Genomic DNA, 71217 nt, shown 5'->3' with positions numbered 1-71217 from the left:
GCAGCAGGAGCAGCAGTCCATCCGCAGTCAGTGTCTGTGAGAGCAGTCATTTGCCTCAAGAGAAAAAGAACGAGATGAGGAAGGTGAGGATGATAAAGGGACCTCTCCAGCTTAACAAGTCAAGAATGCAGCCTCCCATCAGGGCCTGGGTGGAGAGGAGGCCCCTGGTGCTGGGGGGGGCCCTTTGCAGGAGGGTTTCTGGGGTCAGTGGTTCATGTAAACACCCCCACAGACACGCAGGAGGGCGGGTGTCACTATGGTTTCAGCACGTTTCGTGTTCGAGGGGACAACAAGAGGAAGAGGATGACGGATAGGACGAGGAAGAGGAAGGAGCAAAAACAAATGACAACAAACACATTTACTTATAAACAATATATATTTATCGAACGAGAGACATCGGTTTGGTGTAGATGATATTCAGTGTGAATTTAAAGGGATAGTTCACCCAAAAATGAACATTTTCTCATGATTTACTCATCCTCCTGGCATCCCAGATGTGTATGACTTTCTTTCTTCTGCAGAACACAAATGAAGATTTTTAGAAGAATATCTCCGCTCTGTAGGTCCTCACAATGCAAGTGAATGGGTGCCAAAATTTTGCAGCTCCCAAATCCACATAAAGGGAGCTTAAAAGTAATTAATATGACTCCAGTAGTTAAATCCATGTGTTCAGACATGATATGATAGGTGTGGATGGGAAACAGATCAATATTTAAGTATTTTAATCATAAATTCTCCTCTCTGCCCAGTAGAGGGCGATATGCACAAAGAATGTGAATCACCAAAAACAGGAGGAAAATGTGAAAGTGAAATAAATATTGATCTGTTTCTCACTCAAAGCTATTATATTGAGTTGTCTGTCTCTGGAGTACTTTTATGTTGCCCTTATGTGGATTTTGGAGCTTCAAAGCACCCATTCACTTGCATTGTATGGACCTGCAGAGATGAGATATTCTTCTAAAAATCTTCATTTGTGTACAGCAGATGCAAGACAGTCATACACATCTGGGATGGCATGAGGGTGAGTAAATGATGAGAGAATTTTCATTTTTGGGTGAACTTTTCCTTTAATAATGTGTAATTTAATGAAGAAACTAAGTGTGTCTTGTGTTTTTCAAAGGACAGATTTTATAAATGATTAACTATCATGCTGTATATTTAAGGTAATTCATTATGGACCCTTTTCATATTTCCAGGTTTGGAATGCATAAGGGTAATTCTGTGTCAACTTAAGGTTCCCAGCTCATAATTTTGTTTTTGAAAAAAAAAATAAACATATTTCCTACTGAAAGATAAACATAAATGATGATGACAGTCAAAATATGAATTGCCATGGATCAGTTTTACTGTGTAACACATTATGTAGAGGGGGGAAAAAATGACAATTTTCACATATGACTTTGAAGCAAAAGAGTTACAGTATATAAAAATAACCTTAGAAAGGTGGCAGCATCCTTATTTTATTTTTACACAGAGGTAGGTAGGTCTATTACTAAAATCAGTTGACTTCAGCACCCCATGTTGCATCATATGCCAATGGAGTGAGTTCAAAAATGTGTTGTTTTTCCAAAGTTGTAGTGCCTGTTACTCCAGAAGTATTAAATATACCTTAATACCCTTTTAGTTTCTGGTTCAGAACAAACATTCATTTTGTATGTTCATAGCGATATGGGGCTTTCATTGTGGCTCCATCTGTAAATTCTGTTAAATTCGACCCATTTTAAATGGTTTTAATACCAAATGTGAGTCACATGGCATGTAGCTAGTTTTTCTTGTCCAACAAAACAAAGGTCTAAAGTACAAAGAAATAATTTTGAAACAAGAAATGTACCTTTATTTATTCACAATAAAACAATAATGTCAAAATCTCGATTTACAGTAGTCCAAATGATCAAGAATGAGTGACACATGTGGCTCTTCGGTTAGTGCAATAACTTTATCTAGTTTTTACTCTATATTCACAAAGAACAATAAAATTGGAAATTAAAATGTAAACTTATTTTGTATAGCGCTTTTGATAAAACAAATCATTCCAAAGCAAATTTACGAGATTGTTCATAACGGTTTAAGCAAAAAAACATCTGCACAAGTAGATTTTTGGCCATAACCCGATTTTGTGTTGCACATAAACACCTTTACCTGCGTTCTTACTGGCTTATCCAATGTACAATGTACAAAGTGTTGTGCACGTGACTGTTTACATTTTGACGTCAAAAGCAGAGACTAACCTGATTATTTCAAATGTTATGTAAACTTTTGTTGTCTGATTTTTGAACAATATGATTTTGATAATTATCAGCATGTGAACACACTCAGTGAAACATTCCGGTGCTGTTATACGAAATCTCGCTTTTTTTAACGCTGTCTGTCCAATCAAATTAGTGCACTAGAACTAACTGTTCTATAAAGCTGTATGCCATTGACATAACAGTGACATAACAGTTTCCTAATGATATCACCTAAAGAGAGCGTGTACAGGGAGAATAACAAAGGGCCCAATACTAAGCCTTGCGGCACACCATACTTGTTAGGTCGCAGACTGGTAATCTTCACTTTGAGTTTTTTAAGGGTTTACTTTGTGTAAGTTACTCCTTTTAGTTAGATAGTGTATTACTGCAGTTTCATAATCCATAGTATATTAAAGCCACCCTCACGGTGTCTATTGAAAACTGTCAATACATTGCTCTATAAAGGTGCTCATTGGTCATGATTGAAGAGTGTTATATTGATCTGAACCAAACACAATCTAAATCCCTGCTTCCAGAACGCGAGCCACAGATTAACTTGATCATCGCTCAGTTATGTTAGGCTGTAATCTGGGAAATATGTATGTGTGAGAGAGAGACAGTGAGAGCGAGAGAGGGATTCCTGGCCTTGGAGTGTCTTGTTTACTCTTCCTTTATCTACCAGTCCCACTGGATCAGATGGGTTCCCTTTCTCTGGCTGACCTGCATTCACACTGCAGCTGTCACTGTCGCTGTCGTTGTCACTTATCTGCAACCCAGTGTTACTTGTTCAACTGTGACACTAAAGTTGGACAGCAAGAGTAAAATAGAGAGACTAATTAGGGGAAATAGACGACAGAAGTTTGAAATTGCACTTATAAGGAATCAATGTTATCAGACGGAAAGCCCAGAAATGGACCAGGATGAAAACAATATCAAGGGTGGGTGGCTGAAAAATACACAAACATTCTCTTCCAGTCTTACAGTAGTTGGTTTCTTAAGTCCTGGAAAGTGTTAATAGATTGCACAGAAACACAGAACAATCAAATAATTTCTATATCAGGTGCTCTCAAAAAACATGAAATGTGGTGCATGACAGTTAAATGTCTTTTACTGTTTTTAAGGTTTGCAAGTCTGAAGCTGAATTTACATGTCAATAAAATATGCTTTCTTAGCAAAGGTTGTCTCTTTCTCAGACTGTTATGGTGCGGTACTATGGACCTCGGTACATTTCTGTAAAGCTGAAACTGTTTATTGAAATTGTTCAGATTGATAAGTAAATTCAGTACCAGTAGGAAACATTAAAAGATGTCTGTTTGTGATTGTCTTTTTAAGGCGATGGTGTTGTGTCATTTCCTTGATACACAGCATGATGAATATAACCTCATGGACAAGAACATTACTGAATTGGGAGCCGGGACAGGCCTTGTTACCATTGTAACCAGCCTTCTAGGTGAGAGAGATCATATATTGTGTGAATTATAATAAACTTTGTTATAAAGGAATTTTGCCCTTGTGTTGTTCAGTGTTGGGCAAGATTTTCAAAAGTAATCCACTACAAATTACTTCTCTGGAATAGTAATCAGATTACTTCACTGATTGCATCATCAAAAATTTAAAACATTAGGCTACTAATTACTTCTCAGTTACTTTCAAAACACTTCATGGAAACTTTTTTGTTTTTCTGCTCAACGAATTCAAAATAATATAGATATTTCCTCCATGTTCATTGTCGCACACCCATCAGAAACACAAACAGATGTACATATGAACCAATGAATAGCCTATAATATTTTAAATGTATTATACATAATATTATTTTAGAAATGTGTAACCCAAGTAATGTACTTAAAAGTAATTGCTTTAATTGAAATTCAGAAACTGTAATCTGATTGCAAGAATTACAAAAAAAAAAAAATAGTAAATAGATTACAGAAACAAATTACTATTTAATCAGATTAAACCCAACACTGGTTGCATTCACATTGAGTTCATGTAAAAACAAATTTGTCTGTAAAATTCATACAAAATAAGTACTATGATGGTACCATGGTACAGTGATGGCATGAGATGGTAATACCATGGAACTTTGATACATAACATGGTAATCAATGAAATATTCACGGTATTCATGGTATTTAAATGGTGACGCAAAGAAAGCATACATCAAACAATCTCAGGGTATTACCATCAAAGTGACTTCCAAACAACCATGGTAATATCATGGTACCCAACATATACCCAGGGTTGGAAGGGTTACTTTTGAAATGTATTCCACTACAGATTACAGAATACATGCTGTAAAATGTAATTTGTAACGTATTCCATTAGATTACTCAAGGTCAGTAACGTATTCTAAATACTTTGGATTACTTCTTCAGCACTGGTAGATTTTTTCACTTGTTTTGACTATAAAAACTCTGCAGTACAGAAAGACAAAATACATGTTAAAAATACATTCTCTGAAAAACCTAAATATCTTATGCAGTGTTGTTTCTAAAACAAGATAAATCAAATTTATCTTGTTTAAAGGATTTTTAGATATGTTTACAGGAAAACAATACAAAAATTATTATCAAGAATACGATTTTTGCCCTAAGATCAAAGAATAAATTATTATCCAACGTGAATTTTCTTGATAAAAAAATAGGATTGTGCCTGGTAAAATGTGCATGTATAATGGCTAGAAATAGCATTTTAGCTTACCATAAAGCTGACAATTAACACAAGGTTTATTTCTATTTCTTGTGCTCCAAGCTTACTTCAAACGTACTTCTCTGTCTGCTCGTATGAATGTAACACATCATAAGAAAGTGTTTCACCGCTGTTCAACTGCACTTTGGATCGGATCATTTATATGTATAAATGTTTTCCATCTGAAAGGACTAAATATTAAATGAAACAAATGACAATAAAATGCAAAGTAATCTATTCAGTAATCAAAATATGTTTTGAATGTAACTGTATTCTAAATACCAATGATTTAAATTGTAATTGTAGTGGAATACAGTTACTTATATTTTGTATTTTAAATACGTATTGTATAGATCCATATTGTTTTGGTCGGAACAACATCCTCTACGCACTTACTGATGAAACACGTTATGCTATCAGCGAAAAGCTCGATGTCGTCATCAGAGGCAGACCGGAACATCTCCCAGTCCGCGTGATCAAAACAGTCTTGTAGCATGGAATCTGATTGGTCCGACCAGCACTGGATCGTTCTGAGGGTGGGTGCTTCCTGTTTCAGTTTCTGCCTGTAAGCGGGCAGAAGCAGAATGGAAGAGTGGTCCGATTTGCCAAATGGTGGGTGGTGGAGGGATTTGTAGCCATCCTGGAAGGGAGAGTAGCAGTGGTCCAAAACCCGGTCCCCTTGTGTGTTGAAACTGATGTGTTGGTGGTATTTTGGTGCAATTGATTTAAAATTGGCTTTGTTAAAGTCCAGGCCATAATGAACATGGCCTCAGGGTCCGCGGTTTCCTGCTCGTTTATACTCCCATACAGTTGCTTGAGTGCCCGGTCTGTGTCGGCTTGTGGGTGGATGTATACCGCAGTGATAATGACCGCTGTGAATTCCCTCGGTAGCCAGAATGGTCGACACAGAAGCATGAGAAATTCCAGATCAGGAGAGCAGAAAGACTTGATAGAATGTACGTTCCTCTGATCACACCAGGACTTGTTGATCATAAAACATACACCACCACCTCTGCTTTTACCTGAGAGGTCTTTTGCTCTGTCCGCTTTGTGCACGGAGAACCCCGCAGGTTCGATGGCTGAATCTGGAATCTCCGCAGACATCCAAGTTTCTGTTAGGCAGATATGCAGAAGTCCCTCGTCTCTCATTGGAAAGAGATCCGCACTTTCAGCTCACAGAGCTTGTTGCCCAGAGACTGAACATTTGCCAGTAGAATACTGGGTAGCGGGGGTCGATTTGCGCGACGTCTTAGTCTGATGAGAACGCCGGCTCTATTTCCCCTTTTCCTTTTGCATTTCTGCGGCCGGGCTGCCCAGACAAAGGGCTCCGCTGGCGTGTTTGTAAACAGGGGGTCAGCATTGAGGTATTTAAAGTCCGGTGTGCTATTGCAGAACAAATGTCCAAAAGTGTTTGTCTGTTGTAGACAATAAGGCAGACAACATCTAAGACAAAAAAACATAGAATTGTAAACAAAACAAACAAAAAACTGCAGTGTTGTGTCGGAGCTCGCAACGCAGCAGCCATACTCGGCGCCATCTTGAGTCCGTAAATACTCAAGCTCGAGGCAGCATTTAGATACTACATTTAGATACAACATTTAGCAACATTTAGATAAATATCTGAATTAAACACTCTGGACACTTTTGTCCATACCGAGTGCAAATGTGAAATAACGGGGTGTGATTTAACTTCTCTGGTTAGATTAATAGAAAGGCTTTGCAATGGCAAAATAGAGACAAGAACTTCCTGTTCAATACAGAACCAGAGAGGGGCTCTTTCAGGTGGAAGCGACCCATGAGCCAAATGTCTGAGACTGAACGTATAATAATAAAACAAAATCTTGGGTAGGCCTAGCCCACTTTTGTCAACCGGCCTATGCAGCTTACTAAAATGTAATCTGGGGTGCTTACTATTCCAAATGAAGGACTTCGCTATGCTCTCAAATTGCTTGAAATATGAGAGGGGGACATCTACGGGGAGAGATTATTCATCGATAAATGTAATGAAGTCCACCTGTCCACATCCCTCGAAAACCTTTTTTTTTATTAAAGGATCAAAATTAACTCTAACTAAATCAGACAAATTTGCTGGGAACAAAATACCCAAATACTTAATGCCCTGTCTGGGCCACTGGACAGTACACTGTCAGAGCCAAAGCTTCGGATTTAGACCAATTGACTTTGTATCCTGAGAATTTGGAAAAGGAATGAATAATTCTGTGGAGGCAAAGCATAGATCTAACAGGGTCAGAGACGAATAATAAAATATCATCTGCGTAAAGCAGAAGCTTATGTGCCATACCTCCCACCATCACCCCTGGAAAATCATCCTCCTTTCTTATTGCGGCTGCTAATGGTTCCAGGGCAAGACAGAACAATAATGGGGAAAGAGGGCAACCCTGCCGGGTGCCCCTATCCAGAGTAAAATAATCTGAAATTAACCCATTTGTTTGTACCGCTGCTACAGGGTGTCTATAAAGTAACTTGATCCAACCAATAAACGTACTCCCAAACCCATACATTTCCAAAATCTTAAAAAGATAATCCCATTCTACCATATCAAATGGCTTTTCGGCGTCAAGTGAGATGGCAGCGACCGGAGTCTGATTATTCGCCACTGACCACATGATATTGATGAAACGGCTAATGTTATCAGAAGAGCTACGACCCCGAATAAACCCCACTTGATCTATAAGTATTAGAGATGTCATAACTTAATCGATTAGCTAAAATTTTTGACAACATTTTTACATCTAGCTGGATCAGGGAAACTGGATGGTAACTTTTACACTCGCTTGGATCTTTGTCCTTTTTAAGAATCACACTGACCCGGGCTTTTATCATGGTTGGTGGAAGCTTTTCATTCTTTAATGATTCTGTATAAACTTCTAACAAAAGTGGAGCCGGTACTGTAGCATAAGATCTAAAAAATTCAGCGGCAAAACCATCTGGCCCCGGAGCCTTGCCTGTAGGTAAGGCCTTAATTACCTCGTCAAGTTCCTCCAAGGTTATCTCAGAACCAAGAGAATTTTTTTGCTCAGTCGTCAATTTAGGGAGTTCTAATGGTTCCACAAAGATTCTAATATCTTCATCAGTAGACGAAGATGTGGAACTATAAAGATCAATATATAACTCTTTAAAGGCATTATTAATATCAGTGGCCGAGGTAAACATTTCACCACCAGCAGATTTCACTGAGAAAAAGACTCTCTCTGCTTTATATATCTAGCAAAAAGCTTCCCTGCTTTGTCCCCCGACTCAAAAAAAAAGTCTTGCCCTAAATAGCCAAAACATCACTTTCCTCAACAAAATAGTATTATATCTGTATTTCAATTGGGTCAATTCTCTGAGGCCATCAGACGACATTCGGCGCTTCAGCTCTGCCTTAGCACTTTTTTTTTTTTCGGGTGGCGGAGGACAAATCCCAGTTGCCTCTGTGTCTGAGACCATCAACCTGCACATCTTATCACGTGGCTTATTGAGCACGTTGCCACGGAGACAGGAGGCTTCACGCCATCCACCGCGGCAACCATGCTCAACTCACCATGCACCCCACCGAGAACGAACCACATTATAGCGATTACGAGGAGGTTACCCCATGTGACTCTACCCTCCCTAGCAACCGGGCCAATTTGGTTGCTTAGGAGACCTGGCTGGAGTCATTCAGCATGCCCTGGGGTTCGAACTAGCGAACTCCAGGGGTGATAGCCAGCGTCTTTACCACTGAGCTACTGAGGCCTCCCAAGCCACATCCACAGAGGATACTGAGGATATAAACAATGATTTCAATCTTTAACATTTGTTGGAAATCAGGATTTTGCAAAAGGGATACATTAAAGTGCCAACTATATGATTTATTTTTCTCCATATGTGGCAACACTTCTAAACTCACCAGGGTGTGATCCGAGACTAAGATGTTTCCAATTGAGCAATCCACAACAGATGAAATGAGGGACTTAGATTAAAAAAAAAAAAAAAGAATCTATTCTAGAATAAATCTTATGGACTGATGAAAAAAATTTATAGTCCCTAACAGATGGGTTCAAAAGTCGCCAAATATTTTTTACACATCCTGTGAAGCGTCAGTGTTGCTCTAGGGGGCTTACACACTTTTGCTTCACTATGATCAAGGACAGAGTCCATCAAAAGATTAAAGTCTCCTCCCAATGTTATATCATGAGGGGTGCCAGCAGCTTGCAACATCCTCTCGAGATCAATAAAAAAGCCCTGATCATCAACGTTAGGTGTGTAAATATTAGCCAAAACCAACCTTTGCCCCTGAATTTCTGCTAAAACAATAATAATTCTCCCTAATTTATCTTTAATCTGTTTGAGAAATTTGAATTGTAGATGTTTACTTATCAATGTAATGACTCCCCTGCTCTTACTTGAGCCATCACTAAAGAAAACATGTCCACCCCATCTTCCCAAATTTTTCAGCTTCCTGTGAGGAAAGATGTGTTTCTTGAATAAACACTATATCACATTTCTTATGCTTAAGAAATAACCTTGCTTCTTTTAATGGGGTGCCCCAACCCATTCACATTCCACGTGAAGAAAGATAACCCACTCATATTAACATTTGACATTTTGATATAATAGAAAAAATAAATTGTGTGTCAAAAACAAGATTATACAGACCACATTCCAACATTAGTGCAACAATCATATCCTGAACTCCCCCCTGAACCAAACAAACAGAAAAAAGAAAAACGTGTGCATTAACCCCGCGCATGACAGCGCCAACCGGTGACAATCCCTCTAAACTCAAAAGGTCCATGTACGTCTGCGAGAGCCCCCGCGACAACACTACCATCGGATTGCTCAAGTCTGCACAAATTTTGTGAGGCAAAATTACATAACAGAAAATACTTTGTAAAACAAACCCAGCCAATAGGCAGAATAAACACAAAGAACATGTAGATTAATTCTGTCATGGTTTTATGTGTTTTTGTTCATGTTTTGTTTTAATGTCTTTTATTTTGGAAGTTTAGTTCCTGTTTTATAGTCATGTGTTCCATGTCATGTTATTTCCTGTTTCCCTGCCACTTCATGTGATTCCCTGGTCATGTGATTTCATGTTCCCTCCAAGTTCACCGTTCATTGTCTTGTTACATTGTTATCAGTTCTGTCTTGTCATTGGTTATCATTGTCATGTTTTTTCCCTTGCCTGAGAACCCTCCAAGAATGCTAAATATCCACCCCATTTTCCCACAAACAGATCCGGATTCCCCAGTCTTCTATAAGACCCCTCCTCTAAGGCTGCCACTCTCCCCATCTCCGAGCACCACTCCAGAAACGGGTGTGCTCCAACCGACTTCCAACCCCTCAAAATCACCCACCTGGCGACCAGAACACAGGTCAGGATCTAATCCTCCACATGTTTATTCTCCACATTAATGTCTGCCCCATCTCCCAAAATACAGAGTCTGGGGCAAAATGAAACCCGAGTGCCCAAGACCTCACATACAAAATTCTGAACTCTCAACCAAAACCCCTGGATCTCAGTGCACCCCCAAAAAACATGGGTTATATCTCCATCCTCCGATTGGCATCGCCAGCAGGTAGATGTGTCCTTAAGACCACGCCTATACAGTCTAGAAGGGGTCCAATAGAATCTATGTAATATCTTGAACTGAATAAGGCGAACCCTTGCATCTCTTGATACAGACTTGACATTTTTCAGAATCTTAGTCCACACTCCATCCTCCAATACCAAATTCAAATCTTTCTTCCATAATCTCTTAATAGAAGTTAAGGCTCCATCCTCTAGTATCCATTCTCAATCTGGCCGAGAACTTCAGTGTAAAAACGATCTTCCGTCAATGTAAAAGTTTCTTGAAGGAGTGTTATTCCACAAAACAAACTCCAGCTGCTAGGCAGAACCAACACAAACAAACAAAAATGGTGCCCAGCTTCCTCAGACAGCTAAGAGTAAGTACAGCGAGTTAATCCACTCTGAAGCTACATGAGAAACACCAAATGGCTTACTCACCCACTGTTTCTATGAAGGACAGTGCTTGCTTGGGACACGTAAATACTTTGCGGCCATCCATAGTATCTATTCTCAGTTTGGCCGGAAACATCAGTGCAAAAGCGATCTTCCGTTGATGCGAGAGTTTCTTACATTCCTTGAATCAATCGCGTTTCTCTCTTGTCGAATTCGTAAAGTCCGGGAACAAGAAAATATTGTGATTCTTCCAAAAAAACGTTCCTTTGCTCCTCGCCTCATGCAACACGAGATCTTTATCGGATGATCTCAGAAATTTGACCAAAATTGATCAGGGCCTGTCCCCCTCAGCAGATCTGCGAGCTGGGACTCTGTGAGCTCGCTCGATTTCCAGCTTGTGGCCTGTTATGTCGAGCAGACTCGGGAAGAGCTCGTCTAGGAATTTCACCATATCTCTGCCTTCATCATGCTCAGAAATTCCAACAATCCGTACGTTATTTCGTCGGCTCCTATTTTCAAGATCTTCCAACTTTTCCAAAATGCTTTCCACATCTATTTTGGTCGCTAGCGGATTAGCGGATAATTTCCTTTCCGATGACTCCAGATAATCAATCCCTTTCTCAGCATCTGCCACACTTGTAACCAACATAGAGAATTTTGTTTCCATCACCATAATCGATCGACGTATTACAGCGAGATCCTCCAAGTCAGCAACAACCTTCGTCAGCATCACAGACATGTTGGACAGTTGACGCTGGATTTCTCCCGCCACTCCATCCAGTCTGAGTCCCTGGTCCGCAGGCCCGTCAGAGGATTCAGCTTGAGCACGTAAGTGTCTTTTAAAGTCTCCAGAGCCAGAGGATTTTGAGTCTTTGCCATGTTTACCTCAAAGAGCAAATATGTAGCTGGGTGTATCTAATCTCACCAGATTATAACATGAAAATAATTAAAAACTAGCAAAGTGCGCAGAGCTCGTAGTTTACACGTCTGCTCCTCACATGGTGTCACGTGACCTCACTACCTAGCAATTTTTAAATAACTCGCATTTTAAACGTGCAACAATATCTAATATAGTCGCCAAAAGGCTTTATCCGCGTTTTGATTATGAATTACAGTGGCATGGTGACCTACAGATTTTTTTCTCCGCAGATCCATCTGGTGTGTTCATACGGTTCCTGTACTGTACTGGTCTGGTTTTTATAGAGATATTGTTTGCTTCATTGGTCCGTTGGGTTGGATTGCATTCTGACCACAAGCAAACTGCTCCAGAGTTTGTTTGCAATCGGATTGATTTGGTGCGGATCCGAGTGCGATTGCCATGTTCATATATGCTTATAAACGAACTGAACTAACTGAGAAATCCTGACAATGATAAACAAAGTAATTTAATGTTAAAGTAATAATATTTACATCAATAATACCAAATAATTATAGATTTAAGAAGTGTTACAATTGGGATACGTGTTGATGCTCTGGAGGGTGAACTTGACATTTAACTTCCATGTCTCGTTCAAAAAGCCTCTTCAAAAGTATGTGCCGGCAGTGCTTCAGTCCTTCAGACATGGATTTATCAGTAAAAATTTACTGAGGCATGTGGTGGTGTTTAGCTCATTAAAGGAATAGTTCACACAAAAATGAAAATTCCCTCATCATTTACTCACCCTCATGCCTTCCCAGATGTGAATGACTTTCTTTCTTCTGCAGAACACAGACAAAGATTTTTAGAAGAATATCTCAGATCTGTAGGTCCTCATAATGCAAGTGAATATTTGCCAGAGCTTTAAAGCTCCAAAAAGCATATAAAGGCAGCATAATAGTGTATAAAAGCCATACGACTCCAGTGGTTTAATCTGTCTTCAGAAGCAATATGATTGGTGTGGTTGAAGAGCAGATTAATGTTTACGTCCATTTTTTTTTCATCTCTACTTTCAAACAGTATCAGTTACTATCAGTTTACTATAAGTTTGAACTTCACAAACTTCTTTTTGCCAATTGTTTTGCTTGTAAAGTCTGCTTGTGTGATTTCTCTGAAAAATATGTTACCTTTGCTGTGATATTCTTAATCTAATGAAATTACATTTACAGGAGTCACGTGGCGCCATGCGAGGTTCGGACGTGTGAACGGCGAGCTCAGCGCACTTTGCTAGTTTTAATACTTTTTGTGTCATAAACCGGTGAGATTCGATACACCCTGATTCTTAACTGTTCTAGGAAGACAATATGTCAAATAATTCAAACTCCTCGGGCTCTGGAGACATTAAAAGACACTTACGTGTTCAAGCTGACACCCCTGAACAGCAGGCCACAAGCCCGGGAGCCGATTTGGCCGGTGAAGTTTTGGAAATTCTGCGACAATTATTGAAAATGTCGGCAATGCTGATGAAGGTCGTTGATGACTTGGAGGATCTTGCTGTAATACGTTGATCGATCACTGCCATAGAGATGAAATTCAGGAGGTGGTTACAAGAGTGGGGGATGTCGAGAAACGGATCGATTATCTGGAGTCATCGGAGAGGGAATTAGCTGCTAATCCGCTAGCGACCAGGGTGGATTTGGAGCACATCTGGGAGAAGCTGGAGTATTTGGAGAACCGTAACCGATGGAATAACGTCTGAATTGTTGGAATTCCTGAGGACGAAGAAGGTCGGGATATGGTGAAATTCCTGGATGGGCTCTTCCCGAGTCTGCTCGACATAACAGTCCATAAGCTGGAAATCGAGCGAGCTCACAGGATTCCAGCTCTGCAATCCGCTGAAGGAGACAGGCCCCGATCAATTCTGGCCAAATTCCTGAGATCATCCGATAAATATCTCGTGTTACGCGAGAAGAGGAATGAGGGAAGGCTTTCTTGGAGGAACCACAGCATTTTCTGGTTCCCAGACTTTGCGAATTCAACAAGAGATAAACATGATCGATTCAAGGAATGCAAGAAACTCTTACATCAACGGAAGGTCGCTTTTGCACTGATGTTCCTGACCAAATTGAGAATAGATGCTAAGGATGGCCACAAAATATTTACATGTCCCCAGCAAGCGAAGTCTTTCATAAAGTCAATGGAGTAAGTTTATCTTGTGGTACTCACGTTGCAGCCAAGTGAGCCTGACTCACTGAACATTCAGACTTGACCATCTGAGGAAAATTAGCGCCTTTTTTGTTTCTTCTTGTGCTGGTTCCGTTAGCATCTGGAGCTAGTTTTGTGGAGGAACACACCTTTGGGACAGATATGTGGATGGATTTACACATTCTTTGTGTTTATTCCACCTATTGGCTGGAGTTTGTTTTATAGATTATCTTGTGTTGTGTAATTCTGTCTCACAAAATTTGCAATCCGATGGCAAAGTTGTCGCGGGGGCTCTCGTAGGCGTACATGGACTGTTTGAGTTTAGAGGGATGGATGCCAGTTGGCACTGTCGTTTATGGGGTTAATGCGCACGTTTTTCTTTTTTCTGTTTGGTTTGGGGGGAAGTTTGGGGTTTGATTGTTGCACTAATGTTGGAATGTTGTCTTTATAATTTTGTTTTTGATGCACAATCTATTTTTTCTAATATGTAAAAATGTCAAATGTTAATATGAGTGGATTGTCTCTCCATGTGGAATGTGAATGGGTTGGTGCACCCCATAAAAAGAAGGAAGGTTATTTCTCTTCTTAAATGTAAGAAATATGATACAGTGTTTCTTCAAGAAATGCATCTTTCCCCGCAGGAAGCTGAAAAATTTGGGAAGATATGGGGTGGACATGTTTTCTTTAGTGCTGGCTCAAGTGAGAGCAGGGGAGTCATTACACTGATAAGTAAACATCTACAATTCAAATGTCTCAAACAGATTAAAGATAAATTAGGAAGTCATTATTGTTTTAGCAGAAATTCAGGGGCAAAAGTTGATTTTGGGTAATATTTACCCACCTAACGTTGATGATCAGGGCTTTTTTATAGATCTTGAAGGGATGTTGCCAGCTGCTGGCACCCCTCATGATATAATATTGGGAGGAGACTTTAGTCTATTGATGGACTCAGTCCTTGATCATAGTGAAGCAAAAGTGTGTAAGCCCCCTAGGGCAACATTGATGTTTCACAGGATGTGTAAAAATCTTGGTCTAACAGATATTTGGAGATTTTGAACCCATCTGTTAGGGACTATAAAAATGTTTCATCAGTCCATAAGATTTATTCTAGAACATATATATATATATATATATATATCTAAGTCCCTCATTTCATCTTTTGTGGATTGCTCAATTGGAAACATCTTACTCTCAGATCAAGCACCTGTGAAGTTTAGAGATGTTGCCACATATGGAGAAAAATAAATCATATAAACTCAGCAAAAAAAGAAATGTCCTCTCACTTTCAACTGCTTTTATTTTCAGCAAACTTAACATGTGTAAATATTTGTATGAACATAAAAAGATTCAACAACTAAGACATAAACTGAACAATTTTCACAGACATGTGACTAACAGAAATGGAATAATGTGTCCCTGAACAAAGGGGGGGTGGTGGGTCAAAATCATTAAGCTGCATTAAGTACTGCAATGCATCTCCTCCTCATAGACTGCACCAGATTTGCCAGTTCTTTCAGTGAGATGTTACCCCACTATTCCACCAAGGCACTTGCAAGTTCCTGGACATTTCTGGGGGGAATGGCCCTAGCCCTCACCCTCCGATCCAACAGGTCCTAGACGTGCTCAATGGGATTGAGATCCGGGCCCTTCACTGGCCATGGCAGAACACTGACAGAACAAGCAGTATGGCTGGTGGCATTGTCATGCTGGAGGATCATGTCAAGATGAGCCTGCAGGAAGGGTACCACATGAGGGAGGAGGATGTCTACCCTGTAATGCACAGCATTGAGATTGCCTGCAATGACAACAAGCTCAGTCCGATGATGCTGTGACACACCGCCCCAAACCATTACGGACGCTCCACCTCCGATTCGATCCCGCTCCAGAATACAGGCCTCGGTGTAATGCTCATTCCTTCAATGAAAAACGCGAGTCCAACCATCACCCCTGGTGAGACAAAACCATGATTCGTCAGTGAAGAGCACTTTTTGCCAATCCTGTCTGGTCCAGCGAAGATGGGTTTGTGCCCATAGGCGACATTGTTGCTGGTGATGTCTGGTAAGGACCTGCCTTACAACAGGCCTGAAAGCCCTCAGTCCAGCCTCTCTCAGCCTATTGCAGACAGTCTGAGCACTGATGGAGGGATTGTGCATTCCTGGTATAACTTGGGCAGTTGTTGTTGCCATCCTGTACCTGTCCCGCAGGTGTGATATTCGGATGTACCGATCCTGTGCAGGTGTTGTTACATGTGGTCTGCCACTGCGAGGACAATCAGCTGTCCTTCCTGTCTCCCTGTAATGCTGTCTTAGGCATCTCACAGTACGGACATTGCAATTTATTGCCCTGGCCACATCTGCAGTCCCCATGCCTCCATGCAGCATGCCTAAGACACATTCACGCAGATGAGCAGGGACCCTGGGCATCTTTCTTTTGGTGTTTTTCAGAGTCAGTAGGGGGATGGAGCTTTAACTTCTCTCAAGAGATTATGAGAGAAAGATTAAACTTGGTATTGGAGGAGGGAGTGTGGGCTAGGATTCTAAAAAATGTCAAGTCTGTATCTAGAGATACAAGTGTGCACTTATGCAATTCAAGATTTTATATAGATTCTATTAGACCCCCTCTAGATTGTATAGGTCATCAATATAAGGGATAAACACATAAAAAATTGGGTTCTGACTGGTGTTATGATTGACAGACAGCTTATTTTAAGGGGATGGAAGTCGGCTGGAGCACCCTCATTCCTGGAGTGGTGTGCGGAGATGGGGAGGGTGGCAGCTTTCGAGGAGGTGTCATGTAGAAGTCTGACCACAAAAACGCTAAATAACTGCCCTATTTCCTATTAAACAAATAGGAAATAGGGCAGTTATTTAGCGTTTTTGTGGTTCTCTCAGTGAGGGGCTGTGGAGAGAGAAGTATAGTTTTAATTATGTATGATTATTATATTTTGTTTTTTGTGTGTGTATTCTTATATGTGACCACAGGGGTGTTCGTTGGGGGTTAGGGTGGGGTTGGTGATTGGGGAGGGGTAATAGTGGGGATTAAATGTTGATTCAGTGTATATATGCTGTGTTTTTCTTTGTTAAATATCTACGAATCAATAATAATAAAAAAAAGTTAATCGGAAATTACATTTACACATTTTGTAGCAAATATGACCAAATAACAAGCCTAACACTGAATCTTGTGTATAACAGTTTTTTGTTAAGAATGTACTGTTCAGATGCCTGTGTGACCAACAGCAGGTAGAGTTAATAGATTAAAAACATGTTTTCTCTGTTTGTTATTCTCAGGTCAACAGCTCATCAGGATACCTGCCTTAAAGTGTCTCTGGTGATTTACAGGGATATGTGAGAGTGCAATCATGCACTGGGTTATTCTTGGGATTCGGTAATATTTCAGTCCCCCAGACTTTTTAAAGTGGTGGTTCAATTAAATGAAACGTTGAATGCTTTATACAATATGTTGATATGTTCATTATAATGAATTAAAAGAATTATTACAATAAAATAATATTTTTTCTTCTTCATCATAATCAAATTTTTGTCATTAATGTCAGCATTTACTTGTGTTCCTCCGATGAGAAAGATATTTTACCCAAAAAAAACAAAACAAACAAAAGCATGATTTTTTAAAATAAAACCAGGCTATAAAGTTTTGTCCCTCAGTCTGAACTCAGCCCCGTCACATGAAATGAAGATATTAAATTGGTACTTTTCAAAATGATATTTGAATCCAACATATATAGAACTTATTAATTTCATGCATGCTAAGTGGTCTTCTGTTCGTCACCACACAAGGAACAGTGGCCATTTTGAGCCAAAAACCACAACTACATCACATACAACCCTGTTACTTTCTTCACTGTAAACCCGTGTTATTCACTACATTTATGAATATTTTACCTCAATATGGAATGGTCAATATATTATACACTACAACTTATATATTTACTTAAATGAAACATGGTGTTAAAAATATGTGGGTGCAAGTAGCCTTATGGTGGGAGAGTTGTGACAGGGTTGAGACAAGAGTGACAATATTGGGTAATTAAAATGGGAAGACAATTAAAAATCAATGTATTGTTTGCTCAGCACAGTCTGACATGTTTTTTTTTTTAATTATTATTATTTAAAAAAAAAAAAAAAGGACAGGGCCTGGGTAGCTCAGTGAGTAAAGACGCTGACTGACTACCACCCCTGGAGTCGTGAGTTCGAATCCAGGGCGTGCTGAGTGACTCCAGCCAGGTCTCCTAAGCAACCAAATTGGCCTGGTTGCTAGGGAGGGTAGAGTCACATGGGGTAACCTCCTCGTGGTCGCTATAATGTGGTCGCTTTAGATGGGGCACGTGGTGAGTTGTGCGTGGATGCAGCAGAGAATAGCGTGAAGCCTCCACACACGTGGTAACGTGCTCAACAAGCCACGTGATAAGATGCACGGACTGACGGTCTCAGACGTGGAGGCAACTGAGATTTGTCCTATGCCACCATGAGCACTTAGAGTGCATTGGGTATTGGGCATTCTAAATTGGGTAGAAAAAGGGGAGGGAAAAAAAAGAAAAAGAAAAAAGAATGAGCTCGCAGACAAATTATTTGTAGCTTCATCACATAAAAAAATAAAATAATAATAAAATAACTGCCATTAGTGTTTTGTAGTCATTCATGTAGGTAGATGTTTGTTTTATAACCAGTATTGTGCAGAATAATTTTCAAACCACTTCCTTTATGTCTGCGACAGGGTTGAGAACAAAAGGTGTCAAAATCAGAATTTTATTTTTTAAATAATAAAAGGTCTTTGATGCCTGAAGTGGGAAAATGATTATTTTTGGAAGTTTAATGAGTGCCTAATGTTGTGGAGTATTAAGAAAATAAATCAAATGTTGTTAAAAAAAATTATAATTCCAAGTTGAAACATGACCAAATCCCAAGAATGACCCTGCTTTAACCTCACAGAGGCATTACATTAGCCAAACACATGTGTACATGTACATGAACCAAACATATAGAGATTATTTAAAAAAAATAATAACATACCTGCTGTATAAGAAAATTATTTTTATTTTAACCGAAGAGTTTTGCCACTCTGCCAAATGGTGTAAATGTGTCTCAGTAAGGTCACCACAGCAGCATTTCAAACTGTACATGGTAAAGGTGTTTAATAGCCCAATGATTCCACAGGGTTTTGACCAACATTTATGAAACTGGAGAAGATACTGAGGGCATTTCAAACTGCTTGGATGCAGGTCAGCGGGTAAAAGTGGCCTCTCAAACTGCAGTGAACTCATGCATGAAATGGGTGTAATACTGTATTGAGTTTCCCTTCTGCAGAATCCATTTAGTACATACCAACCGCCTGCACTCATTAAAGTAAATTAGGGATGGAAACTAATTGTCAAAAAGGGTGAATCTCTCAAAAACAGGTCACATTTCACCCTGAAAGAAAAAAATTTAAAAGTATATTTTGCATAGAGAACATGAAGCCTGTTTTAGGATCATTTACAATAGATTGTTTTGCAATGTAACATTATTTTCATGACAATTAAATACATTGTCCTGCAGAAATTATACTGTAATGCTTTTAAAAAGAAATTCAATGTCATTTTTTAAATTACAATCAGCTTAAATGTAAGGCATTACAACAATACATGATGTTTAACTACTTAAGATATATTTAAATTTTAAAGATTTGTTTTGTAAATATTTATAAAGATTTAAAGAAAATTAAGCCTGTTGGAAATGGGTGATTTAGGAGATAGCTTGTTTTGCATTGTGATAATATTGACATTATAATGAAACACATATTCATGCAAAATTCATTACTGTAATGCATTTATGGCATGCAGGTATTTCAATAACATTTTAAAAATGAAAATCAGCTTAAATTAAAGGTAATACAACATTGCATACAACAACAATGTAAATATTTAAAATTGTAAATAATATACTATGAAAAATATGAAAATATTTAGCCTATTTCAGGATCATTCAGGAGAGGTTGTTTTGCAACGTGACATTGACAAACACATTTTCTTGCCAAATTCATTACACCGCAATGCATTAAAAAAGTTCTTCAATGACATTTTGTAAAATTAAAATCAGTTTAAATTAAAGCCAGTACAACAATATAAAGCATGATTTCAAGAAGAAAATTGCAAAATATTTAAAGAAAATCAAGCCTGTTTCATGATCATTTAGGATAGGATTTTTTATTTTATGTTTTGGCATGTGGCATTATTTTAATCACAAAATACATTTTCCTCCAAAATTCATTACCATAATGTTTTTAAAAAGTAATTCAATGATATTTAAAAACAAAAACAAATGAAAGCTTAATCAGTGCAAGAGAGTGCGGGAGAACTGCTGCCAGAGGCGGGGGACCCCTACCGTCCGCCGAAAACGCGGTGGGGCATTCCGTCCGCCAGGGGCTGGAGGACTGCCTCCGATCCGCCTGGGGAGGTGCGGCTGTCGTTCACTAGAGGGTGGAGGAGTGGCACAGCACCAAGGTATGGCGTGTCGGAGAACCGAAAGTTTTTTTTTCTCTCTCTCTCCTCTCTCTCTCCTGCTGTCGCTCCGTGTTGGCCTTTCCCTCTCGTATTTTTGTTGTTGTTTTTTCCCTCCCCTTGTCACCATCCCAGGTCCGAAGAGGCGGGGATGACCTGCCGGTCATGAAAGGAAAGGAGGGAGGAGTGTAGGAGCGAGGAGTGTAGGAGGGAGGAGTGTGGGGCCGGGTCGTGATGCTGCACACCCGGCCCCTAATCAGGCTAATCAAGCCCTTGAGAGGGATAAAGGCGACCGGAGGCCTCAGTTCGTGAGAGAGAGAGAGAGAGTTATGGGCAGCTGCCCTGCCTGTGTTTATTTTTATGTCTTTTTGTTTGATTAAACATTACTTTGATTCTTCATCCGGTTCTCACCTTTCCCTTTTACTTTGTTATTTATACCTTTAAGAATTTTTTTAAATAAAAAAATATTTAAATCAACAATTTAAGGAAGATTAAGCCTGTTTTTAAGAATATATTTTTTCTGCAACATGACATTTTCATCACAATTAAGCACATTAGTCTACAATTTAAATCATATCTATTTTATAGTAATAGCAACTGGACTTTTTGCAGTGTGGTAGCGACAAATTAGGGTGTAAAATGTGCTAAATTGTCATTAAAATAGTCACAATGCAAAATCTTATTACTCTAAATGTATTCTAAACATTTACATATATGTGTGTTTTATATATATATATATATATATATGTATATGTATATGTATGTATGTATGTATGTATATATATGAGATGGACATGTTTTAGAAAGGTTTTGTGAGATTTACCCAAAAGTAATACATTTGTGCAATGTATGTCCTTCAAAATCACAATATACCTCAAATTAAATGAATTATAGCGTTCCAAAGCAAACATAGAAGTCATATCATGTGATTGCTATAGGAGGAGTAATGCAGAGCTCCCTTGAGTCAGACTAATGGTATATCCCCTTTACATATCAAGCATCTGTTTACTACATAATCTGATAACAAGTTAGGAGTGAGGCAGCTTGCACTCTGAATGAGCTTGATTTTCTCAGGGGAGCAATAGTTTATCGTCATCTACCTTTTTGTGCCAACAAAAACTTCAAACTGTTTCCTCAAATAGACGTGCTCTGTTTTTCTCTGTTTGTGTATGTGAGTGCCGTGGCTTCATGCGTCTACAGTTAATTTGAGCCCTGTCGGTGTGATGCCCTTGAAGTTTGATGATGCTGCTGGTGTATTACCGGACTGTGAATGCTGAAGATGTAGTCGCAGGAGTCCCCCTGGATTAGAGGACAAGACAGAATCAATAAGTTTACATTTACCTGTACAGGTAGATGAACTCTTCAAGTGATGGGATGAGAGTACAATTTTTTTTTTAATTGTTTAAAAGTGAAGCGTGTAATTATTTGGATGTTAAAGGAATATTCTAGGTTCAGTGCAAGTAAAGCTCTATTTGTGGCATAATGTTGATTAAAAAACATTTCTAAAAAATTTCTAAATCCCTAATTTTCTTTAAAAAAAGCAAAAATCGAGGTACATAGTGAGGCACTTACAGTGGAAGTGAATGAGACCAATTTTTGGAGGGTTTAAAGACAGAAATGTGAAGCTTTCATTTTCTAAGAGCACTTACATAAATTCATCTTTTGTGTATTATTTGAGCTTAAAGTTGTTTAAATGGTCATTTTAGACTTTACGGCATTGCGTCGTCATGGCAATGAATTTGTTAAATGGATATACCTTTACAAAGAAAAGGTAAGAGATTTTATCACACTGAAATCATATTGTAATAGTCTTGTGGCTATACTTTTGAAATTGGCCCCATTTACTTCCATTGTAAGTGCCTTGTAAATTGTAAAGATTTTTGTACAAGTCGTACACATTTTTGTGGTTGACATTATGCAGCAAATGCTGTCGATTGAGCTTAACTTGTGAAGTTCAGAGCCAACTATCAGTAATCCACTGGCAGTTTGACATTCGAAAGACAATAAACACTGTAACGCTTTTAAAACATCGCCCTGTAATGTTTGGCACAAAAATTACACACTTCACTTTTAATAATTTGTACATTTATTGCTAATTGCTCATCACCATAATACATTTTCTGAATTCAAATACAGGCACTGGCTCTGTGCCACTATCTCGTGTCTTATCGAATGACGGTTGATCATCTCGACAAGGCGGTGCTGGAGATCAGAGCCAACACTTGTCTTGTGTCCATTGTGGCCAGTTTATTGGGTCGGTACTACTAAAAACTCTATGGCTCATTATTATCAATATATATGGTTGTGTCATCCTTTTAAATGTGTACAATCATCACCAGGTGCCTGGGTGATGGCAACTGACCAGCCAGAAGTCCTCGGGATCATGACTTCCTCGCAGAATTACTGGTCACCATGCGGCATTTCTGCCAGCCGGGCACAACCCTCATCTGGGCCAATGAGATCCGTTTAGAATCTGATCTGGTGTTTAAAGATAACTTCAAAAAAACCTTCAACACCAACCTGCTTGAAGATAACAGAGGGGTGAAGATTTATTCTGCCACCATGAAAGAAGAGAGTGGACTAATGATGACAGAAGTGACCAAGGGATCGTGATGGAAGAGAACAAGGAGGAGATGATTGTCGAGATGGTCAAGAAAGAGTCAAAGCAAACATCTGGTGAGATGAGACAGGAATCAGAGACTGGTAATCTAGAGAACAATTGTAAGGAAATACAGAAGCAAAAGATGATGGAAGATGGCACGGCAAGGACAGTTCTGACAGATCAAACGTTTATAGAGGAGATTCAGAAGGACATGAAAAAGAAGCCACAATTTATAGAAGCCCTGGTAACGGCAAGGTTATACACAAAATCAGGTGGAAGCATTAAAGTCAGAAGTTGGACATCTGAACAACATCAAAGAAGAGGATGAAGAGGAAGATAATACAATCTGTGAAGTTGAAACTGAAGAGAGTGAAGTTGAAGATGTTGAGAGCTGCTCTGAGATAATTATAGAACAGAAATCTGGTCAGTGATTTTAATTATAAATATAGCTGTAAGCAGCAATTACATGACTAAGCATCAGGGTATGCATTTATCTCGGCATGAGCCAAAGAGTCAGAGGAAAACAAAATTATGTTTCTAGACCACATCGTTCAAATGTTATAAGCAAAAGAAAAGTTAAAATTTGAGCTGATGGTGGCATTATAGAGTTCGACTGAGAGACCCCAAAATTGGCATAATGTACATTATGTACTATGTCTACTTTCGTATAGGCACTTTCACTTTGTTGATTCTTGGAAACACCAAAGGGGCGACAACAGATTAATTTACTCGACAAATCAGTGCTTGAACTTGGAGCTGGAACTGGTTTAATTTCAGTTGTAGCCACACAGTTGGGTGAGTCTATTTAGTGTTATGGCAAGTCTTAAGGCAGTGTTTCCCATCCCTGTTCCTGGAGGCACTCTTCTTTACCTGACACGCTTGATCGCATTTACTTTTGCACAGAGAAATTCCACAGGTGAATGATGGACTTGTGGTGGTGAAGAAATTTCCCAACACAAATGTTATGTGGAGTTCAAGTTTGATAATCTTTGACAAATTCACTGTATTGAACAGTAGTGACCTCTGTGTGGGTGGTGCTTCATACATTGCTACACTGAACATTCACAATTGACAAGGAAATAATTTTAGCGGCAAGTTTCCTTATAACTTCACTCTCCCAGAGTAAAGTGGGCAGCATAAAAAAAAAAAAAAGAGGCTGCTTGGCAAGTAGACTTTACGGGTTTCACACTCGCTAAACATCAGCCAACGCCTTCTTCACCAGAAGAATATCACCAGGCAAAGTTTAATGTGAACAAGCCTTTAGTCTGTTGATGTTTATGAATTCGTATCTTGCAAGATAATCAGTGAAACCTCTCTATAGGTGCCAAATAGCCATGGATTTAACAGAGATTCTGAGTAACCTGACATGCAACCTCAGCAGGAACACTAGAGGGTGCTGGAGACACGAGTCACTGGTGACAGAACTGTGCTGGGATCACATGCTAGAGGAAACTTCCCAAGATCTACACACCATTATGATTACGTCTTGGCAACAGATGTGGTCTGCCACCACGACTACATGTCTGAGCTGCTGGTCACCATGCATTACGTCTGCCAGCCGGGAACGACTCTCGTCTGGGCTAATAAAGTCCACTACGCCTCTGAACTGGGCTTCATTGACGACTTCCACAGATCTTTTAATTCCACATTGATTGCCGAGCTGGTTGATGTGAGAATTTATGTAGCAACCAGCAAGATGTCAGAGAAGGGTTACCTGGTTCAAGAGATGAGTGAGGAACAAGAGGAAAGCAAGAAGAATGACAAGAGGATGCACAGGATTTGCAAGAATGTATCAAACATGATTAAGACCTTGAGTCAAAACAGAAAGATATTGGGGAACCAAGACCTGCTGGGAAAAAGAGAACAGTGCAGAGGAAGAGGAAGCTTATGTTGAAAATGTGTTTGAGTCTGACCATCCATAGAGCTAAGAAAATGACTTGGAGCAGAAACAGATACATGAAGAATTACAGGACTCTGGAAGATCCCAAGAGGAAATGGGTTGGTATTTCAAATCGTAAATGTCTAACACCAGGGCTATTAAATTTCTTTTCCGGAGGTGTTTGCAGAGTATAGCTGCCCAATCGAACACACCTGAACTATCTAATCAAGGTCTTCAGGATTACTTGAAAATCTCCAGGATGTGGCCATCCAAGAATGGAATTGAATAGCCCTCGTACCACTGTAAAAATTAAAGGATACTGGAGGCATCATCTGGGGTTCCATAACTGCCATACCCGCAGAACCCTTTGGAGATCCTCCAGACACCTTTTCAGTTCTGAGAAATTTATTTTTAGTTCCTGCAAGAAATCTCTAAGGACTGACAACAGTTCCTTAAGTAACCCCATCATAAGGGAAAGGCTTTTGAGGGCTCTTGAAATATTTCTTGAAGTTCTTTGAGTACATAAATAGAATATTTGAGGCTTCTAGGTGTCTGCAGGTTTTGCCATTGAGGCACCTGAGGAACCCCAAATGGTGCCTCCAGTATCTTAACATTTTTACAGTGATTATCAGCTGCAGTGATTACTTCCGTTGAGAATGCTTCTCTGTTCTGTCTTTTCTATAGCTGAACCAGACAACAGAAAAACAAACTGCTTTCTTGAAGATACTGGGCTCCAACTGTCTACTATACACCTGGCAAAGAGATTTACTATTTTTTGGGCCATAATATCAGTATTTAAGAATCCATTTATTCTTATGGTGCCATGATAAGGCCAGCGGTGAGTCTCTTCATGAAGCATTCAATAACTGTAGATCCACTTGTTTGTGTACCCTGAAATCGACCCCATTCAGCTGACAACTACCATTCCCCATCAGACATTTTTGCATCAATTTAAATGTGTTTATCTTTTCTTGTGGTGATAGTGATAGCATGTTGAGCGAGCAGCCTCAGAGGTTCTGGTCCCATAGAAACCAGAAAGTAATAGCATTCACATAATAATGAGAATGATTTGGAGGTTGCATTTTCCCTTTAAGATTAAATTTTACACCACTGACGGTTACATTTAGGGTTGGGGTTTGGGTTAGAGGGAATGCATCCCCTTTACTCCATTATAGAATTTACATCTAAAAATACAACTCACTTTTCTCACCACCCTGTGGACATTTCACCTGGAAATTGGTGTTCACAAGTGTCCATACGTTCAACAACACTGCCCCCTTTGGCCAAAATATGGTGACATAAATAATATGGTGACAAATGAAGGCCACACCAAAGATAAGAAACAGAGACAAATAAAAACAAATTTTGAAAGACCTGAAGAGATAATAGATGAAGACAAGGAATTGGATGAGGACACTACCAATGAGGAACTGACATCCTTGCAGTCAGGCAAGAAAGATGACGTCCCAACTGAGTCTTTGATATGCTAAAGCCTGTTTAGTTTCTTCGATTAAAGGAATGTTCTGTGTTCAATAAAAGTTCAGCTCAATCGAAAGCATTTGTGGCATAATGTTGATTACCACACACACACAAAAAGCAAAAATTTGGGTTACAGTGAGGCACTTTACAGCTCAAATAATACATGAGTTTTAACAGAAGAATTAAGGCAAGTGCTTTTATAAAATTATAAGCTTCACATTTCTGTTTAAACAGTCCAAAAATGGGCCACATTCACTTCCATTGTAAGTGCCTCACTGTAACCTAGATTTTAGATTTTTGTGTGTGTGTGGTAATCAACATCAAGGAGGAATGAGTCGAAATAAATTTTTTTGGTAGTCAACATTATGCCATACCAACAAATGATGTCGATTGAGCTTAACTTGTATTGAACCCGGAACATTCCTTTAAGAACAGGATGAACTCATCTTATAGTCAGGTTCATTAGGAAAGCATATGCTTTATGCACCTCTACAGAAAAGTCTTGCATTACCGAGGTGGGGAAGTTCTCAACGAGAGGTTTATTTCTTTCATAATTACAGACTTTCTGAAACCCTACAGCCTCACAGAGTGACCTGCGGTTGGTGTCAATTTTCAATTAATTTGATTGAAGTAGTACTCTGAGTACTATGAATAAAGACACAAATGCTTTCCGAAACCGATAACGGTTTTACAATCGTAGGTACTTGCATTCTCAAAGTTCCTGGAGATGGATCCACTCCCATTTCACTTTAATAGTTAAACTGTTTTAGAGCTTAGGGCAGGTCGTGGTTTGGTGTTCATTGTGGTCACCACAACTCATATCTGGGCCAAAAAATTGTGAAATTTACACACTGCTTTAAGAGGGATTTCCAAATCATACTGCTGGCAGAAGAAGAAGAGAAGGTGGTCTACATGACTGTGGCACACAGCCAGCAGTTTGTTTAAGGAACCAAAGCAAAACTGGATTGGCTGATTAGATTTGGACGGATTGAATAATGGTTAAATAATAGTGTGAACAGTCTTTCCCTCAAGAAGGGATTTGAAAAACAAATTCAAATTGTGTGTATTGTGAACAAAGCCATGCAGACAGATTGTAACTATAATACTTTACACAAATATACAACACAAGTTGAATGCAATTTCACAAAAACACACAAATAAGTAAGGGCATATGTTTTGGCATAATTATTGAACAATAAAAAGTCAGTCGAGGGAAATTAATAAGTTTGAGGAGGATGTTGAACTCAAGGGTAACATTTGTAACTAAAATACAGATTGCATTTGAGAGTTTTACTGTATATTTGTACTTTCACAAAGTGTGGAAAAATGTTAGTGTATAATTATACAACAGAGTTTGACTGAATAATGTAAAATACTGAGAAAACTGCTTACCGTGTAGTGATGTAGCATGTGGTGTTTAACAGCCTTTAAAAAAGAATGATTTAACAATCGTGTCATGCAACGCTCTCGCAAACACTATTGTGCATATTAGCATAAAACTACATCTAAAAACAGTACATTTTTTATAATACTTTAATTTTTTAATACATTTGTAATAAAAAAAAAGTGTAACTTCTGTTATCAATAATAAATTCAGGATGAAAAACAGTTCCAGATCATTTTATTCAGAATCTTCGTCAATGACATTATTTAGTATATTTACTGTGATAACAAAACAACCACCTGTTACTTCCGAAATCTCATGAGGAGTAAATGAATATAAAATAACACCTACATTTATGCATGAAATTAATTGTCTTTAAAATATTGGCATTACCTAGAATCATTTTATAATTTTATAAATACAAGACATCCATAAATATATCTGCAGATATTCAAGGGTCTTTGATACAGAGAATGATATGTGACTTCCTGAAGTAACTCGGTGGACGGACGGGGTTTGAAGATGGTGAATATTTAAGGCCATTATTATTATAAAGAATCTGTCATTTGGAAAGCCTTGAGCCCTGAACATCGACAAAAAACACAAACGAATGCTCACACATGAAATAAAATAGGAAAATAAAACAAAATACAAGAACAGAGACAAAGAAGATTGTGCCACCGATACATTTCAAAGCCAAACTAAAAGCCCTCTGAGAAACAGTTGAAATTAAAAAAGCAGGATGTGACATTACATCAGGAGGTATTTGTACCTTTGACACTGAAAATATTGGATGAATTGCTGGCTTCATTCCTTTTGAAAATGTCCTCACTTTTAAATGTCCCCTTTCACAAGGGAGAGATGATCTACTACAAATGCCCAAACCCTTTATGAATATGCAACTGATGTGTCAAGATGACGCAAGATGAAAATACACATTTAGACAATAAAAAAATCTGTGATGATCTCTTTTTCGCAAACACAACAAAACGTCTGCGTCCAGACTCCAAAAAACAGAAACCTGAACATGGACGACTTTCATTAATACAAAAGTTCAGCCCTACTTTATCATAACTTAAGAAGATTTAGCTTTTAACACAATAAAATTACCTTTATGTTGTTATAAAACATGCATACATTTGACACAGTATACACAGGTTAATCTCACAGAAACTGTCAAGAACATGTCACCATTATTTTTCACCCCAAAAACAAAAGAAAATATTTTGAATGATGAAAATAAAGCATATTCTAAGGACCATTAAGATATTTTGCATTGTGTTCCTATTTTCATAACAATTAGGCACATCTTCCCCACTAATTCTCATTACTGTAATGTGAAAAACAACAACAAAAAACATTATTTAAAAGTACAATTCTGCCCTGCAAAAGCAAAACATAGTAACTACTCCAAAAGTAGTACTCCAAAAAATAATAATAAAATAAAATAAAAAGAGACCTGACTGATATCAGGTCTCTTAGATTATGATCTGACCCATTTGTCATTACAGTAATGAAATTTATGGATAAATTGTCATTAATATAATGTAACAATGCTTAGGTGTCTTAAAAACAGGCTTAATTTTCTTATTTAGTTGTGGATTTTGGGGTGAAACAGGACATGCCTTTGAAAGATTCACCCACAGAACAGAAAATAAACTGGATTTACATCATATTGCCTAAAAGTTATAGTTTGTGAGTTACAATAATTTATATATTTGTACACAGCAGTTCACCTGGCGTTTAAAGAATGCTACGCTGTAATTCCTTATGCTGGTTGGCACTCCAGTACATTCGATGTCCACAGGAAGCCAAATATAATCCGACTCAAATGCTTTAACTGTTGTTCAGGGCAAAATGTCCACGGAGCACATTCTCAGCAATCACATTTTAAACAACAATGTACGTTATTATATAATACACGTTCAAATATTTTCTTCAAAATAGAAGACAAAGGAAAAATTGCCCCAACTGCTGAAATTGAGACGTCAAAGCGTGTGCACGTGGATGAAATGAAATATCTAATGAAAACACTTGATATTGTGAGGTGTATGCAGATTAACTGTACGTCTAGTGCTGTGATGTAGTGTGTGTGGATTCGCACACACAGAAAGGCATTATGGGACACGTGTAGTACCATGTGATATGAGGTGTTTGGTTTGTTATGGTTTTCAGAAGGCATTCAAAGTCTCTTTAGTTAAAAACAAACTGCATTTGGAGGCGTTTTAGCTGTGTTTGAGGTGTCAGCTTGACGTGGCAGGATGTTACTGGGGTACAGGCTTAAAAAGGTGTGTAGTCAGACGGGTACATGATGGGAAGCCAGTTCTCAGTGTAAGAGACACAGTGCTGCCAGCCGAGAGACCGCATTAACTGCAGAAGACAAACACCAATCATGAAAATTATGTGGATATATTGAAGCAACATCTCAAGACATCAGCCAGGAAGTTAAAGCTAGTCGCAAATGGGTTTTCCAAATGGACAATGACCCCAAGCATACCTCCAAAGTTGTGGCAAAATGGCTTAAGGGCAACAAAGTCAAGGTATTGGAGTGGCCATCACAAAGACCTGAACTCAATCCGATAGAAAATTTGTGGGCAGAAATGAAAAAGCGTGTGCGAGCAAGGAGGCCTACAATCCTGATTCAGTTACACCAGTTCTGTCTGGAGGAATGGGCCAACATACCAGCAACTTATTGTGAGAAGCTTGTGGAAGGCTACCCAAAACGTTTGACCCAATTTAAAGGCAATGCTACCAAATACTAAAAAAGTGTATGTAAAATTCTGACCCACTGGGAATGTGATGAAAGGAATAAAAGCTGAAATAAATCATTATTTCTACTATTATTCTGACATTTCACATCCCTTTTTCTGCCAATTTGGAATGCCCAATTCCCAATGTGCTTTTTAAGTCCTGGTGGTCGAGTAGTGATTCGCCTCAGTCCGGGTGGCGGAGGACGAATCCCAGTTGCCTCCGCGTCTGAGACCATCAACCCGCGCATCTTATCACGTTGCTTGTTGAGCGCGTTGCCACGGAGACATAGCGCGTGTGGAGGCTTCACGCCATCCACCGCGGCAACCACGCTCAACTCACCACGCGCCCCACCGAGAATGAACCACATTATAGGAGGAGTTTACCCCATGTCTCTACCCTCCCTAGCAACCGGGCCAATTTGGTTGCTTAGGAGACCTGGCTGGAGTCACTTAGCACGCCCTGGGATTCGAACTAGCGAGCTAGCGAACCCCAGGGGTGGTAGCCAGCGTATTTTACCACTGAGCTCACCCTAATGATATCCCAGGTGTGTATGACTTTCTTTCTTCACCTCAACACATTTGAAGAAAATTAGAAAAATATCTTCGCTCAGTATGTCCTTAAAATGTAAGTGGATGGTGATCCGACTTTTGAAGCTCCAAAAATCACAGACAGTCAGCATAAACGTCATCAATACGACTCCAGCGGTTCAATTATTGTCTTCTAAAGAGATACGATCACTTTTGGCACGAAAAAGATCAAAATTTAAGTACTTTTTAACTCTAAATCATCACTTCCGGTCAGCAATGGTATGCGCGTGTGACGTAATCGGATTGGCATGTGAGACACGCGAGAAGTGACGCACGTGCAAAACACATGGAAGAGCAGCGCTGTTTACAACTGAGTAGGAGGAACGCTGTACAGAAGCTTTGATGGTTTTGGTTTAGATCTGTATTAGTATCTGTTTCTTTATTCACAATGGTACGTTTGTGTGCTTATCCTGGATATCTCAACCGAGTGGAGAACATGAGATTACGTCCATAACATGGCAATGTGAATACGTAACATGAGAGACCGCGTGAACTCCACCCTCTCGTGAAGCTTACCGGAAGTGATGGTTTATAGTTAAAAAGTACTTAAATACAGATTTTTTTTACACCAAAAGCGATCAAATAACTTTAGAAGACATTAATTTAACCCCTGGAGTCGTATGGATGACGTTTATGCTGACTGACTGTGATTTTTGGAGCTTCAAAAGTTGGATCACCATCCATTTTCATTTTAAGGACATACTGAGCGAAGATATTTTTCTAATTTTCTTCAAATGTGTTGAGGTGAAGAAAGAAAGTCACACACTTGAGATATCATGAGGCGGAGTAAATGATGAGAGAATTTTCATTTTTGGGTGAACTATCCATTTAATCGGTGAAAATGATTGCTTTTTTTTGAACAATTGGTTATCTGCAAAAATCAATGCCAGTGGTTCTGGGATTTTACTCATTTTGTACACTTGTATAGTGTCTGTGCCTGTCACAGTAAGAAAAATCTAACCAATTTTTTATTTTTTTTACATGCAATAAAACGATTTTAAAAACTATCAGCCAATTAATCGCTTATCAGCCTTTTCCAGTTATTGTATCGGCAAAATCCACTATCGGTCGACCTCTAGTTTCCACCCATTTAAACGACATACTGCTTCATTAAACTGAATTTACACATAAATATATATATTTTTTAATCTTGATACAAGGATCTAAGTAACGATGCAATATTGTGAGAAAAAAAAATCCCAATGTATTGATATACGACTTTATGGCCACAGCATATTATGAATGTCAGGCATTTAAATTCTACAGAATTCTGTGGATGTATTTCCCATGCAGGTCTGCATATGAATAACAATATGATGCAATACACACATTTTAACTTGAGTATCAGATGATCTCTTACCTGTATGCAATTCTTCAAATTCTCTTTGCTGGGTTTTTCCTCAACAATCTTAGTTGCATATTTCAAAGCCCTTCCATACATTTTATATGCTAACGCATATTTGTAGGAAAACGTTAAAACCTAAAATAAAAAAAATAAAAAAAAATATGTCACAACAAACATCTTGCCACATAAAAAAACTGAATTCAAATAACTCCTACATCTGCAAACACTGACACACCTTAGGGTCTGTGAGCTCCGCCCACTTCTGCACCTCCCAGAATGTGTCAGTCAGAGCTGTGGCCACGCCCTGCGGGTCATCGTCAGAGCTACCCACCTCGCCCGCGCTCGCGCCATCCTGAGCTGCAGTCTTCATGAGCTGATCTGACAGGGCGCAACCTTTCCTGCACAGCGCGTCCAACAGCGATGACTTCTGCTTCTCCATATCACTGAGAACATTGAAAGATTATAAACAGCTTTTGTTTCTGGACACACCTGTGACGCCCAGTGTCTGTGAAGCTACTTAAAAAAAATTATTCTCTCAAGCTACAAGCAACTCATAAAGTAGTTAAATTACAGTCAATTTACTCTTTTAAAAAGTAGTTAGCTACACTACCTAAATACATTGAAGCCATTTAAGGAGGATTTTGTTTTTTAGATGTATAACAATCGGATGATATTTTTTAATTCAGTATCACCTGTTAGTTTTACATGTAATTAGGGTGACATTCCCTTATGAAGAATAAACATAGTTTTACTAGTCATAATTACTACAATATTACTATAGTAAAATGGTTTATTTTCATTAAGGTTAAACAGGGTGACAACAACATAAATTTACTGTATACTTGATATACACTAATAAACCAGAAAACACCCTATTTTATATAACTGAATAAAATATAGTGATAAACAGCAGCAATACACTAAATATTTCGCTTAAAAAAGAAAGCAAATGCATTTCAAGGCTGCGTGAGGCTCAAGTGAATCAGTGAATCATTTATGTGAACTAGTTCATTCACATGAAACGGTTCACATAAATGATTCAGTTTTGCCAGTGCTACATGAGAAAGGACGGTTTTAGTGAGTGTGTTTGATTACACTCTGGGCTCCATTGCTGTGTTCACAATAAAATGAGATAAGTGTTTGGAAAATGTAGCTCGTTACTGGAAAAGCAATACTATTATTGTTAAACTAGCTGAACTAAGGTCACGCCGATGAATAATGTATTTTTTATGCATTTGACAGACGCTTTTATCCAAAGTGACTTACAGTGCATTAAATGTATACATTTCATCTGTCTCTGTGTTCCCTATAGTTAAGTTAGCAGCGTCGCTACTTTTAATTAACTACTCCCCAACACTGGTGATGCCTTAAAATACTGTCTAGGTAGGGCAGTTCACTACAGTTCTGAAGAAAGCTTTGATATCAAGAATTCCTCGACCATATAATCTATCCATCTAGAGATGTGATGTGTAGAAATGTTCTGTACCTCTTTATGGAGGCAGCGTCTGGCCGAGGGTCTGTCTTCATGGTGAGGTAAACTGCCAGTGCCGTCTGATCGATGTGTGACATCACAACATCAGCTGCTGCCACGATCTCTCCCAAATGCTTCAACCGCTCCTTTAAGAAAGCATTACAAATCCTGTCAAGAACATGTCCAGTTCATATTTCTCTCCAAAATCAAAAGAAAGAAAAATTATAAAAAATAATATTTAACAAAATATTTTTTGTCATGACAAGTAAACACATTTCCCCTTAAATCTGCAAAACTGTAATATAAAAACAATCTATATATTTAAAAAGTAAACTAAAATTGTCAGTATAAATCACGGTATTATTTGTTGTACTGAATTAAATTAAAGCAGATTTTAATAAAAAGACAAATATTTGGGCCTTAATCACTAACAGTGCAGATACATGTTTTTTTTTTTTTGCATAAAACCCGTGTGCAAATGTTTCTACAGAGAAATCATGATTCATCAGTTAGTCTGCACTTCGTACTACGATTAAATTTAGAACCAACTGAAACCACACGTACGCAGAATCTTGGCTTTACTTGAAGACCTTGCTAAGTGTGTTTGCATCTTTAAAGATACGTTTGCAAAGAGTGACGAATCACTGTACAGCACAAGTTGTGCGGAAAGCCTTTAGATAAAGATCGTTTAGCTGTGTTTTATGCAAATTACTAACTGCATGGATAAGTACCTTCACTTATTTTTTATTTATTTATTTTTTTCCTCACCTTTTCTCCCCAATTTGGAATGCCCAATTCCCAATGCGGTCTAAATCCTCGAAGTGGCGTAGTGACTCGCCTCAATCCAGGTGGCGGAGGACAAATCTCAGATGCCTCCGCGTCTTAGACCGTCAATCCGTACATTTTATCACGTGGATTGTTGAGCGCGTTACTGCGGAGATATAGCACGTGTGGATGCTTCGCACTATTCTCCGCGGCACCCACGCACAACTCACCACGCGCCCCACCAAGAGCGAACCACATTATAGCAACCATGAGGAGGTTACCCCATGTGACTCTACCTTCCCTAGCAACCGGGCCAATTTGGTTGCTTAGGAGACCTGGCTGGAGTCACTCAGCACGCCCTGGATTCGAACTTGTGACTCCAGGGGTGGTAGTCAGCGTCTTTACTTGCTGAGCTACCCACGTGACAAGATGTGCGGGTTGATGGTCTCAGACGCGGAGGCAACTGAGATTCGTCCTCCGCCACCCGGATTGAGGCGTCACTACGCCACCACAAGGACTTAGAGTGCATTGGGAATTGGGCATTCCAAATCGGGGAGAAAAAAAATTAAAATAATCACTTATAAACCTTTAAAGACAGACCTACAGTGAGCTCTAAGGTTGTTAATCGATGGTATATGCTTCTGTTGAAGCCATGAGTTCACGTTATTTCAAATTCCATTTTAAAAACAGTGTTTTAATAGTCTAATTTCTGGTGAAGAACTAGTACACTACCCATGCTCCTGAAGAGGAAGATCCACCAATCAAGAGAATCGCGACAAACAAAGAGCACCAAAAGAGCTCCGCAGCGCCTGCCCACTCCTATGATGCACTTTGAATGACGTAATTGAAATGCTCTTCCTACACTCTTCAAACTTCTCATATATTTGCATATATTTGGTTATTTTGCAATTCAATTAAAATATACCGTTTCTTTGCTTATAACAAGCCATTTTAAATCAACAGTTTTATATTTTCCAATCGTTTTTAATTCAATTACATCATTCGCAATGCTTCATGGGATTGTAGTTCATTTCCTCATTAAAGACGTTAAGTACACAGTCTTGTAACTCTGTCTTTTTGTCAGATTTTCAAATATCTTTTTGCTTCAAATCAAAGTTTGTAATGTTGTGATTCACCTTAGAGATGGATGGTTTGGTTCATGGCTTACAACTCTTTTATGAAGGATTTCATGAAATCCCGATGGAAAAAAATTAATGGGAAAAACACTTCCGAAACCAAGATGGCTGAAAAAGTGGGAGGGCACTGTTGCACTCTATGTCACAATGCATAAAAATGAAATTTCTTACATTTTGGGTGGAATTTTCTTAATGCATCTAATGGGATGTACCTTCTCTGAGTCAAGCTGATGTAGTCTCTGTACATGTAGAGGCAGGTGTGTAGGGAACAACTCCTTCAGCTCATCATAGATAGAGTTGTTCTCTAACCTGAACACAATTATTCATAATTAATTTACTAAAATACAGAGTATGTGGAAAACAAAGGCAGCCAGTGAAGTGACAGTAAGACAGTTACAGCGAGACTTACTTTGTCATCCACTGGATCTTCAGATCTCTCAGCGCTTCAGAGAACTCGTCCTTCACGTCTTTCTCTTTCTCTCCATCCTTCTCCTTCTCTTTGCCATTCTTGGTTTTGTTCGGAGCAGGAACCAGATGATAAACGATCGGCAAAATATCCTGCATGATAAAAACACCAAACACAGAACAACATGTGACTTCTCAATCATGTTGTTCAGTATCCTTCAAAACCACCCTGACACTAAATAATGCTGGATTAACCTACTGATGAGATACAAAATAAATTATTTGTGATGGTTTCTGAATTCACATCCAACAGCAGAACATTTCTGAATTTGACAACAGAGAACAAATGACTGATGTGAAATGAGTTACATATTAGTAGTTAGTGATGTGATGGGAGTGTGTAGGTTTTGGGCTTTTTATTTAATTCAAGTTCAGTTTATTTTTAACTAAGGGTCCCTGAAGTAAATTTCACCAGAAATGTCTTAATAACTGAATACATAACATGTCTAGAAAGTAGACAGTGATTCGGGTCTTTTAGATCTACCCGTCCAGTACCTTTTTAAATTTTCCATGTCGTTTGGCTGAAGCTTGTCCCTGCTGATCAGAACAACACACATCAGAGAGAGAACGACACAACACACACACTGAGACTCTCTCTCTCCTCTGACTCTTCTGAATCTTCTGCTCTATACTGCACATATAACAAGTTCTGTTTGTGTTGACATTATTAAATAATTATTGCCAAGACTTATTTTAAATTGCATCAATCATCGAGGCAACAGCAGAAAGTCAGTTTACGATGAAATCATGTTCATATAACAGCAAAGCACCTTTCTGTAATGGTCACAGATCACTTAGTTCACCCAAAAATGAAATTCTGTAATCATTTACTCACCCTCAAGTCATTCCAAACCCATATGACTTCTTCGGAGGAACAGACAGTCATACGAGTTTGGAAGAACATCAATTATTCCTTTAAATTCAGAGATAAACACACAGACAGTGTGGCAGACAGCAACAAAACTTTCTTAGCACTTCATCTGTTTCAACCCATGTGATGTTATAAAACACAGAACACATCGAATGAAAACAATTATGTCTCTGTAATGTAAAACAGTCATTGACTGACAAGCCACCGGCAGCAGAACGACAGATAGGGGCTGTGCAAAATGGATAAATAAATCATATTGTGATTTTCTGACATATTGCGATTGTGATTTTGGCATTATTTCTTTGTGCCTTTTTGTTTTTCTTTATTCACTTTCCCGATTGCTGTTAAGTTTCTCACTGGTACCTTTTTTGTGGACTGCATTTTGATTAGAATGTCGACCAAATTTTGTTTTTAATGGCCGATACGAAACTGATTATTTTTAAGTGTCTGATGACTGATATGCATTACTGATTTTTAAGTTTTATTTCTGCTTTTAGGCACATTCGACAACTTAATTATTAATCACCAACCTCTGGTGAATTGTTTTACAAACCTACTATTGCTTACGGTCTAAAAATTATTAATTTGACTAGTTTTAGTTGCAATATACAATGCCCCTCACTTAGTCTATCTACTATTTAAAATGTGAAGTCTTTTGTGTCCAACTTTATTTGTAAACCCGGTTTTAAAAACCGATAACAGATTAAGTGGAAAAGTGGAAATATCGGTAAAAACTATTATCGGTCTATGTCTAATTCTGCCTGGCAAGATCTTGTCAGTGTACCAATCAGAATGGTGTATTAAACGTCACAGAATTCGGAGATTAAAAAAAATATAGCGATTTTATTGCGATGAATTGTGCAGCCCTCCAATAGACAGAGAATCAGATCCATCAGAAGTATTCGTGAGTGAGGCTTTGAAGGAGCTGTGCGTGTTGAAACAGAACCACCATCAGGAGTGCAGTGAAGCAGCATGCAGATGTACACAGCAGTGAAGCTACTGACACACCACATGACAACAGTGCATTTGAAGAGACCATCACTCACTGCTTTCTTGCCGAACTCACTCTTAGGCAGAACCAGAGAACCGGTTATGTAACCGCCCGGACCGGCACCTTTAGGAATCCTGGAAAAAAAAAAAAACACACACACACACACACACACACACACACACACACACACACACACACACAAACACAGAGTATTGGGCTTTTCTGAGGTAATCAGTTGATAGCCCTGCTTGTTTAGCAGGGACAGTGTCACATATCAGCAAAAGTGTTGTTTGCCCCTTCCAAATTCTACCAACAGCCTTGTCAAAAGTTAAACACTTTGTTTTCATTTTTTTGTGACTTTTGAGGAAATACTGTTTAACAAGTGTTCATTTAATTTAAGGAATTTGTGTGCACATCATTCGCAATCAACAAATTGTAGTATGCAGGGTTACCACAGGGTTTTCACCATGACTTTTCTGGTTGTTTGGGATTATGTGATACAGGTTTTAAAAAACTATTTTAGAGATTACATTCACAAAAAGCAATTTCAAGGCAATCAAATATTTTAGAGCTGAGTATAACTAAAGAAACGTATGTTAATTATATTTTCCATGATATTTTTTAAGATTTAACAAATTTTACAGGCATTTTGAAATGAAGTGGGGAAGTGGTATGCTGTTTTCCTTTTATTTGTTCTCTAAAAAGTATTACGAAATGAGTGAAGATGCTTATTTCTATAAGGTAAAGTATGTCCATGTCATTGCGGCAGTTTCATAATCTATTCTAGATCTAGTGAAGGTTCTTTTAGTAGGTAGTTTTAGGTAGTGGTGTTTGCTAAGGTAAGCATCACTGTTAGTATTGCTTATGCTCATCATACTTCTTGTAATATCCCAAAACTTCAGCATGAAACAACTTCTGCACTGTTTCCACATTATCCATACTACGGACATGAATGATAACTTAAATCTTGCAGCTTACTGAGGAGAGGTGTGCTCTTATTCACCTGATGGACGATAAAACGGGTGACAAATCTTAAACAGTTGCCATTAGGGATGCGCAGACACAAAATTTGTGTGCAATACCAAAATCTGATTATTTAGAACAACATCTGCCAATACAGATAATTTGGTGGTTCTGCTTTTTTATGCTACCTTGTTTCAAATCACTGACAATTAATTGACCCTTCGCTAATCTCTGCCCCCCTTGCTTAAGGTCGCTCGCTCCGACAAGCTCTGCAGAACTCCCCATTGGAATGAATGGGAGAATGCCGTGAACGAAGCAGTTTTTGGCAAAATATTCTCATAAACGGAATGGATATTATTTTTATGTGGGCTGGTATGAAGAGTGAAATTGTAATGCGTATTTATCTGAAGTTTTTTGTCAAACAAATTGTTAAATTACACAGTAATTTGATTGAAAACTGTGCAGACTATGAATCAGAATCAAGGCAAATGATTATTAGGGTGTGTTCACAATTGTAGTTCAGTTCTCTTGGTCCGGACCAAAAAAGAAAATTATACATTTAGTCCTGGTTCGCTTAGCCTTCTCACTGGCATTTTTAACACCGAACCTAAAGATACAAAACAAAAGGCATAAGGATAAGGTCACAACCTGATTGGACAGCTTTTATGACGTATATTTTGCGACGGAACTTGCCGAACATCCAAAACAATGCTGGCTGCTGGGTTAAATGCGCTCGTTGGATTTATGTATATATGGTGGAATTTTTACCAGCCGAGAACAAACGAAGAGCTAATATGTGTAAAGGAGTCAAAACAGCACCAGGAATTCCTCCGTTGCACACACAAACGAAGATATGCTGCAAGGAGAATGCAGTTCCGACGCCTGTACCGAACTGTAATGGGCTCCTATGATGAGAAGAACCAGGTATGCTTGAGGTCAGTATTAAAGACAAAGATGCGGACCGAGACCCACTATTCAGGGGGTCTCGGTCCGTTTGTTTGGTGCGCACCAAGGTTCGGATGGCAGCGTTCACACTTGTTCAAATGAACCGCACTAACAGAGTTTTAATCGAACCAAACCTGCCAAGTGTGAACACTCTTACTGTCACTTGAAAAGAGAAATACTTAATTTAATAGCGATTACACATCGAATAACATTAGCATAAGTGAACAGAGCTGTTTATAACGACTCATAACACACTCATTTGTGAACTGTTTATTTACTATCACTTTTACTATGACTTGAATCAATACCAAAATTAATTAACATTCAGTTATAAGCTTTAATTTACCTTGGAGCAAATGTAGGTGTCGTTACAGATGTTATATGTTCATTTGGGAACGAGTGCTGACAGTTTAATCCAGAACATGTTCTTGTCCAGATTTAAAGATTTTTTTTTTAAAAAGAAAGAAAAACACTGCGGGTATCTTCTCTGGGTAACTCGTGTCACTATTACAAATGATCCGGCAACAACGTGTTTTCGGATTATTTTGATAAAATCCCACTTAAAAGTACTCTAACAAACATTACTTCCATAGGCTGTCATTGGAAAATAGCAAACACGTGTCAGAGTAATGGCAGCAGGGCAACAGTTGCTAAAACAGGATTGGTCAGAAGCGCTTTTAAGGTGGGGATTAGTGAAGGGACAATTACACAAATTGTCTTTAAAAAATAATTTAAATAATAACTTCACACTCTATGTCTCTACATGTCTTCCATATCACAGAGTAACTGGTCTCAGTTATAAACAAAACCCTGAAACAGAAAGCCTTCTTACATGCTTCAGCTCTAAAGCACAATCTTATAATCCCTGAAATTTCCAGATTTTTTTTCCAACAGTGGAAACCCTGATTATATAAATATCAGCATTATATCTGTCATCCTGCTCTGTTGATTTTTTTGGCATTGACCACTGAAAATCAGTCCACACTAAATCTCACAAAAACATATCCAGGTCATGTTTACCCCAAAATCCAAAAAAAAAAAAAAAAAAAAAATATCCCACAAAATTCTCATTTCTATAATGAATCCAAATGTTTACATTATCCTGCAATACAATAATGAGACACATCCTGTCTGGGCACAATGAGTTTTGTATTAAGATTCATTTTTAATTTAATTTGTTATTGCTATTTCTATCTTAATTTCAGTCTGGGTACTCACTTGTCATCGGGCAGAGCAGTGATGTAGAACGGCTGTGACGCTCCAGGACTCAGAGTAATGGAGTTTGCTTTCTTCTTCGCCAGCATGGCAGCGCGGTGTGACTCGTAGACGTCCAGTGAGAGTGTATTTGAGAGACGATGTGATATGACAAATGGCAGATCCTTCAAACGCTCCAGCTCGCCCTGTTGGTCATGACGCACCTGCAGACGCAGCGTGTAATCACCCTTCTCCAGCTTCAGAGAGTACTGTGGTACACAAATAACAAACAACATGAGCAAATACGAGTTTACATTATTTATAGTTCACCCAAAAATAAAAATTATTTCATCGTTTACTCACCCTCACGCCATCCCAGATGTGTATGACTTTCTTCTGCTGAACGCAAAGGAAGATGTTTAGAAGAATATCTCAGCTCTGTTGGTCCATACAATGCAAGTGAATGGTGGCCAGAACTTTAAAGCTCCAAAAAGCACATAACGGCAGCATTAATCCATACGACTCCTATGGTTTAATCCATGTCTTCTGAAGTGGTATGATATGTGTGGGTGAGAAACAGATCAATATTTAAGTCCTTTTTTACTATAAATTCTCCAGCCTACCCAGTAGGTCATGACATGCATGAAGAATGTGAATCTCCAAAAACACAAGAAGAAGAATGTGAAAGAGGAGATTTATAGTAAAAATGAGTACTTAAAAATTCATTAAAAATCAATCTGTTTCTCACCCACACTTAAATCGCTTCTGAAGACCACTGGAGTCGTATGGATTACATTTATGCGCTTTATGAGCCTCAAAGTTTTGGACCCTGTTAACTTGCATTGTATGGACCTACAGAGATGAGATATTCTTCTAAACATCTTTGTGTTCAGCAGAAGAAAGTAAGTCGCACACATTTGGGAAGGCATGAGGTTGAGTAAATGAGATCATTTTTATTTTTGGTTGAACTATCCCTTTAAAGCTGATGTAGCTATTTGCGCCACCAAGCAGAATGATATAATAACCTAATATGTAAGTTACAGGGTTCCCACACCTTTTGACCAATGATTTTCCATGACTTTAACAGTAGTTTAGATTACTGTCAAAATAATTGTACAGATAATGCACTCACAAAGAGCCATTTCTAAGCCAGTTAAATATTTTAGAGCAGAGCATAACTTGACAAAATTTTATTCACCATAGAAATGTCCATGCCTTTTTAAAATTCCCTGATATTTCCAGGTTTTTCACAACCGTGACAACACTGTACACAGTAAGTGTGTTGTGTTGTGGTTACCTGGTGTGGATAGGCATCTCCAGATCCCATGAGTCTCTTGTTCTGATCAAACAGGAGCCAGAGTTGACTGTCAAACTCAGATTCATATAATAACTCACACAGCAGAGGACAGCTCGGTGTCACCTCTCCACTCTTAGGCTGAAAAATATCAATCAGTAATTCAATTAGAATCAATGAATCCACATGTATGGTGTACAGACAGATACACTTAAAGATATAAATAAATGTGAACACATACAGGTATATCATACACCTACAGTAAACATGCGAGCGAGTGTGTTCAAACTGACCTGATGGAAATTATACGTGAGCACTATCTCATACAGCTGTCTGTTGTTGGGCAACATGTCTCTGACACTGAGAGCTTTGATTTTAGAACTCACAGGCCTGAAGAAAACAAACACACAGCGGAGATGTTAATTGTGCATAATTTATGAAGGTGAAGAAAGTATTTCAAAATATTTCACTTGAAGAGCAGTAAAAGCTCAGATTTCATTTCATGCTATGTTTTGCAGAGACATTTATGATTAAAGACCCATTAAACACTTCATATTCTGTTCTTCAAGAACTTCATGTTCTTCAGACCTTATTTATAATAAGAGCATCATAAGACAGTTTAAATATACTCATGTACACTGGGACAGCAAGATGCATTAGTAAGCATTGATATTTTTGCCAACATTTCTAATTATTCAGCACACCAACAAATAAATACATAAATTATATATACACATACATACTAGGGCTGTGAATCAATTAAATTTAACTAACTGCAAATTTTTCTGTGATTAATCATGATTAAATTAAGGTATATGATGCAATACAACAAACATTTAGAAAATCATAATAAATATATTTACTTTATACTTTTCTATACTATGATATACAATACAATTTGGGCAAAATTTTCTGCCGTTTTCCAGTGGACTATTTTATATAATAGGATAAAATGGGCAGATTCAAGTCATATCAAACACACACACACACACACACACACACATTTTGATCTGAAGGCGTATGCTTAAATGTTTGAAATAATTTTCTAGACAAAAATATAATTGTGCCACCATATTAATTTATTTCATTATAAAACTAACATTTTATAAAAAAATAAAAAGGTTTTGAAATTGATGACTTGGACCAAATAATAAAGAAAAGCAGCCAATAAGTGCCCAACATTGATGGGAACTCTTTAAACTGTTTAAAAAGCATCCCAGGGTGATACCTCAAGAAGTTGGTTGAGAAAATGTCAAGAGCACATGTCTGTAAATTCTAGGCAAAGAGTGACTACATTGAAGATGCTAAAATATAACACAGTTTTGATTTATTTTGGATTTTGTTTAGTCACAATATAATTCCCAGTTCCATTTATGTTATTCCATAGTTTTGATGACTTTACCATTATTCTAAAATGTGAAAAAAAATAAAAATAAATAATAATATATATAAATTATAAAATAATAAAGAATGAGTGTTTCAAAACTTTTGACTAGTAGTGTGTGTGTGTGTGTGTGTAATATATATATATATATATATATATATATATATATATATATATATATATATATATATATATATACACACACACACACACACACACACACACACACACATACATACACACACATCAATCAGCCACAACATTAAAACCACCTGCCTAATATTGCATAGGTCCCCATAGTGCCGCCAAAACAGCACCAACCCACATCTCAGAATAGCATTCTGAGATAATATTCTTCTCACCACAATTATACAGAGTGGTTATCTGAGTTACCGTAGACTTTGTCAGTTTGAACCTGTCTGGCCATTCTCTGTTATCCTCTCTCATCAACAAGGCATTTCCATCTGCAGAACTGCCGCTCACTGGATGTTTTTTTTGGCACCATTCTGAGTAAATTCTAGAGACTGTTGTGTGTGAAAATCTCAGGAGATCAGCAGTTACAGATATACTCAAACCAGCCCATCTGGCAACAACAATCATGCCACGCTCCAAATCACTGAGATCACATTTTTCCCCTTTCTGATGGTTGATGTGAACATTAACTGAAGCTCCTGACCCGTATCTGCATAATTTTATGCATTGCAGCCACACGATTGGCTGATTAGATAATTGCAAGGATGATTGTTGGTGCCAAACAGTATTTCTGTAACTGCTGATCTCCTGGGATTTTCACGCACAACCGAATGATGCCAACATTGAGCGGCAGTTCTGTGGACGGGAATGCCTTGTTGATGAGAGAGGTCAACAGAGAATTGCCAGACTGTTTTGAACTGACAAAGTTTACGTTAACTCAGATAACCTCTCTGTACAATTGTGGTGAGAAGAATGCAGGTTGGCGCTGTTTTGGCGGCACGAGGGGGACCTTCACAACATTAGGCAGGTGGTTTAAATGTTGTGGCTGATCGGTGTATGTGTATATATATATATATATATATATATATATATATATATATATATATATATATATATATATACACACTGACTGTCGATCAAGAATATTTTTGATATCTGCAACCTTATTTGCTATGCACTAATTGATACAGTTCACTAAATGTTTTACATAAAATATTGTAGGCCACTTAAAAATCATCACTGTAGTTTATTTCATCTATTTATGTGTACAGTAAATATAGTAATATTGAACAGAGCAGTTTCTTCAAAATATTCAGTAAACTGAGGGTTGTTTGTGTGTGTGTGTGTGTGTGTGTGTGTGTGTGTGTGTGTGTGTGTGTGTGTGTGTGTGTGTGTGTTACCTAAGAGGCTGAACCCAGTTCTTCAGCGTGATGGTTGGAGAAACATCTTCATATCTTAATGGAGAACAAACCTCAAAACTTGAAATCCCTTCAGACGCGTGCTGCAGATGATAAACATGCACAGAGTTTGTATGTATTTATGTAACTGATGTATGAACTCATTTGCAACCTGAAGCAACACAGATGGAAAACGGTCTACCCACTATATGAAGAGGAGACGGTGATGTCACCAGACCGTGGAAGGAAATAACATAGTCAATGGTGACATCACCTAGACTCGCCCACCAGCGGGCAACACACAGTTCTACAGTCCGTCCTGGCTGAGAAAAACACACAGCAAAAGATGTAAATGCCACCTGACCAACAGCACAATATATTTATACAGACCGCAATCTGATGTTCAAGTTTGTTAAGCTGTTGTGTATCATGTACCAGCACAGGAAATGCTTCAGTGAGCGAGCCTTTCTCAAGCAGAGATGAGAACTTATAAAACTCATTGGCTCTATACGCTCGCTGCTTCACCAGATGAACTGCATGCAGGACAAACTTAGAAGACACATCTCCAGAGTGAGACGTTAATGAGATCTCTGAAAGAGATACACGAGAGAAAGAAATTAAGAGTGAAGACCTCAAACAATCAGATCTCATACAGAACAATCATCAGGTATGAAGTAAACACACACACACAAACACACAAACCCCGACGTGGTAACATATTCGAAGCGTTGATTTTCAATTATTCAGTGATCCAGAGTTGTTTGACATGCACATGTTTATTTAAAGGCTTTTCTCAGGTTGTCTCGTGTGTAGTACTTCAGTTCTTACTACTTTCTTAAGCCACTGTTTGTTTAGATACTGTATTTCAGTGTGATTATATAAAAAAATAATGCATAAAAAAAAAAAAAACTACACATCTAATTATGCCCCCTGACCCAGTGTCAGAAATGAAGGTGGCTATCACACTCGCAGTTTAGTCTGAAACGGAACACGGTTTGCATGAAAAGTTGTTAATGCGAGTTGTTTTGTGGACCGTGGTACCGAAACCGAGACTACCTGTAGGTCTGTTGCATGGAACTGTGATGTGGTTTGCATGAGTGAGAAAGCAACCTGTACTCGGGTTTGCACTTGTTCAGGATGTAAAATGACTTGCGCATTCGTTTTTGCCGATTTAAGCATGATGACATCAACAATTGCACAGAAACAAACACACACGTGCACCATGAGTGACAGGGGAACATTGTGGGGCACAGAAGAGGTGAAGTGTCTTTCATATACATACATGCATGAGCAGTGTTGTGTGTAATGCATTACCAAGTAATTCATTACTGTAATTAAAAAAAGAAATTTCATTGAAAAAGTAAAGGATTACTCTTAATTTTTCAGTAATTTCATTACAGTTACTTCTAATATAATTCTAAAAACTATTCTATATAAAACAATACAACATTTAATTCGAAATGTAATGTCTAATGTTAAAATGCTTGTTTTCTAATTAAATGGTGCCCCCTTAAATTCTTTGGCCAGTTCATGAATAATTTATTTGATTTTATATGATTTATTTAAAAGAATTAAAAGAACAGTTTCGTGTCTATCCTTGTATTTTTCATCTGGTCGTGGTTTATAAGGGTTTTAGAAAGTAGTAATTAGTAAAAATGAATTTTCAGACAGAGTAATTAGTACAGTAATCAAATTACACTGTAGAAGATGTAATTAGTAGTTCGTAGTTAATTACTTATTTACAGTAACTTACCCAACACTGCATGAGTGAGCGTGCAACCAGCTGTATCCTCAAAAATGATCGTTTGTGAGTATCAGATATTGTCGCCTTCTCTGTTGAATTATAGCAAGTGATGCACAGAGGTGCAGATTATGTTCACTCTGGTGTGCATAATCACACCAAATGAATAAAAACACAAATATAGCGACCTGTGTTGTGTTCTCCATCATGTGCACGTTTGTGATGATGCAAGTTGATAATGGAAAAGCACCGGAGTTCGACAGAATCATACATGAAACCAGACCAATGCTGCAGGGGGCGGCGAGAACAATGGTGCTCAGATTAAAGACATGCAAACATACCCAGTGTGAAAACCACCAAGTTTTACATTAAGGGGCCATATTTGATTTTCTGGGGCATTTTTTAACCTTTATATGGGCATGTCAAATATGTTAATTTAATCAATACTGAAGAATGAGAATTTATTACCTCATACCATTTTTTTAATTAACATCTCAAATTTATGCTATAATATACAGTATATAACTAGGACCAAAATAATATTAAGAACTATTTCAGAATTTACTACCAAAAAAAAATAAAGAAATTCATTACGAGGGCTTTTTTTGCCCCCACATTTTTAATTTCGGGGGTATTTTTGTCATTTTTAGTGGCATTTATATATTTATTTATATTATTATTACTATTAGTATTGTATTTAATATATAGTCAAAAAAATTATAGATTTGTTTTTATTATTTTATACATTATATTGTGATTAATTTGATTAATTTATCGGCATCTCGTGTTATTAGTCCAATTAAATTTTTACACAATTGTCAACCCTTTATTTTCAATAAAATAGCCCAAACCACATTAATAGTTTGAAATTCATTTTGTGGAATTGCCATACTTGCCATAATTATTAAAAGTATTTCAGAAAATTGTCATTTGGTTTGTCATTTCATGCGTTCTCTTTGAACATAATAAATCGAAACAAAAGAATTCAATTTGGAATTCGGAAAGAATGTGGCGAAGTGAAATGGAACTGCAATGTGTCAAAAAACCTGGAAGTACTTCATAGCTGTACAGTTAATTAACACCAATGTCAACCAATCAGAATGAAGTAGTAAACAATGCCATTGTATAAGTCACAAACAACCAAACACACACACACACACACACACACACACACACACACACAAGTATTACCTGCCCATGAAGCACCCTGAGGGACGGTAATGAAGTGGCGTCGGATCTGTCCCGGTCTGAAATGCACATCTGTGAACGCAACTTCTTGTCTGCGACTGTCAGCAACTCTGTAACACACAAACATATGTCTCACACACACACACACACACAGCAACACTTAAACACTAACAATAGAGAGCTGTTGAACATACTTTGCAGGAATTATAACCGTTATCGGCACTCTGAAGAGAGGACCAGCGCTGAGAGAGGACATGTCATAACCACACACCTGAGACACAAAAGAAACACAACACACTCATCTTCATTCACTACACACGATCACAATGATCATGTGTCATTAACCCAGAGAAAATCATTTCTAAGTTTCATTTGTAATTTTTCAGCAGAGGTGCATGGTGACGTGCCTCAGTGTAGTGCAGTCCTTCTCTAAGTCCCTGCGGGTCGATGCGTACGTTGACGTGACGACACTGATTCATGAGCTCCAGGTGTGAGGGGCAGTTCACCCATGCAGCATTACAGACGAGAGCCAGGTGCAGCTGCAGAGAGATGCGCACAGAGTTCTCTGCGGGCGAAACACCACAGAAATTACTCACGGATGAGGGAAAACCCTCACATAATCCTCCTCCTAATGTTACTGTACTTTAGTGTAAGTATCTGTACTTTATTTTCATTTTGGGAAACTTTTACTTGTACTCCACTACATTCCAAAGCAAGATATTTACTTTTGAATGCAGCACTCTACATTGCGAATAAATCACTTGCATCGACAAAATTTCTCGCTCTGCGACTAAAATATGTCCGTTATTATCCACTGGCTAGTAAATATTCAGATTTTACTTGAGTCGCCAGAGATTGAGTTTTGAAGTGGTGAAGAACTTAATGAATCCTTGAATCCTTTTACTAAATATAAAGCTAGCAATTAAGAAGCTGGATTCAGTCTCGTCTTTTACAGCCTGTTGTGTCTCGTGAGTATGCACCCTGAGGGAAATTGACCTTATTTGGCTGCAGTGGGTCCTGAGGTGTTGTGGATTGCGATGTCACCATCGCTTTAGTTGAGCCGTGATATGCCATAATTACATTTTACATTGCATTTAACAAAGTCAACTCTGATTCTGGTTAAACATTTCCACGGACTGTTTTCACAACATTTTCCGTTTCAGCATGGCTACAAACCAGTAACGCGCCTGTTGGACGTCTGTTAGAAGGTAAAAGTGTTGCAAAACTCGATAGTTTGTAGGTCTGAATTTGAGAACTTGTAAAATAAATATTTGTACATGCAAGTCATAAACATTATAGAAATAAAAGTTTCCTTTTGCTTCATTTCATGTATTGTGTGTCCAAAGACGAGACCCAGGCACCCCATTTTCATTTCATGTCTCTTTTAATATCCTTTCTGTTATATACAATCACTTGGTGATCAAAAAGTAAAAAAAAAAAAAAAACATCAATTCTAATCATACATTGCAAGGATGAAAGAAAAACCACTGTGCAACTTTTCTCTCATTAATGGGCACTCATTCAACCATAAACATCTGCACGCAGAGCTGCCGGTTGTCTTAAATCAGTACCATTTTAGCGCTTGTTATACATAATGTAAATCGCACAAGAGCATATAAACAACCATGTAACAAAATGTAGTAATGTAGTAAGTGTAATAAATGTGTAAATATAAACATTTAAAGGCACAATCATATATTACGAAATATTTAAACTCCATAAAACACTGTAAATATGCCGCATCTAGGCAAGTGCTTGTTAATTCTTTTTTTTTTTTTTTGCATAGTAGGTTTGTAGTAGCATTTAAATGATTTTTTATAATAGAATTATTAAATCATTGTTAAATGTGTAATTATATTTTCATTATTAGGTTCCAACATTGTGAATCTTTTGTTAAAAATGTGTATGAAATTATAAACAGTGACAACAGCTTGTATAATTATTAAAAATGCAATTTCATGACATCATTTACATTTATAGAATGTGAAATTTGTACTTTTTAAAAAGCTAAAATGTGATTGATCAAAAGTGAAAGATAAAATGTAAAATCTTGCATACTATATTGCGTGAAATCATATCTATGAAAACTATATTATATATATATATATATATATATATATATATATATATATATATATATATATATATGTGAAGATGCCCCCTTCTCGGTCTACTTAATTTCTTTTTCAGTTTTCAGTTTCATTAAGCTTACATGTCGTCAAATGTCTAGCAAGTAAATAAATTTACTGGCCAATGGCGATTCTTTCTCCAACGTGTCTGTAGAGGGTTGGAATGAAAACAGATACTTCTACTTTATTTCAGAAAAACATGTTCATCCAATTTGTGATGATTTGTTTGTTTCTTTAATTTTTTACGCCATGCCAGCTTCTATGGCTATATTCATGGCGGGAGCCAGGTTTAGTTATTTAAAAATAGAGTTAAGTAATGTGTTTAAGATTCATTTTTCCTAAAAACCTTAAAACTAAATTTGGATTCACTTGATTAAAAACCTTTTCAAAAGCATTAACGAAATAATACAGGTTCTTCAGATGTGTAGAGGTATGACAGTCCAGTAAAATGTGTTTAATGGATAGTGGGTTCTGACAAGATGAGCACTGTGGTGAATTTTCTCCTGATAGTAAAAACTGGTGTGTGAGTATTGTATGTCCTATCCGGCATCGTGTATAAATGACTTGATCCCAGCGATTATTAAAAGGGAACACATACACATCTTGTTCCAACAACATGATTTATTTTCCGTAATTTGTTGTTTAAACATTGATCCCACTCCAACTGCCATTTGTTTTTGATATATACATTCAGAGTTGGTTTCAGATCTGTGGAAGCTATAGGGCATTTTACTGGTTCAGTAGATAGTGCTTCTCTAGCAGCTCTGTCTGCTTGTTCATTACCGGAGATTCCCGAGTGTCCAGGTACCCAGCAGAAAATAATATTAAAACTCTTTGCTTCAAGACATGACAGTTTGATTAAAATCTTCACGATTGTTGGGTGATCAGTTTTAGTAACTTCCAATGCCCACCAATTTGTGATGAAAACAATTAAAATGGGAAAGGATTCATTTTTTTGAACCAATTCTTTTCAGCAAACTGGTTGAGCTGCATCGCAAAACAGACATTAAACATAAACATACATAAACAGTAACATTAAAGTTGCTAACAGACAAAAGCACAAAGTTCAGCAAAATCTGTGCTGAACATAATATGCACGCAATACATGCCAGGTTATATTGCTCTTCACCATCATTTGATCTCCATAATTCGAAGAATTACTGCTGCCATGAGCAATTGAAAATGTATGCAGGCATATTTTTTTTTAATAAAATCTTGTTTACTGCCTGAACGCAATGTTAACTGCTCCAGGTAAATAGCACAGAATTTTCTGAATGATGCACAATCTATATTGAGCCTAATTTACCTAGAAAGGAGGCATATTTGCGCAGAATGGAATGGCAGTGGCTTAATTTAAATACTCATTAAACATCACTATTTGAGGGGGTTTCCGGGGACGCCATGCGAGAAGCAGACGTGTGAGACAGGAGCTCTGTGAACTTTGCTAGTTTTTTAATTATTTTCATGTTATAATCTGCTGAGATTCGATACACCCAATTACATACTTGCTCTTTGAGGTAAACATGGCAAAGAAGTCAAAATCCTCAGACTCTGGAGACATTAAAAGACACTTACGTGTTCAAGCTGAGGCCTCTGGCAGGACTGCGAGACGGGAACTCGATTTGGACGGCACGTTGGTAGATAAAATTCAGCGTCAACTGTCCAACATGTCGGTGATGCTGACCAAGGTTGTTGCTGACTTGGAAGATCTCGCTGTAATATGTCAATCGATTATGGCGATGGAAAAAATTCTCTGAGTTGGTCACAAGAGTCGCAGATGTTGAGAAACGAATCGATTATCTTGAGTTATCGGAAAGGGAACTCAATCCGCCCACGTCCAAAACAGATTTGGAATTAATTTCGGAAAAACTAGAATATTTTGAAAATATGAGCCGAAGGAATAACATACGAATTGTTGGAATTCCTGAGCATGAAGAGGGCAGAGATATGGTGAAATTCCTGGACGAGCTCTTCCTGAGTCTGCTCGGCATAACAGGCCACAAGCTGGAAATCGAGCGAGCTCACAGAGTCCCTGCTCGCAGATCTGCTGAGGGACACAGGCCCCGATCGATTTTGGCCAAATTTCTGAGATCATCCGATAAAGATCTGGTGTTGCGCCAGGCGAGGAGCAAAGGAAAGCTTTCTTGGAAGAACCACAATATTTTCTTGTTCCTGGACTTTCCGAACTCGACAAGAGAGAAACGCGATCGATTCAAGCAATGTAAGAAACTCTTACACCAGCAGCAGATCACTTTTGCAATGATGTTCCCGGCCAAACTGAGAATAGAAACGAAGAATGGTCGCAAAGTATTTACATGTCCAAAACAGGCACTCTCTTTCATAAATACATTGGAGTAAGCCATTTGATGTTTCTTATATTAGTGGACTGACTCGCGGATGAGGAACTCTATTATCTGAGGAAGCTGGGTGCCATTTTTGTTTCTTTTTGCGCTTGCTCCACTTAGTAGCTGGAGTTTGTTTTGTGGCATGACTCCAAGAAATTTTGCATTGATGGAAGATCTTTTTTACACTGAAGTTTCCAGCCAGATCGAGAATGGACACTTTGGATGACCACAAAATATCTACATGCTCACATAAAGGACGTCTTTTATAAAGTTGACAGGCTGAGTAAGTTATGGTGTATATTTTTTTATTTCTTTTTTTCTTTTTTTTGCGGCCTCCGAGTTAGTTTGGCTCTTGATCATCCGAGGAACTGGGATGCCGGTTTTGTTTTTCGTGCTGGCTCCGCCTAGCGGCTAGGGCTTGTTCTGTTGAATATCACTCCTTTGGAACAGCAGTGGATAAATCTGTTTGTCCTTTGTGCTTATTCCTCCTGAGTCTGTTTTGTTGAGTATTTTTACGGGACATTGGAATGATTATGTCATACACTGAACTCATAACAGCTGGCTCACTGAACAGTTGCTTGTCTGTCCAAGGAAACTGAACAGCTTTATATCAGCTTTATTTTGTGGAGGAACACACCTTCGAGACGGTTCTGTGAATGAGTCTACATGTTTTTTCTGTTATTCTGCCTGTTGGCTGGGGTCTGTTTTACAAAGTATTTTCTGTTATGTAATTTTGCCTTACAAAATTTGTATAGAAGCACCGGACTTGAGCAATCCGATGGCAAAGTTGTTGCGGGGGCTCTCGTAGGTGTACATGGACTCTTTGAGTTTTAAGGGATTGACGCCGGTTGGTCGGTTGGTTTCTTCAAGAAACACATCTTTCCCCGCAGGAAGCTGAAAAATTTGGGAAGATATGGGGTGGACATGTTTTCTTTAGTGTTGGCTCAAGTAAGAGTAGGGGAGTCATTATATTGATTAATAAACATCTACAATTCAAATTTCTCAAACAGATTAAAGATAAATTAGGAAGAGTCATTATTGTTTTAGCTGAAATTCAGGGGCAAAGGTTGATTTTAGCTAATATTTATGTGCCTAACACTGATGATCAGGGCTTTTTTTTATAGATCTTGAAGGGATGTTGCAAGCCGCTGGCACCCCTCATGATATAATATTGGGAGGAGACTTTAATCTTTTGATGGACTCAGTCCTTGATCATAGTGAAGCAAAAGTGTGTAAGCCCCCTAGAGCAATGGTGACACTTCACAAGATGTGTAAAAATCTTGGTCTTGCAGATATTTGGTGACTTTTGAACCCATCTGGTAGGGACTATACATTTTTTTCATCAGTCCATAAGATTTATTCTAGAATAGATTTATTTTTGATATCCAAGTCCCTCATTTCATCTGTTGTTGATTGCTCAATTGGAAACATCTTAGTCTCAGATCACGCCCTGGTGAGTTTGGAGATGTTGCCAGATACAGAGAAAAATAAATCATATGGTTGGCGCTTTAATGTATCCCTTTTGCAAAATCGTGAATTCCAACAAATGTTAAAGACCTAAATCAATGTTTATATGGAGACCAACTGGTCCTCAGTATCCTCTGTGGGCGTGGCTTGGGAGGCACTTAAGGCAGTTCTTAGGGGTCGGATCATACAGTATGCCTCATTCACCAAAAAATCCAAAGCACGAGAAATTATGGAGTTGGAAGAGAATATTAAAAGTGCAGAGGCAGAGCTGAAGCGCAGAATGTTGTCTGATGGCCTCAGAGAATTGACTAGATTGAAATACAGATATAATACTATTTTGTCGAGGAAAGTGGAGTTTTGGTTATTCAGGGCAAGACAGTCATATGGGGCCAGATGGTTTTGCTGCTGAATTTTTTAGATCTTATGCTACAGAACTTGCTCCAATTTTGTTAGAAATTTATACAGAATCATTAAAGAACGGAAAGCTTCCTCCAACCATGACACAAGCCCGGATCAGTCTGATTCTTAAAAAGGACAAAGATCCAAGCGAGTGTAAAAGTTACCGTCCAATTTCCCTGATCCAGTTAGATGCAAAAATTTTGGCTAATCAATTAATTTATGACATCACTTATACATATAGATCAGGTGGGGTTTATTCGGGGCCGTAGCTCTTCTGATAACATTAGGCATCTCATCAATATCATGTGGTCAGTAGCGAATGAACAATCTCCAGTCACTTGACGCCGGAAAGGCGTTTGATATGGTAGAATGGGATTATCTTTTTAAGGTTTTGGAAATATATGGGTTCGGGAGTATGTTTATTGGATGGATTAAGTTACTTTATAGACACCCAGTAGCAGCGGTACAAACAAATGGACTAATTTCAGATTATTTTACTTTGGATAGGGGCACCCGGTAGGGTTGCCCTCTTTTCCCATTATTGTTGTGTCTTGCCCTGGAACCATTAGCAACCGCGATAAGAAAGGAGGATGATTTTCCAGGGGTGGTGGCGGGAGGTATGGCGCATAAACTCTTGCTTTACCCAGATGATATTCTATTATTTGTCTCTGACCCCAGTAGATCTATGCCTTGCCTCCACAGAATTATTAATTCCTTTTCTAAGTTTTCAGGATATAGAGTCAATGGTCTAAATCCGAAGCTTTGGCTCTGACAGCGTACTGCCCAGAAACGGCTTTCCAGCCGGGTGCTTTCCAGTGGCCCAAAATATTTTGGTATTTTATTTCCAGCAAATTTGTGTGATTTAGTTAATTTTGACCCCTTAATGAAAAGGTTTTCAAGTGATGTGGGCAGGTGGGCTTCATTACATTTATCTATGATTGGGAAGGTTAATGTTATTAAAATGAATTGTATTCCAAAATTCAATTACTTACTGCAGTCTCTCCCTGTAGATGTCCCCCTCTCTTATTTCAAGCAATTTGATAGCATAGCAAAGTCTTTCATTTGGAATGGTAAGCGTCCCAAATTACATTTCAATAAGTTACATAGGCCGATTGACAAAGGTGGGCTAGGCCTACCCAAGATTTTATTTTATTATTATGCATTCGGTCTCAAGACATTTGGCTCATTGGTCGCTTCCACCTGAGAGAGCCCCTCCCTGGTTCTGTATAGAACAGGAGGTTCTTGCCCCTATTTCACCACTGCAGAGCCTTTCTATCAAATTAATCGGAGAAGCTAAAGTACATCCCGTTATTACGCACTTGAACTCGGTATGGACTAAAGTGTCCAGACTGTTTAATTCTGACATTTTTTTAAATGTTGCCTCGAGGATATGGCTGAACCCCAAACTATGCATCAACAAGTCCCCTTTTTGCTGGTCAGAGTGGATTGGGAGGGGGGGTTACTACACTCGGTGACCTGTATGAGAATGGAGTGTTGAGATCCTTTCAAAATTTGGTTCAACTTTTTGGGAATCACACTCTGGGAGAGGTGATTACTGCTTTTGCAAAAGGTCATGAGGCATCGGTGAATTACTCCCTACTAATTCAGAGTCTGGGAGACGAAACTTCAACTTCTCTTAAGAGATTATGGGAGAAAGATCTAAATTTGGTATTGGAGGAGGGACAGTGGGCTGGGATTCTAAAAAATGTCAAATCTGCATCTAGAGACTCAAGGGTTCGCCTCATACAATTTAAGATTTTACATTGAGTCTATTGGATCCCCTCTAGATTGCATAGGCTTGGTCTTAAAGACACACCCACCTGCTGGCGATGTCAATTAGAAGATGTAGACACAACCCATGTCTTTTAGGGATGTGTTAAGATGCAGGAATTTTGGATGAGGATTCAGAGTTTTATGTGCGAGGTTTTGGCCTCTCAAATTTTATTTTGCCCCAGACTCTGTATCTTGGGAGATGGGGCAGTCATTAATTTGGAGAATAAGCATGTGAAAAACTGGGTCATATCTAGCGTTATGATCGCCAGACAGATTACTTTGAGGAGTTGGAAGTCGGCTGGAGCACCCCCTTTTCAGGAGTGGTGTTCAGAGATGGCCAGAGTGGCAGCTCTTGAGGAGGGGGTATCCAGAAGACTGGGAAGTCTGGACATGTTTGCGAAGAAGTGGGGCAGATATCTGTCTTTTTTGGAGGGCTCTCGGGGAGGGACAGTGGAGAGAGAGGTGTAGGGGTTTTAAGTGTGTGATTGTTTTATTTATTTTATTTTTATTTCTTTATTAATTAATATATTTTTGTTGTGTGTCTATGGTTGTGTGACCACTGGGGTGTTGTTGGGGGTCGGGTGGAGGATTTGGGGGTTGTATATTGATTCTGTATATGTGTGTTCTGCTATGTATATATTTAATTGTTGAATCAATAAAAAACATCACTATTTGAGTTCTGATTGCGCCTGATTATAATAGATTAGCAAATAAGACGCAGGTTTATGCACAGATATGCCACGCCCAAAAGTGGCGCAACTGTTTAGTGAATTCGTCCATCAGTGTTATAGTGTACCTGTGTTCTCTGGAAAGACAGGCTCGATGCCGACTGTGTGATCAGAGGGGGCCGTGACTTGAGCCGAGTCCCTGAGGTAGATGCCTCGTTGTGTTCCTACGGTAACAGTGAAGCCGAGGCAACTGGTGGGCAGCGACGCATGCTGCATGAGGTAGTCGAACGCCCGCTCCACCTGCACCATCACATAAACACACACATGCAGGAACACATGAGCAGACTACACACACACTGACAACATTAATCCAGTACTACATTGATTCAGTAATTCGGCAACTAAAAACACTTGTATGACTCTGAAATGTTTCAGTTTAAGAATCAGTGGCTCCCAAGTCATGTTGTTTTGTCCTAACCCTGTTAGAAAAATCACACACACACAGTACCTGTATGATGCCGTGGCCCTGTGCAAACACTTCTATATCATCTACTTTCAGTGCTGTGTTCTCTAGAGCTCTCCTCACTGCTGGGACTGTGGGACGAATGCCATTCTGCTTCAACCCTGTGAAGCATAGAGTTAATAATTATGTTAAACAATTAAACTGTATCAAAAGTTGCTGTTTTGAACTATCGGTTAGTGTAAAAATCTAAGACGATAGTTTTTTATTTCTCAGTGTTCCTCTGTGGGTTCTACAGCAAAAATGGCGAGGGCATGCAAAGAAAAATGTGACTGTATAGAAATGTAGGTGGCAGCATGCCTTTGCTAAAACGAAGAGGACAACCCAGTGCTAACATGCAGTTATCCTCTTACTCATTTCAAATAACTCACAGTTTTAGTGCATTGATTTTAAATATGGTTTTCTAATAATGCACAAAAGTTTGAGTTTGATATTTGAATTTAAAGGTGCTATATGTAAGACTGACAAAAAGCATCTGAAATGGGTACTGCAGTCCAAATTCAAAATATTAGAGAGTTGTCTGCCCCGCCCCAGACTCAAAGCTCATGCGGGTTGTCAGAATGTTGACATGCAAATTAGCCAACTCAGCATCCGTTTTAAAGGATTTCTGGGCTTTAAGCCGTCTCCATCTTCCAAAGGCATCTCTAATATTTATCCTTGTTTTACTACGCCTCTGGTCATGGTGGTATTTAGACGGATGGTGAGGCTTTTTAGGTCGGGTGGAATCTGTTAACTCTGATCCAGTTCATTTGCTGGCTTCCATGGCTGCAGCACATGGTGTTGTTTGCCTGCAAACTTGATCAAATCTGGCAACCCAGCAGTGTCGAAATACTGTTGGTGAGTGGGCAGTGGGCGGGATCACACAGGCCAAAACATAAACAGAAATTCCGTCCTGGAATGGAAACTTCAAAGTAGAATATACTGGCTGTAGCATTGTTATCGGAGAAGCCAGTATTTCAACTTAGCATGTTTCCTAATTCTCGAATGACATATTATGGTCATTTTATGATTTAGTACATTAAAAATATTACATATAGCACCTTTAAAGGGGACGGGACATGCCTTTTTTCATCATATTAATACGTTCCTTGCGGTTCACTTATAATAATGGTAAAGTTTTTTTCCACAAAAAAACAGTCATGTTTGTAAAACATGATCATTTTCCACCCTCTGTCAGAAACGCTCTGTTTTGGTGCTGCTTCTCCTTTAAGACTTGACAGTAAACACCCACTGTTATGATTGGTTCTCTGCTCTTGAATGACCTGCCATCTCACAGTTCACCGCTGCTGAGCGGGGCAACAGAAGTGATAAGTTAAAGTAGGCGTTGATGTGATGTTGTCAGATGCAAATGTCTCCACAGTGTGTCATCACAATTTTGCAGTGAGGAGGAAGTTTTGAGTTCTGAAACTTTAAATGTTTTTATAGTACAATGACCTCTTATATGTCAAAAGATCAAGGGAAATTTAATTCTTCATGTCATGACCCCTTTAAAGTACTAATTTCCTTGCGTTGTGATTAATTGAGTGATGCCTACATATATTTCCAAACATGCTGCACTGCACTGGTTCATGTGGGGTGGCGTCAGTACCTGAGAGTATGAGAGCGATTCCACCGCAGGCATTTGGTGATGACATTGATGTTCCGTTCATCAGCTGCGTGCCGCGGAGTGTCCAGTTGGGTACGGATGCGATGGCTCCTCCGGGAGCGCTGATACAGACGCCCAGAGCACCATCTGTACTGGGCCCGCGAGACGACCACGTGTACTGATTAGGAGGAAGTTTCTCTCGGAGCGAATATTCAGCCACCATCATGTCAGGAGTGACGTAAGCACCCACACCTGAATACAAATATTCAAATGAACAAGGAAATGGTGCATGTCATGTCTGATAACAGGATCAGTTCACTCAAAATGAAAACTATCATCACTTACGCACCCTGATGTTGTTCCAAACCTGCATGACTCTTTTCTTTAAAATGAAAGCAAACTACTTTGGGTCTGTTCCTCAAAGCGTGTCGTATGACGTGACTCATATTGACCACTTTCATGATGCTTTTTTGTCATTTTTGGAGCTTGAAAATCTTAGTCCCCATTCACTTTATTGCATGGAAAAGAGCAGAATTCTGCTAAACATTTTGCTTAAAGTGTCCTTTTGTGTTTCACAGAAGAAAGAAAGCCACATGGCTGTGGAACTATATGAGTTTGAGTAAATGATGAGAGAAAGTGTGTTATAGGACACTACTTGACTAACAGCTGTCACTGACCAATCACACTGCTAGTGGTTCCTCCAGGACAGCCCACAGTGGAGAGACAAGGTCCGTTATTGCCAGCGCTCGATACAAACAAAACATTAAACTTCTGTACAGCTTCAGTGATGACCTCACAGATTCTCCTGTTCAACAGACAGACACATGTGATGTTCATGTCAACATCAGAGAGAACGGTTCTCCTTAGAACCAACAGAGGGTTCGAGTGACTCACCCTGAGTTTGGCCAGTGTGTGGCCTCTCCGTAACTGTAGTTCACCAAATCACACTTGTAGTTTATCACTTCAATCATCTACAAGAAAACAAATATGAAGAATGAAGCCGTTATGAAATGACATCAGGCACCTTAGGGGCCGTTCAGACCAAATGTGTTCTTGCGCTATAATAGCTAAACACAACACCATGAATAGAACAGAATGCTGGTGTTGAGATGTTTTTAGAAGTTTATATTCTTTTTACCCTGACACGGCATATAAAAAACATGGCTCTCCTGTACAAGATGATGAAAAAAACAGTAAGATGCAGCACAATGGTCAAACATAGAAAAACTATTCAAAAACTGTGCGGACAGGGGGCCTGGGTAGCTCAGCAAGTAAAGACGCTGACTACCACACCTGGAGTCACAAGTTCGAATCCAGGGCGTGCTGAGTGACTCCAGTCAGGCATCCTAGGCAACCAATTGGCCCGGTTGCTAGGGAGGGTAGAGTCACATTGGGTTAACCTCCTCGTGGTCACCATAATGTGGTTCTTGCTCTCGGTGGGGCATGTGGTGAGTTATGTGTGGATGCCGCAGAGAATAGCGTGAAGCCTCCACACACGCTAGGTCTCCGCGGTAACGCGCTCAACAAGCCATGTGATAAGATGCGCAGATTGACGGTCTCAGACGTGAAGGCAACTGAGAGTCGTCCTCCGCCACCCGACTGAGGCGAGTCACTACACCACCATGAGGACTAAGAGCGCATTGCAATTGGCCATTCCAAATTGGGGAGAAAATAAAAAACACTTTTAAAAATCTGTGTGGACAGACACACAAAAAACATACTCTAAAAGGCCCCTGCACATCAACGAACTAATGGGTGTGATGTCATATAGAACTAAATCTGTCCAAAACGAAGGTATTTTTGACTTCAGCTGGGTGGTTCTTAACAGCTCGCCAGGGCGAACTTATAGAAAAACTTTATGCAAGCTGCTAAACACCTTCTTTTTGCCATTGGTCCACGTCATCGGTAGGTGTGACCTGGAGCTCCACCTACTTTGAGGCCGACAGCTAATTCCCATTCAGTCAGTTAAGATCAGTTAACATGAACACACCGGCATGCAGAGTTATTAGCAAGCTGGTGCAAATTTGTACGACCGTTAACATAGACATTTTACAAGAACATGTCATGCAATGTTTTTTGTTTAATTAGTCTACAAAAGGAATAAAATCTATTCAAATACTCTTAAGTGCCCATTCACTCTGTTGTTTGAAATGCTGCTTCACTCACATGCCACCTACAGCTGAAAGCCATTCACTCATGTGCCCAAAGTAAGATATGCCTACCATCATTCTTTTGTCTGTATTCTACCAATTAACACTCTTTCATACACCCATCTTTGCAGTTGTATCAGTGTCATAATAAAGTACAATAACAGAGTGTAATCAGCGCATATTATGACCACATATAGCGTTAGCACATTAGCGCCATGAATGCAAAAGGTAAATATTACAAATTATCTGCTGCATATTTATTACTTTAAATCAGAAACGTGTAGTTAAAGCAACTTATTTTACTGACCTTGTGTGAATTCAACTCATAGAATGAGGCATGAATTCATTAAAAACACATTTTAATGTGACATTAGTTGATGTAGTCTTGAGCGTCTTCATATTTAAATGCTCCTCAAAATGCCTCCCACAGCATCATGGTGGGTGTCTAAATGTTCACAAACAGTGTATCATTGTTCAGCTGTTTTGAACGTCTTTTTGGCTCCAAGCGAAGAAGCACTTCACCTTGAGTGTGTCAGGACCTTAAATCTTATAATACTCCATTGCATCTACACTGCCGTTCAAAAGTTTGGGGTCACCTGCCCGAAATGTTTCTCATGATCTTAAAAACCTTTTGATCTGAAGGCGTATGCTTAAAAGTTTGAAATTAGTTTTGTAGACAAAAACATAACTGTGCCAACATATTAATTTATTTAATTACAAAACTAAAATTTTATTTAAAAAGAGTTTTTGAAATGGATGACTTGGACTGAATAATTAAGAAAAGCAGCCACTAAGTGCCCAGCATATAGATGGGAACTCCTTCAATACTGTTTAAAAAGCATCCCAGTATGATACCTCAAGAAGTTGGTTGAGAAAATGTCAAGAGTACATTTCTGTAAAATCTAGGCAAAGTGTGGCCACTTTGAAGATGCTAAAATATAACACAGTTTTGATTTATTTTGGATTTTTTTAGTCACAACATAATTCCCATATTTCCATTTCTATTATTCCATAGTTGTGATGACTTTATTATTATTCTAAAATGTGAAAAAAAATAAAGAAAGAGTAAGTGACCCTAACTTTTGAATGGTAGTGTATATACATTCCTGACTATGTATATACATCAAGGACATTTCTTTTCAAACATTACCACCTCATGACACATGTTACTATAACACTTTGGTACATAACATCAAAACATTTGCACATTGTTCATTTATCATACAGAGGTATGTGCATACATATTTCTTATATTTTCCTTTTTATAAGTATTCTAATTCTATCCCTTTATTATTTATTCTTAACTACTCTCTTCTTGTTTATATTACGTTAATACATTTCTATGCATTCCTTTAAATGAGCTGGCCTGCATGAAAAGACGCCCGTGTATATGTGTGCGACAAATAAAATACTTTAAAAAACGGGTTCAGTGTGAACCTGCATTTACAGTCAACCAATTCTGATTTCATGGATATCTGGTGCAGAAAAGATCTTGTTGTGTACAGAGCAAAAACATAGATCAGATTTTTTCACATCCAATCTGGACTACTTTCATATTTGTTTCTAAATCACTAAAACGCTAGTTTAAACATTAGATTTTCTTCTGTGTGGACAGACAAATTGCCAGTTGCTGGAATCTTACTGTACCATGTTTGTAAGTGTCAGAAATGTCTCCATTTGTTTTGATGTCAATTCAAATCATGCTAAATGCAGTGATGTCACAATGATTGACAGTATCCCTTACGGCTCGTATGAGGCCAGTGCCCGTCTCCATGGTGCTCAGGCGGGTGTCTCCGATCTTCACAGCGAGTATCTGAGCTCCAGGTGCGACACCGTTCCTTTCTGGCTCTTCGGGGAAGTGACCCGCTGCGATGCTGGCCACATGAGTCCCATGAGCACCTATACACAGAGATCAGTGCAAACCCTTTCAAAAATATATATCAGATTCATACGGCGGAAGGACTGATCGTATCATATGAACTGACTTGTACCTCTCTATCTGTTGTGAATGTGCATCTTTAACTACCTGTTGTCATGTGAACAATAAGTAATTACACATATTATAACACAACACAGTAGCGGTGCTTGCCTCACATTTTAAATCTGACATGATGAAAAAAAAGGATGAAAGTACAGACTGGCAGTTCCGTAAGGGTCAAAAAGCATGACTGATTCAGTGAGTGAGTGATTAGACTGATTCATTAAAAAGAATCTGCCAACAAAATAACAGTGCTTGGCTCATGTTTTAAGTCTGACATGATGAAAAATAATGATGAAAGACTGGCAGTTCAGTGGGGTCAAAAACCATGACTGATTCAATGAGTGAGTGATTAGACTGATTCATTAAAAAGAGTCTGCACATTAGAGTCATTCATTATTCATCACATTCAGTTCAGACTGTATACATGATAACTAACTTCTTTGAAAAAGTAAATGGCATTTTGGTGTAAATTACAAAGTTACATTGCTCCCAAAATTTGTGTAACATGTGATGCTATCAGAAACGCACAAATTCTACTACCATGAGAAACACATTTTGAAGACATTGGACTAGGTGTAACATCAGTCTCACCTCCACTGGTGACAATACACAGCGTGTTCCCCTCATCATAGATGTTTATGGAGTAATTGAGCATCTCAGCGTATCCCAGTGTAGCGTACTCCTGTCTCTCTCTGTATGAGCTGAGAACGCTGCAGGACGACAGGTCGCCTGACTCAGAGGTGTCCACCAAAGCCCTGTCTCACACACACACACACACACACACAGTCAGTCATCTTACCAATACCTTTACCTGTATGCAAATGCCTGTCTTTCTAGACATGACATTTACAAACAGATGTCAAAACCAGCTGTAAAGGATTTGGAGTACAATAAAGTATATTCTTAAAGCTGGTGGTTAAGCTGGGGAAGGTTCTGACCTCCATGTGACACCATCATGCCATGACACACAGTCATAAATGGGTCCTGGGTCACTGTACTTCTTCTCTAGAGATCCTAAGAGCTCGATGTGACACTGTAAATCCTCCTTCTGCAGCTTCTCCATCTGAACAACACACAAACGCATGAGCATTTTATTTAATTAAATATTCAACAAACAAAACAAACGATATGCCCTGAGTTCAGATAATGTTGCTTTACATTCAGTTCTAAATTTTATACTCAGAATAGCTGCTATTACAATTACAATAGAATTTTATCTAGCTGTTTGATTTGTTAGTACTGAAGTGTGTAGTGACCTGTGATGGGTTTGGGTGAGTCTGCTCAAACTCTTCTGTCCTGCGGCTGGCGTCTGCGAGAGCTGCTCTGTGTGCCGGATCCCACAGCTTCTCTTTACGCTCTTTCTGTTACAGACGTTATAAAGACACGTATGGAACACAAACACACCACAACTTGTATTTGTTCACAGTCAAAGGATCATATGTTACCTGTATTCTCTCCTTAAGAGCTTTAGGGAAAAAATCATAACCGTTCTTTATTCCAATGTGATACTTCCCTGATGGATTCACCCAGGCAGCAGGAATCTGAGGAGAAACAGGAGACAAAATTTGTGTTACTGACATTCAAAGGTCTGCTGAAAATGAATTAGATGGAGGAATCCCATGAAACCTATCAAGAAAATATCTCGGTAAAATAAGAACTTAAATTATGCATATAATGCTAAATATATTAATTAAAATATTAATAATTATATACAAATATCTATAATATTAATATATATTGTAATTTATATTTTTAATAATTGATATATTAATTAGTAAATATATTTAATAACTAATCACATTGCACCCCCTCCCCCCAAATTCTTATTACCACCATGCAAAAAAAACTAATTCTCATTACAGTTAGTGGTCAACCGATTTGGGTTTTTAATGGCCGATGACGATATCCAGAGAACAGGGTGGCCGATAGGCCGATACAATGCAAAACAATACAAATATAGTAAATAAACGTAAAATTTCAAATAAAAAAATTTAACTCTTATTTAGCACTATATTAACTAAATTTCACATAAACTTATATTAATAAGTTATATTAATAACCTTTTACTATATTTAAATATCTTTAAAAATAAGATTGTGTTTTAAATGATAGATAGCATTTTTTTTCCGATTTCTGATTAGTCATAAAATGTATGTAATTTATTTCTGCATGAAGAAATAGTTAAAATATTAGAAAGAAGGAAATGACAGTACACACAATAGTCCAGCAACAATGGATGGCATCTGCGCATTATCAATCGCATTTTTTCATGAAAGACCCAGTCAAACCAATTGTACATACAGTACACAGTGAAAATGGCATTTACTCATAGTGCACGTGAAACGCTTTTACTTCGAAGTTGCACTCACACGCTCGTGCGGATCCAGCAAGAGCAGCAGCAATCTACTGAGAGTTTAAATGCCTTAGATCACCTGCTTGGATTATCACGGACTGACCATCATGATTTGTGAATTATCAGAGGAACATTTGATCCTTAACCTGAAGTTTTTTATTCTGGCTTATAGAATATGCACTTCAGAGGAAGATATTAGATTACCGCTGGACGGGAAGAAAATGCTGGATTTTTGTGAGGTTCATGAATTACATCGGTTTAAATGAGATATCCGCATATTTGCAGGTAGTGTATGATAGAAGTTTTATTGATATTTGCCTTTTTATCATTAGACAAGACAGATGAGAGATAAAGGGAACTGTTGAGGAGAGAGATGGGGAAGGAAACAGGCGAGTACTTTACGTGTCGTGGCTCTGTAATGCGGACTGTTTAAATGAGACTTTGTTGCACACAGCTCTATTATTGTAGTAACACCATGGCACATAACAACAAAACAAACTATGATTGGTCGTTTACATGTCTCAGATACTCTTTCACATGCAAGAAGGCAATTCTCTGTGCCCTCGTGGCCTTAAGAATCCAGTCGGGCAAACGGGAACATTTATCAGCCACTGCCGATAATTAAAAAATTCTGAATATTGGCTGATTTATCGGCCTCGCCGATATATCGGTCGACCACTAATAAGGTAAAAAAAAAATTCTTATATATAATTCAAATTGCAAAGTATTTAAATTTGTTGTACTGCCTTTAGCAACAAAAAAAAATATTTAATTTCAGTAATGAGAATCACCACTGAGAATAATGAGAATGAATTAAAACAGAAAACTCTAGACCCATCATGGTAACAACAGTAATAATTGATGCATTACAGTAATCTGAATTTGGAGTGAAAATGTGCATAAAAATAATGTCACAATGCAAAAAATATTTTTGGTCCTAAATATAGGCATCATTTTCTTTATAAAATGTTTGTGTTGATGTTACTGAAATTTTAATGTCTGTTTAAATAATAGATGGGTGAATCTCTTGAAACACGTCAAGAACCTGTCTATGTCATATTTAGAAATATATTGCATTAAGAAAATTAAGCTTATTTTTTAGGAATACACACTTTTTTGTGTGTGTGTGTGCATTGTGACTATTGTCATTATTTTCATGACAATTAAAGGGATAGTTCACCCAAAAATTAAAATTCTAATTTACTCACCCTCACGTTATCCCAGATGAGTATGGCTTTCTTTCTTCTGCAGAACACAAAGATTTTGTGAAGAATATCTCAGCTCTGTTGGTCCATCCAATGCAAGTGAATGGTGACCAGAACTTTGAAGCTCCAAAAAGCACATAAAGGCAGCATAAAAGTAACCCTTTAGACTCCAGTCATTAAATCCACATCTTCTGAAGCGATATGATAGGTGTGGGTGAGAAACAGATCAATATTTAAGTCCTTTGTTACTATACATCTCCATTTATACTTTCTCTTCTAAATTCTTCTTTATTTTTTTGCAATTTGCATTCTTCATGCATATCGCCATTTACTAGTTGGGAGGCCGGTCAAAGGTGTAGATTAAATATTAATCTGTTTCTCACCCACACATATCATATCGCTTCAGAAGACTTGGATTTAACCACTGGAGTCATAAGGATTAATTTTATGCTGCATTTATGTGCTTTTGGAACTTTGAAGTTCTGGCCACCATTCACTTGCGTTGAATGGACCTACAGAGCTGAGATATTCTATAAATATTCATTCATGTACTGCAGAAGAAAGTCATACACATCTGGGATGGCATGAGGGTGTGTAAATGATGAGAGAATTTTCATTTATGAGTGAACTATCCCTTTAACACATTTTTTTAATTTTAGGCTGAATGTAACCTAGACATGCTTTCGCGACATTCAGAAATGGTTTTAATAAGCTTCTGAAACACTTCACAGGCAAAACAGAGGAAGCGTCCGGTTAAAGTGCAGATGATGCATTACTTTAAGCGTGCGTCCGCTCAGTCCGATTACTGTCCCATCCTTCACCTCTACCACAGTGGACATGTTCACATCGCCGCTGCCTGTAGTATCAATGATGTCAACAATCTTAGGATTCCCGTCTGTTGTGATCTAAAAGAAACAAGATATGAAAATTAGATACTTCAATATCAAGCTTGCCTTCAGAAAAGTAATATCAGATTACATGAAAACAGACCTCAGTAGTGTTGAACTAGCAGATGCACTGTTGACATTTGAGTGAAGGCTCAAAACAGCTGTGTGATTCAGTTTCAGGCTGGTAATATTCAATCGTGTTCTGTTTGTGGTGGACAGTGGTACATATTATAGCCCATGACACAGCACAAACCGAACTGCATACCTAGACAGCAATTTTGGGCATCTTAGGCAAAGGAAAAATGCTGCCTAAGAAGGCAGCTCATTGGGTTTTTAAACAAAGCCCGGTCTCCAGACTGCGACTAAGTTTTGTTATAGGTCGCACTGGTGCGACTACGGTGTTGGCCAACTCTCCCTTTCGCTATCCGTTTATGCGCTGTCGTTTTCTGTAAAGGAGGATCAACCAGCAAGCGCATCACCCGGAGAAATGGACAGAGCAGCGCAAGCGCAGATCAGATGCGTAAACTCACGGAACGGTCTCGAGCTCTCAACCGCGGTGCAAATCATTGACGGTATGTGTCCGCTGGCATCTTTCCAACTGTAAACACGCATACAGTATATAAGATGATATTTTTGCTCGTGTACTGTGCAATAGTGTATAGACTATTCACACTCACTTTACGTATTACAAACAAGCCCCAAAGCTGCTGCTCTCTCGGGTGTTGTTTGCGTCATTGAGCAGATTTCTTCCGCACCTAAGTGAGTAAACTAGATTAAAACCACATTAAACGGCCTGATATTCTGAACAATATTTAAAAGATGAACAGGATTTACTGTGACGTGCACCGATATAAATCAGCAGACTTTTCACACATCACCGACCTTTAATTACCATGAATTTACTATTCCAACTGTATTAACTATAGTATTTTTACAAAAATATACTCATAATAGATATTATCATATAACTATTTTAGTTCTATTAAAGTTAAAATATGCTACATAGGATTGAGGGAATAACATACATTTTTATTGCAACTATGGCAGTTTATAAATGTTTATATTTTATATATTTATATTTATTAATTGTGTTTAGGGTACTGGTTTTCATTACAAAATAATAATAATAATAATAATAATAATAATAATAATAAAATGCCATAGTTTGCTTTATAGAAATCATGTTACATCTAACCTCGGTAGTGAAAATGCTTGGTTTTACCTGAGGTTACCATTGTTTTGTCACAAAAACAACTATAAAAATAATAACAATAATAATAATTAAAAAAAATATATATATATATATATATATATATATATATATATATATATATATATATATATATATGGTAAATGTTATGGGGCAAATGGAAAATAGAATCAAGGGCTTTAAAGCCTGGATCTTTGAGAATTATGGATATAGCTAGTTTTAATTCTGTGTAAAATCTGTTCTCTTCTAATGCTCTCTGACTGTAGAAAAATCGAACTGGTTTTGTTTGCTTTCAAATTTCCAAGAGATGACTAAACTTGAATCAGCATGATCCTGATGAAAGGAGTCCCAATTCAGTCACACTGTCAGAATAATTTAGCCCTGTCTAAATTAGCTGTTAACATTTCACCTTTTATAGATGTTATAGACAACCTTATAGTAAGTAAATCTACATCTCAATACCAACTCAAAATCAATGCTTACCATCCAATGAGCTTTTCAGTGGGGCAAAATATGTTGGTAATTGTACTAATTCTTGTAATATAATAATAATAATATAACTTGTATTATTAGTTTCTGTCTTTAATTTTTTTATTTTTTAGGCCGCAGACCCCCACCCCTCACTGGTGCTACCAAATGAGGTGCTGGTGCCACCAACTGTAGAACGTGGTGGCACCGGTGCCACTGCTCTCAAAAGTCAGTCTGGAGCACTGAAAGCCATTGACACATGTCTTGGCCATGTTAAAGTGATGGTATCAGATGGTAATACCAAAGTCCTGAATGATAACCACATTATAGTTTTCCCAGGTACTATAAAGAATACAACTGGTACATGGTACATGTTTAATACAACATGGTAATACCATGATAAAAGTCCTACGTGACTAAAAAAATCAAAAATACAAGGAATTTCCATAGTTTATTTACAAAAAATACGAGGTATTAGCATGTTCCTTGAGCAACTCCATTCATAAGAATGACACAGCTTGTCCTTTCAAACATGCTTTTTATTTTTTTACAGCCTTATTCTGATTCATAAACTCCAGACTTGTCTGTGTTTTACTGTTTAAATATGACACCGGTGTTCCGGTAACGTCAGGTGCTTCTGTTCCGTTAAACCGGAGTAAAAACCACTACGGCCTATAAGCTGAGCCACAGCCGCGGGCTCGATTTACCTGCATGCCCGGGGCTCCTGGGTCCACCCCGGTGTCGAGGATCGCGATGAGCACCCCCCGGCCATCGTAGTCGGGGAACTTGGTAAGGAAAGATGTAGCACCGGTTTCTTTCTTGGGAAGCAGGCCGTGGAACGGGAACGGCTCTTCGGCGGAATGAGCAGCCATGACCGAACAAGGAGAAGGAAGGAAAACAACAACAACAACAGCGGCAGACCGGTACAGCGGACACAATGAGCGCGACAGAGGAGCGACGCTCTTAAAGGTGCAGTGACACTTAATATCAGTCACCATAAAAGTACACTATAAAAAATGAACAACAACTTTAAAGTAATTTATTGACATGATTACTTTACACACAATATTTACACACATTTAACTATCTCATAACGCACAGGAATGCATAAATGTTTTCTCCACTGTTCCTCACATAGGGGCTGTTCACACAGGACGCGCTAAATCGATAAAAAGAAAAAGAAAAAAAAACATCTAGACGAGCGTTATACTTTTTCTAGTACTCAATTAAAAATTTAAACGATAGAACAATTTGAATTTTTTTCTTACATCAACTGTTGCTTGTATTATTTTGGGTAACCACCTGTCCAAGATTTTCCGGGATTTTCAGGGATCGTCACTGTTTTCCTGTCTGTTCTAGAAAAACATAACTGAATATTTAGTTAAATGCTGCTGTTAACCGCTATGCTTTCGATGAATTAATTTATATAATGGTGTATCAGTACAAATGCTGTTTAATGCTGATAGTTATATCATTTAAAAAGATAAAGCTTCAGTGTTTTTAGGCCCTATTATTTATAGCTTATAGTGTAGCTAACTATTTTAAAAAGGTAGCTTCAACTCAGAATGGCTTAGGCACAGAATAAGTAAACATGTAACACTTATTTGCAATAAAATTATTATTATTATTATTATTTTGAATGAATTTTATGCTCGGTAATGGTAATTTACACATCAAACAAGGAATAAACAGTAATCAAAATGTTTTATTGCCTGTATGATAGCCAGCAGAAGGCTCCTTTTTTGTTATTGATAGGGTGTGAAGGAATTTTACAGGGTCAAGGTGGCAACCCAAAACAGCTGTTCACCAGCTTCTGTGTATATCAATGCACAGCACCCGTAGAACA

At 38.3% G+C, this 71217-nt stretch overlaps 1 protein-coding gene and 1 pseudogene across 3 annotated transcripts; one reads left to right on the top strand and one right to left on the bottom strand.

The window, feature by feature from the left end:
* Nucleotides 1–23038: 23038 nt before the first annotated feature.
* Nucleotides 23039–24842, top strand: LOC127445574 (protein-lysine methyltransferase METTL21C-like; annotated as a pseudogene).
* A 3148-nt stretch (nt 24843–27990) lies between these two features.
* On the bottom strand, nt 27991–70704 carry LOC127445001 (tripeptidyl-peptidase 2-like). Of its 3 annotated transcripts, none has more exons than XM_051704697.1 (29): nt 70079–70704; nt 67583–67711; nt 64694–64789; nt 64505–64609; nt 64187–64311; nt 63840–64003; nt 63012–63166; nt 60012–60088; nt 59795–59922; nt 59121–59369; nt 57521–57636; nt 57141–57312; nt 48639–48796; nt 48426–48502; nt 48235–48341; nt 45738–45892; nt 45509–45625; nt 45306–45406; nt 42842–42938; nt 42552–42689; nt 41279–41523; nt 38208–38286; nt 36786–36827; nt 36235–36383; nt 36038–36134; nt 33940–34070; nt 32689–32896; nt 32469–32588; nt 27991–30140 (listed from the first exon to the last, which is right to left on the bottom strand). In XM_051704697.1, exons 1-29 carry the CDS (start codon nt 70367–70369, stop codon nt 30051–30053), a joined length of 3918 nt encoding a protein of 1305 aa, XP_051560657.1. In that variant the 5' UTR covers nt 70370–70704; the 3' UTR covers nt 27991–30050. The 3 variants fall into 3 exon arrangements, with proteins under 3 accessions (XP_051560657.1, XP_051560658.1, XP_051560660.1); XM_051704698.1 differs by having other exon boundaries at nt 36786–36824; XM_051704700.1 differs by lacking the exon at nt 36786–36827 and having other exon boundaries at nt 70079–70703.
* Nucleotides 70705–71217: the final 513 nt, after the last annotated feature.

Source organism: Myxocyprinus asiaticus, chromosome 8 (genome assembly GCF_019703515.2).
Source record: "Myxocyprinus asiaticus isolate MX2 ecotype Aquarium Trade chromosome 8, UBuf_Myxa_2, whole genome shotgun sequence".
Classification (NCBI taxonomy): domain Eukaryota; kingdom Metazoa; phylum Chordata; class Actinopteri; order Cypriniformes; family Catostomidae; genus Myxocyprinus; species Myxocyprinus asiaticus.
This window is presented reverse-complemented; position numbering and strand designations above follow the sequence as displayed.

Excerpts from the sequence above, each read along its gene's own strand:
- LOC127445001 (XM_051704697.1), bottom strand. The coding sequence starts at position 70,369 with ATGGTGACTGATATTAAGTGTCACTGCACCTTTAAGAGCGTCGCTCCT. Across the intron at positions 60,089-63,011 it reads GCACTGGCCTCATACGAGCC|ATGATTGAAGTGATAAACTA; the intron begins GTAAGGGATACT and ends GTTTTCTTGTAG. Across the intron at positions 30,141-32,468 it reads ATTTGAAGAATTGCATACAG|TTAATGCGGTCTCTCGGCTG; the intron begins GTAAGAGATCAT and ends TGTCTTCTGCAG.